The following is a 62,632-nucleotide window of genomic DNA, read 5'->3' as shown; positions in this document are numbered from 1 at the left end:
TTTGCTACTGTTCTATGGTTTAAGGAACCCTTCATTATCCTGGTAGATAATGACTTCCAGTTCTTCCCTATCCTGGATACCTCTAACTCCAGGTTCATGCCTGGGACCCTCCAGGCAGAACACAGCCAGCCAGTGCTGTGCAGGCACAACCACGACTTCTGGTGACCAGACTACCTCACCAAAACCATTTAGACCACTTCCCCTTAGACCACTTCCCCCAGCTTGTTGCTCACTTCCCTCTTTCTCACCCTCAGATAAGAGCAGGAAGGGGTTGGAAAGGTGGCCTGGTAGTGCCCTGGTGGGAGGCTCACCCACCTAAAATCCTAGGCCTGTGTATGGGTTGGGCAGCTCCAGGGAAAGGAGTCTTTTAATGCAATCTAGAAATGGAAAATTAAAGGCTACTGGGAATCCAGGAGAATGGTGTCTTGACACACTTAAAGGGCTTTGCAGAGCTCAAGAAACAGGGTTTGTAGATACACATAAATCTTCATGTATTTTGGATCAGAAAGTCCAATGTGGCAGATTGACCCAGCCTCAGAATCTGTGGGAGTTTGTTACCATACTCCCTGAACTTTAACGCATCATTATGTGTCAGTGTCCTCTCTCCTTGGGTATGAGCTCTATGACTGCTTCAACATAGATTCTGGTAGAAATGATGTCATGCAAGCTTGTGGATTCAGATGATAAACAGAGTTTCTGCCTCCTGTTCCTTTAGATGATTACTCATTCGATCTTAGGACCTACCCATCATGCCATGCTAACTCCCTACCTAGCAAGGCCCAGTGTACATAGATATACAAACCAAGAGCTGTTGGTGAGGTTCCCGCCACGAACCAGTGTCAGCCACCATTGTGCTCCAGAAGGGAATGAATGGGTTGTACCCCTAGCCTTTAAATAACCCCAGATAAGGCCCAGACACCTCTGTGTCCTGATCACAGCATCTACAAGATTGATGAGATGGTCTAAAGCTGATCTGTTGTCATGGTAGCAAGCAGGCTGAAATGCAAAGGCTCCAAAAGTTTTGGACCTTCATCAAAAAGTTGTGCTTATGTAAGCACTGGGTTTTTTGGGGTTTTTTTGGGTCCGGTCGTGGGGCCTGAACTCTGGGCCTGGGCGCTGTCCCTCAGCTCTTCAGCTCAAGGCTAGCTCTCTACCACTTGAGCCATAGCACTACTTCCAGCTTTTTTCTTTTTGCTTATGTGGTGCTGAGGAATTGAACCCAGGGCCTCAGGCATGAAAGGCAAGCGCTCTACCACTGAGCCACCTTCCCAGCCCCCAAGCACTGAGTTTTGTATAACTCATTTCAAATGCAAATGGGTAAGTTAATGAAGTAAATACATTTTAATATATATTTAATATACTATTTAATATAAATTCAATATAAGTATATCTAAATACAATAAATATAAATTTAATGTAAATGTAAATTTAATAAAATATATTTAAAATATATTTTACTAACCAGGCACCCATGGCTCACGCCTATAATTCTAGCTACTCAGGAGACTGAGAGCTGAGGATCGTGGTTCAAAGCCCTGGAAAGAAGAATCTCTGCGAGACTATCTCCAATTAACTTTTCAAAAAAAAAAAAAAAAAACAGATGTGAACTGGGATGTGGCTTAGTGGTAGAGTGCTTGCCTAGCATGCATGAAGCCCTGGGTTCAATTCCTCAGTACCACATAAACAGAAAAAGCTGAAAGTGGCACTATGGTTCAAGTGGTAGAGTATTAGCCTTGAGCAAAAGAAGCTCAGGGACAGCTCCCAGGCCCTGAATTCAAGCCCCAGGACTGACCAAAAAACCCCAAAACAGTAGTTGTGCTGTGGCTCATAGAGAGCAAGCCTTGAGTACAAAGAGCTCAGAGACAGTCCCAGACCTAGAGTTCAAGCCCCACAACTGACAAAACACACACGCACGCACACACACACACATGCACGCACACACACACGTATATAGCTTGTATTGGGGCTTGAACTTAGAGCCCTTGGCTTTTTCACTCAAGGCTGCTGATGCTCTATCACTTGAGCCACATCTCTACTTCTGGCTTTTTGATAGGTAATTGGAGATAAGAGTCTCATAGGGGCTGGGAATGTGGCTTAGTGATAGAGTGCTTGCCTAGCATGCATGAAGCCCTGGGTTTGATTACTCAGTACCACATAAACAGAAAAGGCCAGAACTGGCCTTTACTCAAGTGGTAGAGTGCTAGCCTTGAGCAAAAAGCAGCTCAGGAACAGTGCCCAGGCCCTGGGTTCAAGCCTGAGAACTGGCAAAAAAAAAAGTCTCATAGACTTTCCTGCCAGGGCTATCTTTGGACCATGATCTTCATATCACAGCCTCCTGAATAGCTAGGTTTACAGGCATGAGCCACTAGTGTCCAGCCTTCATCATTATTTTTAAGCCATTTTAAATAATTAAACCCAGAGCTTTCTACATACTAGGTGAATGCTCTGCCACTGAACTACCCATTTTATGACAGGGTCTCGCTAGATTTTTTTTTTTTTTCAAGGGTTTTTTTTTTTTTTTTTTTTTAATTGTAAAGATACTATACAGAGGGTTACAGTTACATGAGTGAGGTAATGAGTACACTTCCACCTCCTCTTGAACATTGTTACCCCCTCCATTGTTTTCCCCCTACCATCCCCTCCCTCCCTCCCTTCCCCAAGGTTCTTTTTTTTTTTTTTGATTGTGATTACTTAATTTCCGGAAATTCACAGTATTGTGGAATAATGATGCTCATTTAAAGTCACAAGTTCATTCTAACTTTCCTGGAGCAAATTGTCTATCACAGTCTGTAATATATAACGGTGCTCATATGTTATATACCATATATGTGATCAGCAGCATGGGGATATTTAGTAGTGGTTCAACCAGATGAGTGGGAGTTCTTTGTTTCTTAAGTCCTGTTAGTTTTGTCATATCACCTAACATTTTGGATTCATCATCCACTTATCAGGGAGACCATGTACTGTTTGTCTCTTCGTTCTTGGCTTACCTCGCTCAACATGATTCCTTCTAGCTCCATCCATTTCCCTGCAAATGCCATTATTTTGTCATTTCTAATGGCTGCATAATATTCCATTGTGTATAGATACCACAATTTTTGGATCCATTCATCTGTGGTGGGGCATCTAGGTTGTTTCCATATCCTAGCTATTGCGAACAGTGCTGCAATAAACATGGAGGTGCACGTGTCCTTGTATATTGGTTCCTGTTGTTCAGGGTAGATGCCTAGAAGTGGTATGACTGGGTCGTAAGGGAGGTCAATCTTTAGCTTTCTAAGGACCCTCCAGACTGCTTTCCAAAGTGGTTGTATGAGTGTACATTCCCACCAGCAGTGTAATAGCGTTCCTCGTTCTCCACATCCCCTCCAGCATTTGTCGTTGGCTGATTTGTGGATGTGGGACATTCTGACTGGGGTAAGGTGGTATCTCAGGGTTGTCTTTATTTGCATTTCCTTCACCACCAGGGATGATGAACATTTCCTCATGTGTTTCTTTGCCATTTTTATTTCTTCATTTGAGAAGTCCCTCTTTAGTTCCCTTGCCCATTTAGTAATTGGTTTGTTGGGTTTGGGAGGGATTAGTTTCTTGAGTTCCCTGTATATACAGGATGTTAACCCCTTGTCTGATATATTGCTGGTAAATATTTTTTCCCAATTAGTTGGTTGTCTTTCTAGCTTGGTTGCGATAGCTTTATCTGTGCAGAAGCTTTTTATTTTAAGGTAGTCCCATTTGTCGAGTCTCTCTCCAATTTGTTGTGACCCTGGGACTCTGTTCAGGAAGTTCCTTCCTGTGCCTATTAGTTCAAGTGTCTCTCCTACTCTGTCCTGCAGTAGTTTCAGAGATTCAGGTTTAATGTTAAGGTCTTTAATCCATTTTGAGTTGATGTTGGTGCATGGTGATAGGCTGGGGTCCACTTTTAGTTTTCTGCATGTGGCTGCCCAGTTTTCCCAGCACCAGCGGTTGAAGAGGCTGTGTTTCTTCCATTGTATGTCTTTGGCTCCTTTGTCGAATATCAGCTGGCTGTAGGCCTGTGGGTTTATTTCTGGATCTTCTATTCTGTTCCATTGGTCTTCGGGTCTGTTTTTGTGCCAGTACCATGCTGTCTTTGTTATTATAGCTCTGTAGTAGAGTTTGAAGTTCGGCATGGATAGCCCTCCAATATTGTCTTTATCCCCTAGAATTGTTTTGGCTATTCTAGGTCTTTTGTTGTTCCATATGAATTTTTGGACTGTTTTCTGTATTTCAGTGATGTACGTCATTGGGATTTTAATAGGAATTGCGTTGAATTTGTATATTAGTTTTGGAAGTATTACCATCTTTACTATATTAAGTCGGCCTATCCAGGAGCATGGGAGGTCTTTCCATTTCCTAGTGTCTTCTGCAATTTCTTTCTTTAACTTTTTATAGTTCTCATTAAATAGTTCTTTTACATCTTTGGTTAGGTTAATTCCTAAATATTTTATTTTTCGGGAGGTTATTGTGAATGGGGTTGCTCCCTTTATTTCCCTCTCTTCCTGTACATTATCAGTGTATAGGAAGGCAACTGATTTTTGTGGGTTTATTTTGTATCCTGCTATTTTGCCGAAGTGATTTATGATTTCTAAGAGTTTGGGGATGGAGTTTTTGGGATCGTGGAGGTATAGTATCATGTCATCTGCAAAAAGGGATAGTTTAACTTCTTCTTTCCCTATGCGGATCCCTTTAATGTCTTTTTCTTGCCTTATTGCCCTGGCTAAGGGTTCTAGGACTATATTGAAGAGGAGTGGAGACAGTGGGCATCCTTGCCTTGTTCCTGATTTTAGGAGAATTGGTTGCAGCTTTTCCCCATTAAGTATAATATTGGCTATTGGTCTGTCATAAATGGCTTTTATTGTTTTTAGAAATGTTCCTTCTATTCCTATTTTCTCCAGAGCTTTTAGCATGAATGAATGTTGAATTTTGTCAAAGGCCTTTTCTGCATCTGTAGCGATAATCATGTGATTCTTGACCTTGGCTCTGTTGATATGTTGGATTACATTTATTGACTTACGTATGTTAAACCATCCCTGTGTCTCTGGGATGAAGCCTACCTGGTCATAATGAATTATTTTTTTTTATGTGTTTCTGGATTCTGTTAGCTAGAATCTTGTTAAGGATCTTTGCATCTGTGTTCATCAAGGAGATTGGCCTGTAATTCTCCTTTTTGGTTGGGTCTTTGCCTGGTTTGGGGATGAGTGTGATATTGGCTTCGTAGAATGAGTTTGGGATAGCTCCTTCCTTCTCTGTTTCTCTGAAGAGCTTGAGGAGTATGGGTATTAGTTCTTGTTTAAAGGTCTTATAGAATTCTGCTGTGAATCCATCTGGTCCTGGGCTTTTTTTTGTTGGAAGACTTTTGATATCTTCCTGTATCTCATTATAGGATATTGGCTTATTTAATTGGTTAACTTCTTCTTTGCTCAGTTTGGGCAACTTGTATTTCTCTAAAAATGCATCCATTTCTGCCCGATTTTCTTCCTTTAGAGAGTATAGCTTTTGAAAGTAGTCTGTTAGAATTGTTTGGATATCTTGGGTACGTGTGGTGATGTTTCCCGTGGCATCCCTAATCCTATTAATATGGGTTTCCTCTCTTCTTTTTTTAATTAATCTAGCCAATGGGCCATCAATTTTGTTTATTTTTTCAAAGAACCAGCTTTTTGTTTGGTTTATTTTGGTTATGGTTTTCTGATTTTCTAATTGGTTAATCTCTGCTTTTAATTTGGTTATCTGGCTTCTTCTAGTAGCTTTAGGTCCCATTTTTTCCTGTTTTTCTAGCTGTTTTAATTGCAACATGAGATTATTTACTTGGTCTGTCTCCATTCTCTTGATGTGGGCACTGAGGGCAATAAATTTGCCCCTCAGGACTGCTTTTGCTGTGTCCCACAAGTTTCTTTGTGAGGTGTTTTCATTTTCATTGAATTGTAGGAAATGCTTTATTTCTTCTCTGATCTCTTCTGTTATCCAGGCATTGTTAAGGAGTGTGCTGTTCAATTTCCATGTATTGGAGAAATTTCTGCGGTATGCTTTGTTATTGAGAGCTAGCTTGATTCCACTGTGGTCAGATAGGATACAGGGGATTATGTCGATCCCTTTGTATTTGCTTAAGTTCCTTGCATGAACTATGATATGGTCTATTTTGGAGAAAGTTCCGTGAGCTGCTGAGAAGAATGTGTACTGTGTTGTTTTAGGGTAAAATACTCGGTAGATGTCAGTTAATTCCGCTTGAAGTATGGCCTCTCTTAATTCGGTAGCTTCTTTGCCAATCCTCTGGTTGGTAGACCTGTCCTTTGGTGAGAGTGGTGTGTTAAAGTCTCCTAGTATTATCGTATTGGGATCTATTTTATTCTGTAAGTTTGAGAGCATTTGTTTGACATATCTGGGTGCACCAATATTTGGGGCATATAAGTTGATGATGGTTATATCCTCCTCTTGGATTGTTCCCTTTATTAATATGTAGTGTCCGTCCTTGTCTTTCTGTACTGATTTTAATGAAAAGTTTATTTTGTCAGATATCAGGATAGCTACACCTGCTTTCTTACTGGGGGCGTTTGATTGGTAGATCCTTTTCCACCCCTTCACTCTGAGTTTGTTTGTATGTTTGGCTGAGAGGTGGGTCTCCTGAAGGCAACAGATGGATGGGTCTTGTTTTCTGATCCAGTCCTCAGTTCGTTTTCTTTTAATTGGCGAATTCAGCCCATTTATATTAAGAGAAAGTATAGAGAGATGCATTGTTGTCCCTGCCATTCTGTTTTCCTAAGTTTTTCTTTTTTCCTTTCCTCCTGTGCTTGCTCAGTTAGACTTTGAGTAACGCCTGTTTGGGGCAGGCCCCAGTTCCTGGCTGCTTTCTTCAGGTTGTGTCCCCCCTCTTAGAATTCTTTGTAATGCTGGCTTAATGTTTATGTGTTCATTTAGTTTTTCTTTGCTATTAAAAGTTTTCAGTTCTCCATCAAATGTGAATGCTAGCTTTGCCGGGTAGATCAGTCTGGGTTGGCAGTTATTGGCTCTCAGGGCTCGTATGGTGCTTTCCCAGGCTTTTCTTGCATTCATTGTTTGTGTGGAGAGATCTGCAGTAATTCTTATTTTTTTCCCATTGTAGTATAGCTCCTTCTTCATTTTTGCTGCATGCAGGATTGTTTCCTTATTATTCAGATCTATCATTTTTACTATAATGTGTCTAGAAGTGTTTCTCCTTGGGTCTTGCTTGTTGGGTGTTCGATAAGCTTTTGTGATGTAGTTAAGATGGTCGTTTTTGAGGTGGGGAAATTTTTCATTGATTATCTTGTTAAATAGGTGTTGCATTCCCTTGCTCTGGAATTCCTCACCTTCGTCCACTCCAATTATGCGAAGGTTAAATTTTTTAGCATTATCTGCTTGCTCTTGAATATCCCTTTGGTTTAATTTGAGTGTTTTTTCCATATCTGTCACTTTTTGGTCCAGTTGGTGTATTCTGTCTTCTGTATCTGACACCCTACCTTCCATTTCATTCACTCTGTTGACAGTGGCTTCTATTGTGGTTTGCATGGAGGAAATGGATCCCTTTATGGATTCAATGTTGGTTCTCAGAGTACTGATCTCACCTCTCAATGAGGTATGCATTATCTCTAATTTGGCATTTATCTCACTTCTTACTGAGGTTTGTGCAGCTTCTATTTTTGCATGCATCTCTTGTTTGATACCCTGTATCTCTTTGGATAGTTCATCCTTGTGCTCTTTCAATTTCTGATCAATTTCTCGCTTTATTTCTTGAGTCATTGCCTCCAGCAACCCTTGGAAGTAGCCTTTGTCTTCCATTCCTGCTTTGCTCCCACTGGGGCTCTCCCCTGTGTGGCTGCTGGCTTTTGAGGTGGGCTTGCTGTCCTGGGTGGTAGTAAACCTTGTGATTTTTCTCTGTGATTTTCGCATGGAGGTTCAGGAGACTGCTCTTCAATTTTGTTTTGGTGTGTCTGTCTTTGCTTGGCTGCTGATTCTGTATTGGTAGAGAGAGTCTGTGCCTGATCTGGGTTCTGTTGGGAGCCTATTTCCAGCTGCTATTCTGACTTAGGATTCTCAGCTCTCTGCTGTAGATTGCTGGCAGTTCCCGCCTTTGGAAGGGTTGAGCAGCCTAGACTGCTTGTGTTTGCTCCTATGGGTGCTCTTGTGAAGAACAGATGCTCTGGATGCACTCTCCCAAATGCTGGAGTCTGCTATGAGCTCCTGATGTGTTTTTGTTTATTTGTTTTGGGCTGGTTGTGGGCTTGAACTCTAGGTTTGGGTGCTGTCCCTCAGCTTTTCAGCTCAAGGCTGGCACCCTACCATTTGAGCCACAGCACCACTTCTGACCCTTTTTGCTTTTGTGATGCTGAGGAATCAGATCCAGGGCCTCATACATCCAAGACTATCACTCTATTGCTGAGCTGCCTTAACAGTCTGAGCTCCTGCTTACTATCAGGTGCTGGCAGCCTGTGTTGCCCAATTCTCAGTCTAGGGTATATGGGTGGAGTTTTGGTGGGGTTTGGGCTTCTCTTGTCCTGGGCCTCCAGGTCTTTTGTTGTCACAGGCGTGCTTCCCGGGGGAGTGTTGTTTCCTGGTTTTCTCCCCTCTGTTGAGGCGTATGCTCAGCTTTTTACTTCAATTGGGAGGAGTTGGTTGTGTTGTTCAGGTGCCGGATCCCCGGGCCTGGTTCCGGCCCCAGCCTGGAGCGCGCTTGTTAGGCCTGTGCTGATGTGTATACCACCTAGGTTATGCAGCCTGGAGCGCACTCGTTAGGCCTGTGCTGATGTGTATACCACCTAGGTTATACAGCCTGGGGGACACAGTTCGAATTTCTTCTACTGTTGGTAGTCTTGACCCAGGGGCGCTGTTCCTGGCTTGGGCATTTAAGCTCCCTTCCAGGGGTGCTCTTGCTCTAGCCTGGCCAGCTGAGTGTGCTCCACGGGCTGGTGGAGCTCTCAAACAGTTCCCAGTTTTAGTGGGTCCTGTGGTCCGGGTGCTGGGGTAGGGAGTCTAGGTCAGGGTCTGGGGATTCCCTCCAGCTCTGGTCTCCCTTGAGGGATACACTTCCCCTGTGGGGTACTCACCCTGGAGCTGGTTGTTTCTGTGTGGTGTAGGTCGTCAGTTGTTGCAATCCGGGCTGGGTTGGGCCGTGGTGGCTCTGTGTGATTCTTTTCTGTCTCTGCCTCTGTCGAAGCTGTCCGGTCAAGAGTGTCCACGCTCAGGCAGCTTCTTCTCGGTACCTCTGGGGCCCGAGTGACCCCGCCGGGTCGTTGCGATCGTGATCGGGCGGGCGGGCGGGCGGGTGGTTTGCAGACAGGACCCTTTGTCGCACTGCTGGCGCCGAGCGGCTTTGGCGGGATGGAACCTCTCTGCTCGGGTGGAGAGTGCTGGGTCGTTGCGATCGCGATCAGGCGGCCGGGTGGTCTGCTGGCAGGTCCTTTTGTCACTCTGCTGATGCCGAGCGGCTTTGGCGGGATGGAGCCTCTCTGCTCGGGTGGAGAGTGAGGGGTGGGGGTGGGATCCTCGTGGAGACTCCCGGCTGGTAGGTTTCTCTGTTCCTGGCGATCTGCTGTTCTGCAAACCAGTACCTGCTGTTCTGAAAGCGGCCCCCTGTGTCTCTGCTGTGTCTCTGGGGCTCCCCCAGCCCCCACCGGGGCTGGCTGGCCGGCGGCTTGGCGCACTGCCGCGCGGCCAGTAAAGGTTGGGGGAGGGGTCTTCGCTTTTCTCTGTTTTGAAATTCTTCTTTTTCTCTCTTTCTTTTTTTGTTATTCTCCGCCTCTGGTTTTTCTCTGAGTGTTCGTCTTTTTGTTGTTGTAGGTCTCTTGGGGAGATTAAGCGTAGGAACTCGAACTCTCTTTTTGGTTGGAGAGAGCTGTGGCGTTTCCCTACTGCCCCGTCGCCATCTTGGTCCCCCCTCTCCGGGTCTCGCTAGATTGCTCAGGCTAGCCAGGACTTGATACTCCACGCCCCCCCATCCTCCCTGCCCCCCGCCTGAATGCTGGAATTACAGGCATATGGCACTGGGTCTAGCAAGTCTTATCTTTTTTCTTTTTAATCCATTTTATGGCCATGAGCTCTGCCAGAGGTGAATTGTAGAATTACAAAGTGTAGAGATTTTTCTTCTAGGTTGCTAAGAACATTCATTGAGTCACTCCTTTGAACCCTGGGATCCATAGCCCAGAGATGACAAGGTTACAGGACGGGAGAAGAGTCTGTGCCTTGCTGATGTGACAGGAGGCAGTGATGGGAGAGGAGGCCTCTCTCCATAGAGTGCTGCAGTAGCCTTGGCCTCTCCCCATCCTGCCTGGGTGTAGGATGGAATGCCTCGAGGCATGCTACTAGCACAGACCCCTGAGAACCCTGGCTGTGGGCTGAACGGGAATTGCTTGGAGAAACAGCACTGAAGTGCATGAGTCAGAGGCAGAGAAATAACCAGTAGGAAACTGGCCAAGACCAACCGAGGGAAACTAGAGAAGACCCTGGCTTCCTGCCAGGAAGCCCAGAATGCAGAGAAAATAAGCAGGGTATATTTGACTTGTTTCAATGGGTGAGAGCCAGTAACAGACTACACTGTGTGGACAGCAGCAGACCGGTGCTGGGGGTCATTCTTGTAGCCTCTTGGAGGCCACAGAAGGAGGAGGTCTGACCAAGGGTTAGTTAAGAAGTGCAGCTCGAGCCCCAGGAGCAGCACGAAGAAAAACATATGTACAAGTAAAGTAAATGCAGCAGTCACTGAGTCTCAACTCATTTTCCTTTCTGGAAAATTGGTGGGTGGAAAATTTAATTCCTGAGTCTTCTAGCCTCCTTCCTTTTCCCTAAGGTTGTGCCAAGGCCTGGGGTAGGGGCGGGGGGAGAGGCACCTCTGGGTCTCGGCCCACAGAGCATGAGCCCTCCGTGTCCCTGAGACAGATGTGTCTGCAGGAATGTGCCAGCCTGGGCCGGGCACCTATGCACCCTGCCCACTACCACACAAGGTGAGGACTCCAGCCTGGGAGAGGCGCTCCCCCGCCTTCCCTCGTGTTACCCACATGGCTTTTCTGAGTTTTCTTAAGTTCCTTATTCTCTCATTTCTAAAAGCCAGAGAGCCTGGCCCCAAGCATCTCCTTCACCATCCCATTCTGGAGTCACATGGCTTCCTCAGCTCTGCTTGAAAGCCAGAGGAGGAAAGAGAAATACTGTATGTTTGAAGGTGGGAGACACAATTGGGATTTTGAAATTATTATTTCATTTGTGGTGCCAGTCCTGGGGCTTGAACTCAGGCAGGGCCAGAATGGTGTCCCTAAGCTCTTTTGCTCAAGGCTAGCACTCTACCACTTGAGCCCACAGCTCCACTTCTGGCTTTTTGGGAGGTTAATTGGAGAAAAGAGTCTCACAGACTTTCCTGCCCAGCATTGAACCACAATCCTCCGATCTCAGCCTCTTAAGTAGCTAGGATTACAGGCATGAGCCACCAGTGCCCAGATTGTAGTATTTACATATAGAGAGAGCAACAGCCTTGAGTGATAAAGCTCAGGGTCAGTGCCCAGGCCCCAAAATCAAGCTCCAGGACCAGCATACAAAAATTATATATATATATATATATATATATATATATATATATATATATGCACAAAATGGATTTTCATACCCACTTTATTTCTCTGGAGAGACTGGATCCTCCAAGAGCCTGTGTTTGTGCTCATCACAGTCAGCTTCCTGGCCATCAGTCTGCATTAGGTCCAGCTGGTACTGCCCAGGACTGAGCTGGTTTCTTCCCAAAGGAGGCTGGGACTTTTGATGGACACAGGGCTGATACTGCTTCCAAAAAAGCAACAAGAACAGCATCTAGCTGGGCATGGTGGCATACACTGTATCCCCAGCTACTCAGGAGGCTGAGGTAGGATGAGTGTAGTCTAAGGCTGAAAAATTAACGTAGACAACAACTATGGTTGTGTCTCAAGTGGTAAATTGCCTACCTAGCAAACACCAAGTGCTGCATTCAAACCCAAGTACCAAGTAATAGAAGATGACTATGATGAAAGTATATTATATCTGTGTATGAAAATGACACATTATGTCCCATTGTAGAACTACTTTAATTGTCAGACTTCCTCCAGGGCTTGGAGTTACCTGTGAAGTCTCTGGCCTCCCAGCATGGTTGTTTTTGACCTTCCTCCTGTGACCTGAGCTCCCCTCAGGCTGCTCCTTAGTGGTGCCAGGTGTTACACAGTAGGTGGGAGATGGATTCTTCCAGACAGGGAAGTTGAAGCTGGCAGCCAGGCCACACCAGGCCTGACCACGCCTCTTCCACTGATCCTCCTGGGCCTTGAGCCCTGGACAGGCATGTGGGAGTTGTCCTCTCCAGGACCCCTTCTGTGGCATCTTCGTGCACCATTTCATTCTTAGGTTGGCATGTGTGGCCACAGGAATGAGTGTAGTGGACCAACCAAAGCCTGTGAAAGGTGGTTTCTGTTCCACACACAGCCTCAACACCCAGGTGTCTAGGAGGACAGCAATGGAGGCCAGAGCCAGGGTAGATCCAGAGGAGAGGGGCACAGCGTGGGGTGGTGGTGGTGGTGGTGGTGGTGGTGGTGAAGTCTTGGTGTGGCAGGACAGGGAAGGAGGGATGGGGGGATTGGGATGCCTCTGCCTTTGGGTACCTAAGAAGGACAAAGGGCCTGAGGGTCTGAAGACTGCAAACCAGAAGACTCCCCGCTATTGAGCCACTCTGCGTAGGCTGACTTGCTTAGGCCTGGCCAGAACTAGGCATTTTCAGGCCCTCATGGTACAGAGGAGCGGCAATCAGGGGTCCCAGAGTCTAAGAGAGGTGGGGGAGGCTCTCAGGGGAAGGAAGGCCTCCAGGTGTGAGCAGCAGTGCAGTGGACACTGTGTTCCCATGGTGGTAGTGGCTGGCAGCTGAACCTCAACTATCTGTCACCTCTACCCCATGGAGAGAACCCCACCTGAGTCTGCGGGACCCCACCCCTGACCATGGCAGTGCCTGCCTGGAACCCAGGGGCCAAGGTGGTCAGCAGTGTATAAAACAGGCCCCTGAGGCTCAACCATTGCGATGTGCGCTGTTCCCCGGGCCTCAGCCCTTGACTGCATTAAAAGAAAACAAAAGAAGACGGCTCAGCCTTGAGCAGGTGATCTGGATCCGAGGGAGAGAGGACACAGATGTCCTCAAAATATGGACCATGAATCCCACCTGAGCCTCCAAATCTGCCTCTCCCCAGGACCATGCAAGCACCAGGGCCCCAGGTACCTCCCCACACTGCTGCTGGTGGGATTTTGCACACCGCAGGGGGCAGCATTGACCTGTCCCATGAGCATGGAGTGCGGGCCACACCTGGCCCCTCAGGCTCATCCATCAGCAGTCAGGTGGAAGACGCACAAGGCTAGAATGCAACTCTGAGGGGGGCTCCCAGGCTGCCAGGCCCTGCAACCTCTCTGGTGACTACCTTCTCATCAGGGACTAATTCAACCCAAAAGCCCAGTGCCTCCATTTCCCCAGTGGAGGTATCAACATGTTCCATCCAAAAATGCCTGGAAACTGAGAACAAAGCAATGCGGGTTTGGAGACCAGCAAGGCTACAAGGGTCTGCAGGCTACAGGTCTCTGACCTGTGGGAAGGAAGAAAAGAAAGCACATGGGGAGAGAAAGCAGAAAAAGCCTGGCAAGCTTGGGGGCCAGCACAGAAGAGAGAGCAAGGATTAAGGGGAAGTTGAGGAAAAAGAGAAGTCACCCTCTGCACACAGTGATGGCCGCATGATACTTTCTCACACATAATCCCATTTCCCTGTCCCCTCATTAAGCTGACACCAGGCTCCTCCTGGGCACAGGTGGGCACAGACTCCCACAGAGCCAGCCTGTGAATCACCGAACCTCCACCCTACTCTTCTCATTTGTGTCAGAGTGTGCCATGGACTAGGAAATGTGTGACTCATTGCTGCTCTGAGTCTTCTTTGCCCCCAACCCAAGCTAGGTCCTAGGGATGACCTGGGGTCCCCACTACTGGAGTTTCAGTATTCTAACGTTGGCAGCCAGAAACTGTGCCATGCAGCCAGGCCAGAGCCACAACTCAGCAGAAGTCTAAAGTAGATCCCGAAGTCCAGAACCAGACCTACCCTGTGACACATGGCCTGGCAGGAGGGCACAAAGGTACCCGCAGGGCAACGTGACACCCAGAGTCACTGAGTGAGTCATCTCTGCACCTGAGGAAGGTGGCAGCCAGTTGCAAGAGAGGTGGCCTGGACACCTGGAAACTGCAGGGTCCTGATCCAGCCTGGAGGGGAAGACAAGGAAAAAACACACACCAGTGGGCCTTGGTGTTCCAGTGATCCCAGGACCATCATCTTCCTCACCCTTTCTAAGACCTGACTCTGGGAGCAAAGCTGAGCAAAGACTCATGCCCACCTTCCTCTCTCTGAAACAGCCAGCTCTGGCCCTGGACATCCCCTTCCCCTGGGAGGAGAGACAGGCAGAGACTGGGGGACAAGAGTCAAGGACAAAGACACCAGAAATGGGGAGGCAGGGGACGAGGGAAGAAGGGGGAGGAGAAGGATGAGAAGGAGAAGTGGAGACTGCACAGGCCATAGCGAAGGATCAGACAAGGCAGGTGGTCGAGTTGGGATAGGTGAGGCCAAGGGCAAGGTGAGTCTCTCAGCACCAAATGGGAGGTGGAGGCTGGAGGACTGCACAACGGAGGCCCTTCTGCAATTTAAGAAAAGGAGAAGCCACATGGTGAAGGAAGTTGTGGGCCACAAGGAGGTGGAGATGGGAAAGTAAACATCCTCCCTCAGCCCTGGGGAGAAGCAGTCTGACCCAGAATCTCCACGTGACACTCACCCCACTTGTGCAAGCCCCCAGGGCTCTGTCAGGGCCTCCTCTCGGGCTGTGGCACTCAGCAGGCCTCCTCCCCAGAGGAGACCAGCTATGGGGTGGGTCCTGGTGGCACTGCTGCTACTGCCTGCAGGAGTCCTGACAGCTGGTGAGTGGCCACAACCATCAAGCCACAGGGAGCCTGGGGGCTGGGCATGTGCAGAGGGCTGTGTGGGAGGAGGTGGCCAGGACCAACCCTTCACCCACTTTCCTCTCCCAAGCCTGGAGAGGGTCAACGCTGCCATCTGTCCCACCAAACCCTGGGAATGCAGGTGCAAGAGCATCTGGGGTTTGTCTCTGCCTCCCCCTGGCAGGGACTTGCTTCACATTCCTTCCCCTTCCTCACAGATGAAAACTATGGGATGACGCAGCCCAAACACCTCTCTGCCATTGTGGGAGGCTCCATCAAAATCCCCTTCAGCTTCTTCCACTCCTGGGAGCTGCCCCGGGATCCCGAGGTGAAGCTGTTTTGGAGATGGAGGAGCTTCCACGGGGAGTTCATCTACAACATGACCCCACCTTTCATCCATAAGCATTTCAAGGACCGGCTGGTTCTGAACTTCACAAAGAATGGGAACTCGGGCTCCCTGTCCATTTTGAACCTTCGGAAGGAGGACGAGAACATGTACTTCTGCCGCATCCATCTGAAGACAAAAAATGGTGAGCAGCGGTGGCAGTCCATCGAAGGGACCAAACTCACCATCACTGAAGGTGAGCCCCCTTCCCCAGCTCCACATCCCCTCAATCCTCACACTTCAAATCTTCTCACTTTCCTCTCCCTGGCCTCTGACCTCTTCTCAGGGCCCTGCCAATATCATTCTTTGATTCCTCTTGATAATAACATCCCCAAACCAGCACTGCTTCCCCACCCCTTTGCCTCTCAAAGAAAAAAGCATTAACTAGTGTGAATTTAGGCTACTTCTTTAGTGATATTACAGTTTTTTTCTAAAAAAGAAAATAAATCATTATTGCCCTAGGATTTACTTTTTATCATGATGTGTATGTGTGAATACACACACACACACGCACACACACACACACACACACACACACACACACACACATATTGGGGGGGGGCGTCCTGGGGCTTGAACTCAGGGCCTGGGCACTGTCCCTGAGCCTCTCTGTGCTCAAGGCTAGCGCTCTACCACTTGAGCCACAGTGCCACTTCCAACCTTTCCTGTGTATGTGGTACTGAGGAATCAAACTCAGGGCTTCATGCATGCTAGGCAAGCACTCTGCCACTAGGCCACATTCCCAGCCAATCAATTTTTATTTTCTAAACAGAATGTTGTTATGAATTTTATCTTTAACTAATTTAAAAATCTTCTAGATCTCCAAATGCAGTCACGGTACTCAGCAGACACAATGTGCAAAATGAACTATACAACTTGTGAGTGGGCACAGGAAACAGAGAAAGTGAGGGAACGGGTGACACTGTCCAAAAGGAACTGCACTCAGAACTGCCTTATGAAATGGCAGCCCCTTAATAGAACCTTAATCATAACAATAAAATGATATTAAAATATTTTAGTTCTCAATTGAGATATTTATGCTGTTATTAATTTCTTCTTTTGTAGTGTTTCATTTTCTTCTTAATTAATTTTTAAGTATGAATATTTATGGGTACAGAATAGTAGTTTTGATACAGGTAATTTTTTATGAATATCATTTTCTTTTTCCTTTTTGTGCTAGTCTTATGACTTAAATTCAGGGCCTGTGCCTTAGCCTTTTTGCTCAAGGTTGGTGTTCTACCACTAGAGCCACAACCCCACTTTTGGCTTTTTGCTGGTTAACTGAAAATAAGAGCCTCAGAGTTTCCTTCCTGGGTTGCCTCCAAACTATGATCCTCAGATCTAAGCCTCCTAGGGAGCTAGGATGACAGGCATGAGCCACCAGCATTCAGTTTTTTAAATAATTAATTCCTCATAAGCATGGACACAAGGAATAGTTTAATGGGTACACATAGTTTCTTTCCATTTAGGATAATGAGAAAATTCTCGAATTTGGCAGAGAGTAATGACTGTACAGTAACATGAATGTACTCGGTTCCACTGAAATTCACCCTTGCAGATGATTAAATGGTATATTTTATGTTTCATAGATTTTATGGCAAAAATGATGTTCTATTCCTGTGATTTATTTCTGAGTAGTGAAGTGACTTCTTATTCACTATTGAAAAATGGTACATAGCCGGGCGCCGGTGGCTCCCACCTGTAATCTGAGCTACTCAGGAGGCTGAGATCTGAGGTTCAAAGCCAGCCCGGGCAGGAAAGTCCCTGAGACTCTTTTTTTTTTTTTTTGGATCTGGTCGTGAGGCCTGAACTCTGGGCCTGGGCACTGTCCCTCAGCTCTTCAGCTCAAGGCTAGCGCTCTACCACTTGAGCCACAGCCATACTTCCGGCTTTTTTCTTTTTGCTTATGTGGTGCTGAGGAATTGAACCCAGGGCCTCATGCATGCAAGGCAAGTGCTCTACCACAGAGCCACCTTCCCAGCCCTCCCTGAGACTCTCATCTCCAATAAACCACTAGAAAACCAGAAGTGGCACTGTGGCTCAAGTGGTAGAGCGATCACCTTGAGCTGAAGGGCACAAGGACAGTGCTCAAGCCCAGAGTTCAAGCCCCACAATGGACAAAAAAAAAAAAAAAAAAAAAAAAAAAGAAAGAAAGAAAGAAAGAAAGAAAAGAAAAAAAAAAGAAAAGTAGTACAGAGTCAGGATTTAAACTTGGTTGTTTGGAATCCTTTTGTGTTTGTTTGTTTGGAGGTACTGGAGTTTGAACTCAAGGCCTGGTGCTTGCTAGGCAGCTGCTCTAACACTTGCATCCCTCTACCCAGCCCTGCTCATCTGGAGTCTAAGCCTCCCTCTCTTCCTCTCTGAGTGGATCTCTGAGAACTGCTCCCCTCTCCATATTCCTCTGAACAAGATGAGATCTGACCTGTCACTCACAAATTCCCACTCTTGCAGGAGAATCTGCTGACTTCTGATCTTTCCCCAGCCATCCAGACCACCACCCAGATGAAGACCACCACTGAGAGAAGCACCAGTGTAGCCTCTGAAGTTACCTCAGCTGGCCACACAGTCTCAGAGTCTCAGTCCCTGAGTCTAGGAGCCATTGTTGGGGTGGCAGTGGCCACTGCTATGCTCATAACCGGGGTGCTAGGACTGGTGGCCTTGCTCAGGTGGAGAAGGAAGGGTAAGTGGCTCATGGCTGCCCTCTCATTGTGTTTCCAAATGAGTGTTTTTGAACCCACTTGCATTACAAACAGTTAAGATGCTTACTCAAAATGCAGATAGCTGTGCAAACCAGCAATAGCACATGATGGCATGATTTGTCAGGTCTTCTCTCAAGATTTAGTCCTGTCTCATCCTTTTGTTTCCTGGAGAAGAGTCAGCCCACCCTGAGAAAGGTAAGAACAGAGCAGAAGGGACAGGAAATTGTCTCAGTTCAGAAACCAGTGCACACATTGCAGAGCCTGGCTTGAACTGGGCAAATCAAAACCCAAGAACAGAGCCTGCTTTTCATGACCTTTGTGCTCAGAAGTGTTGGTGCTCATTGTTTATTGGGAAAGCTATGGTAGTGCCAAACAATGTCAGTAGAAAGAAAGGGAGCCAGAGAGGGCTGCTTAGCAGAAGATAAAACCTCTGAAGGTATAAAAAGAACAAGCCAGGCAAGAGCTGGGAGTAGGGATGAAGAAACTTCCTGGCCATCAAAGAGAGGAAAATATTCTAAGAACTGTCAGTTAGTTCATGGCTGGTAGAAGAGAGGGGAGATGAGAAAAGAGGGTCTTGTAAATCAAAGCCAACAACATCAGATCCCAGAGGCACAGTGAGCAGTCACATGACCACCTCAGCTTCCTGCAGTGAGGACATCAGTGTGTGAAGGCAGCCAGGATGCAGCAGCGCAAAGGATGGAGGGAAATGGCTAGGACCAGGAAGTGTCCTTAGATGGTTTATAACAAAGGCTCCATCCAAAGAGAAAAATCAAGATTGTCATTCCATCTATAATAGCAACAGTCAATAAAATAGAAACACTTAGGAAAAAACTAAACCAAGAAGGTGAAGGATTCATACACTAACACCAAAGCACAAGACAATATTGAAAGAAATTAAAGAAGACACAAAGAAATGGAAAGATTTCATATTCTTGGAGGAATAAGACAAGATGTATGTACTATTCAAAACAGATTTAAAGCAACTACATCAAAAGCAAGATTGGAGTTTGGTCATGGGGCTTGAACACAGGACATAGGAGCTATCCTTGAGCTTTTTGCTCAATGACTTTTCATTTCAAAAATGAATAGCTCATCTTCTAAAATTCATAGCCAAGAGTGGAGGATTTGCACTGGCTGATTTCATAAAAATTTCCCAATGCTACAGTGAGCAAAACAGCACAAAGACAGACAAATGGATGGCTGGAACACACCACAGCCCTGAAGTAAATTGTCAAGTACACCCAAATCAATGGTTTTCAAGAAGGGTATAAGCTGGGTGCTGGTAGATCATATCTGTAATTCTAGCTTCTCAGGAGCTGCGAAGCAAAGGCCAACCCAGCAGGAAAGTTTGTGGAACTCTTTTTTTTTAATTTAATTTAATTTTATTTTATTTGTGAACATACTGTACAGAAGGGTTACAATTACATGGGTAGGATAATGCATACATTTCTTACCAAGCATTGCAGCCTCCTCCTTTGCTTACCCAAAGTTTGTGGAACTCTTATTTCCAACTGACCATCAGAAAGCCAAAAGCGAAACTGTAGCTCTCAGTGGTAGAGCACTAGCTTTGGGAAAAAGAATTCAGGGACAGCGCCTAGGCCCCAAATTCAAGTCCCAAGACTGACAGTAACAACAACAACAACACCAATAGTAATGGTGCTGAGACGCCCCACCCTCCACCCCCCATAAGGAAAGAAGAAGAGCAGCTGAGGTGTGAGGAATGGCCCAAGGAAGCAGCAGAGGTCTGAACAGGATTCCTTTTCTTTTTTCTTTTTTTTTTTTTTTTGGTTGGTCGTGGGGCTTGAACTCTGGGCCTGGGCGCGGTCCCTCAGCTCTCCCGCTCAAGGTGAACCCTCTACCACTTGAGCTACAGCGCCACTTCCTGAACAGGATTCCAACCATGAAACTCAGTCTGTGGGACCAGAAACAGCCAGTACAGAAGGAAACCCAAAGAAGATTTTTGGTGAAGGCAAGGAAAAAGTGGGAAAAGTGCAGAGGAAGGAAAATGAGAAAAGTGGGGTAAGGGTAAGAAGGGAGGTCAAAAAGGGGAGAAAGGGTCAGAGAAAGAGAGGGACAGAGAGACAGAGAGAGAGAGAGAGAGAGAATGGAAACAGGGATGGATGGCCCCAGAAGGGCTTGTCTTAGGACTTGCAGTGGAGGACAAGAGGACAAATATGGCTGGCCTCAGCTTACTTCCATTTCCCTCAAGGTTAGTCTCAGCATGGGACACAGTTAAGGAGACAGAGAATCACCGGGGAGTCATACTGACACCATGTTTCTTTTTCTACAGGCCAGACAACTACAGCCCTAACCCCAGGAGGGTGAGTATTTGTCCTCCCAAAGAGGTGGGGTGAGTGAAGTTTGGGAATGAAGTGGTTTGGGAAATTTCTTTACAAGTTTCCCTAAGTAGAAAAATATCACAGTGAAACCTATTGCTTTATGCAATTAACATGCACAAATAAATAAGACAGATATTTTATCTAAGTATCTGTGGCTCCTGACCTGTAATCCTAACTACTCAGGAGGCTGAGATCTGAGGATCCTGGTTTGAAGAGAGCCCGGGGTTAGAAAGTCCATGACACTCGTTCTGCCAAAAAGCTGGACGTTCAAATGGTAGAACAATTACCTTGAGAAAAAAGAAAGGGTCAGGGACAGTGCCTGGGCCCTGAGTTCAAGCCACAGGTCTGGCACACACACAAGCACAGACAAACAGATAGATAGACACACACACACACACACAAACACACACACACACACACACACACACACACACACACACCACATTTTATAGGTGAATATTTTAGCTAAATGTTTATATTGACTTAATTTTTTTGGTGGCACTGCCTTTTTTTTGCTTTAGTTACTTTTTAGATGGGATCTTAGGCTTTTGGTCTAGGGCTGGCCTCAAATCAAGATCCTCCTAGCTCTGTCTCCCACATAGCTGGGATTATAGGCATGGAACACCACACCCCTCTGGTTTGCTAAATTAAGTTCTTGTTAACTTTTGCCCAGGATAACCTTGAACTTGTCTCCTCCTGATCTCTGCCTCCCAGCCAACTAAAATTATAGGCATGTGCCACCATGGTTTGCTTACTTTCTTACCTAATTTATTTCTAAAACATATGGACATGCCGGGTGCTGATAGCTCATCCCTGTAATCCTAGCTACTCAGGAGGCTGTGATCTGAGGATCAAAATTCAAAGCCAGCCTGGGCAGGAAAGTCAGTGAATTTTTACCTTCAATTAATCACCAAAAGAGAAAAGCTGGAAGCAGAGCTGGTGCTCAAGTGGTAGAACATTAGCCTCGAGCTGAAAAAGATCAGGGACAGCGCCTGGCCCTGAGTTCAATCAAACCCAACACCTGAACAACAAAAAAGAAAACAAATATGCACTAGATAGATAGATAGATAGATGTATATATAAAATGAACACATCAATCTAGATGCTTTATTTGGGAACTGACATGTTGAATTAAACTTTTATTTGACTACTTAAAGATAATGTAAAAGATAAAATAGGGCCAGGCACTGGTGGCTCACGCTTGTAATCCTAGCTGCTCAGGAGGATGAGATCTGAGGATCAGGGTTCCAAGCCAGCCCAGGCAGACCAATTGAAGGATTTTCTTTTTCTTTTTCTTTTTCCTTTGATCCTGTAGGTCATGGAGCTTGAACTCAGGGCCTGAGTGCTATCCCTGAGCTCTTTTTGCTCAGACTAGCACTCTATCACTTTGAGCCACAGAGCTACTTCTGTTTTTCTGGTGGTTAAGAGACTTATCTGTAGATAAGAGTCTCACAGACTTTCCTACCTGTGATGGCAGGATCTCAGCCTCTTAAGCAGCCAGGATTACGGGCATGAACCACCATCACCCAGCTCCAAGAGACTCTTAGCTCCCACAAGTGCAGATGTGACTCCCATGGAAAAGTCAATTAGAACAGCAATCAGATGTGTAGTCCCAGCTACACAGAAATCTAAAATAGACAAGCAAGGGCACAGGTTCTAAGTTCAATCCCCAGTACTGGCATATACACACACATGAAAATCACCATACTCTTCTTACCTAAAGTCTCCCTCCATCCTTCCTCTCCTTCTCTTCATGCCTGTGGCTAGAAGCCCTTCTTCCGGTCTCCTTTCAGCCTGCCAACTTGCTTAGAGGACCTAAAACTAAGTCGTGTGTGTGTGTGTGTGTGTGTGTGTGTGTGTGTGTGTGTGTGTGTGTGTATGTTTCTCCCAGTTTGGGCAGAAGCTCATCACCAAGGGCTTCTAGGGCTTCTAGGCAGCCTTGTTCTGAAGGCCTAACACCATCGAGTTCACCCTAAGTGTGTCAGGGCAGGTGGCAGACAACTCCCCCTAAAGAATCAGTCCCTATCACGTATCTGAACTCTTCCATGACTAGCCTCTAATATCCTTCTCATCCTCCTGTTTTCCTGCAGTGAAGTCTCCCAAAACACTGAGGAGAAATATGAAAATATTGCCTATGAAAGTAAGTTGTATACCATCTTTCCCCCATTTCTTCCCTTAGCCCTTCATTCTCTCCAAACACCCTATATACATCTGCACACCACCCTCCTTTCAGTCCTTTCCCCTCTCCCACTCTTCACCTCATCCCACTCACGTGACTCTGGCTTTAACCTGGCAGCTGCTGTCTCTCCGGCATCCCTTGCAATCTGTGTGCTTCCTTGTCACACCTCAATTCAATACTCCCTCGTGTTCTTCTCCCTAGGACAATATACAGAACCCCAACAGAGCCCCAAGGTAAGCAGCTCTAAGCTCTAAAAGAAAGGAGATGAGAGGAGGTGGGGTGGAAGGATGGGGAGCTGGGTGGGGGCAGGGCACTTGGGACATAGGCTGCTAGTCAGGGGCGGTTCTGTCTCCTGTCTAACCTTCTCTTGACGCTCACCCAGGTTGAGAGCACTGTCTATGCTGTCCTCACCCTCTCCAACTCCTCCTCATCAAGAATGCCTTCCGGCCCTCCTCTCCATGGAAACACCCAGAAGGAAATGACCCTGTACTCTGTCCTAAAGACCAAATGAGTGAGCCTTAAGAGTCCTCCACTTTCTTCCCCACTTCAGTCGTGGGGTTTCAACTCTGGGCCTGGGCACTGTCCCTCACCTCTTCAGCTCAAGGCTAGCACTCTACCACTTGAGCCACAGCACCACTTCCAGTTTTCTGGTGGTTTATTGGAGATAAGAGTCTCACGGTCTTTCCTGCCCGGGCTGACTTTGAACCGTGATCCTCAGATCTCAGCCTCCTGAGTAGCTAGGATTATAGGTGTGAGCCACAGGCACTCAGCAACATGACATCTTCTTTCAATAGGAAAATTCAAGGCTCCCAGTGATCAAGGCCAGAGGTAGACAACTTACAAGTCAGCAAGTTTAAGGCCACATAGGAAATGAGGTAGTCATTTGTTCCAGTATCCACTTCAGTTTCCTACCCCTTTTCTGCCAAAATAAAATACCCTCAGAATTTGCCTAAGTGACTTCTCTTTTCCACTTACTGTAAATGAACTCTCCTAGATAAGGCATATCCAAGACCTCTCTTAACGCCTTTCTTCCATGATCCTCAGGTGAGGGAGACATAAATGTGGGATTCTGGTAGCCAGGCCAAAACCCAGGGTCTGCTTCTGAATCTACTCATCATCACTCCCTCTCTATAACTGGCATGCATGGGGACTGTTTGCATAGAAAACCTTTAATGGAGCAGCAACCATTGCAGGGAGATGATGATACCAGGAAGCTGGGAAAGAAGAGCCAGGTAGTTGGCTTTTCCAAGGCCTTAGAGCCAGCTAGGAAGCAGCTGAGCCACAGTGGCAACCCAGTCCTGCCCAGGAATCAGGCTTTAGTATCCTTCCCAGGTTCCCACGCTGGACAGCCTCCTGCCACATGTGATATGCCACAGTGCCACAGAGAGGAGGGAAAAGAAGCTGAACGGGAGCACATGGTTACACATAAACCTAACCAAACCTGCTTTATTAACACAATAATTGCACAACTCTTCCAAGAACTTAGTATCAAACCAACAACTCCCAACATTCAATAGCTGATCAAGGACATGGCTCCGAGGCTCTCCCAGCAGCTCCAGAGAACAGGAGCAGGGTGGGAGCACAGCACTATTCAAAGAGGGCCATGGGGAAGTCCTCTGCGCTATCTCCGTGTTGCAGCTCCCCTCGCTCCTCTGCCTCTCTCCCAATGTCTTCCATGAGTTGCTCAAAGTCCAGGTCACTGGACTCTCCTTCCTCAGCCGGGACATGAATAACCTCCTCAGCTAGAAGCTCCGGGTGTGAAGGCCAAGCTTTCCCCAACAAGAAACCGGGCCTGTGACAAGCTGGTGGGGCCTGGCCCTGGGGCACCATTCTCACTTCTTTTTCCTTAGACAATCTGGGTGCTGAGGCCTTGCTTAGAGGAGCATGAAATTTTTCCTTACAGCTAAATGAAAAGGGAATGAAACTGATAGTCTAATTGTGTGTGTGTGTGTGTGTGTGTGTGTGTCTGTGTGTCTGTGTGTCTGTGTGTGTGTCTGTGTGTCTGTGTGTCTGTGGTGCCAGTAGGAGGCCTTGAACTGAAAGCCTGGCATTGCCCCTGAATTCTTTTATTCAAAGCTAGTATTCTAGCACGTGGGCCACAGCTCCATTTCTGGCCTTTTGTGTTAACACAGACTTGTCCTGCCTAGGTTAGCTTTGACCTATTATCCTCAGTTCTCAGCCTCCCAAGTAACTATGATTGCAGGTGTGAGCCACTGCCACCTGACCTATTCTGACTTCTTACAAGTCAACTTCACAAATTCCTGTGTTGAAACAAAACCAAACCACACCTGTGGAAAACATCATCTTTTTCACTACAAAGAATATGGGTTTGGATTCCAGCTATGGATCACTCATTTGCTAAATATGAGTATTAAATAATGGGTATTTAAACTTTTGAGAGCCTTGTTTCTTTATAGTTAAAAGCCAAGTGTCTAGAGTCATAGAGCTATGGGAAGGAATAGAAGGAACAAACATAGACGCGTCCATGTTGTAAGCACCAACCCAGAAAACCACTCGGACAGACAGTCACGTAGAAGAAAGAAGTGTTCATGTCAGCTGGAGGCTATCTCTGGCGGGATAGAGAGTAGCAAGCTGCTCTCATAGCCTTAGAGGAAGAGAGTGTGTCAGGAGTCCAAAGGCAGAAGAAGGGGTTGTGGCAGGAAATCTTCATAGCTGGCTTGCAGCCAGAGAAAACTTCCTATCACAGAGACAATACATTTTATATCTAGCACGTAGCAAAGTTAATACATCTTATAGCTGTCATGTAGCCAGGGAAAGCACTCTACAGCAGAGACAGTACATTCTATAGCTGTCATCTTGTGTGTGACACACCAGCATGTTACCAGGACTGGCATCCAGACTCCGTTGCTGATGCAGCCAGGGCTGGTGGAAATACACAGCCATGGCAGGGCCTGGCTTGTGGATGACCAAGGTGAAGGCTGTTAACCCAAAATAGGGGTGAATAAGCTTACACAGGTAGTCAGCCGTTGACAATACCTAAACACTTCCTTTCCCTTATGGTTCTCTTATCCCTGGAGTCAATCTGATCAATAACCATTATTTGTCAATAGTGTATGCTGAATACAATAGGAGACTTGCTCTTTCATTCTGCATATCATTCCTTCATAGTCATGGAATTGTTCAGAAATAATCAGGGGAGGGTAGAGATGCAGACATGAACTTCATTTCCTCAAGTTCTTTCTACCCTGAGCCTCACCTGGCTGGCCCAGATTCCTTGGCCCTTCTTCGCTTCGATTATGGGTGCAGGAGCATCTATTGCCTGGAGATTTCCCCTTCGTTCTCTTTTTCAGGGGCCCATTTTGCTCATCTGCCATGCGTATACCACCCCACCCCAAACATGAAGGCAATTTGTTTATAATTAACAGCTTGCCAAGGGCAAACAACACATAGTCCCTGATCTACTTCAATCTTCTGCTCATTTTCAGTCTGGTCTATTCTCTGAGTGGCTTCCAGTTTTCCAATCTTCTTCTCCATTTTTTTCCTCATTGGACCTTCTTTTCCTCATGGTTTTCTTCTACTCAGAGCCTGCTTTCTCCAGGAAGTCATCCTTCTTGACTAGAAATTGAAATTCCCCCCCTTACATTGAACCTAAGATTTTAGAAAGCATGCAAATGAGGAGGCTCTAACTTCCTTCCTGTGTCCATCAGCTGTTCTTGCCTGCTTTCTCAGGTCTGGAACTGAGTCAGTCAGCTCCCCTCACACTCTCTGCCTCTGCCCTTCCTTAACTGTGGGACTCATTTCACTTCTAGCTGGCTTGTTTACCTGTAGGTTTGGCTTTTTAGATCTGCTTGTTGCCTGTCTTGGGACCAGGCAAAGTTGGATTCTGCATGTAGAACAGAAAATAGGAAAAAGACAAATTAAAATCTGGCACTGAGCTAGCCTCCAGTGGTTCAGTTCTGTAATCTTAGCTACTCAGGAGCCTGAGATCTGAGGATCATGGTTTCAAATGAAGAACAGGCAGGAGAGTCTGTGAGACTTCTCTCCAATTAACCAGCAAAAAGCTAGAAGTAGAGCTGTGGCTCAACTGTTAGAGCACTAGCCTACTCAGGAATGTGAAATTAGAAGGCTCTTGAACTGAGGCTAGCTTGAGCAAAGCTAGCATGAGACTCTATTTGAAAAATTAAAAGCAAAACTGTAGCTCAAGAGGTAGAGTGCTTGTCTAACGAGTGACAGACCCTGCATTGAATGCTCCATACCACTAAAAAAAAAAAAAAAAGGACTAATTGAGTTATATAACTGGTTCCCTCCTTCCCCTAGCATTGGGGCCTGAACTCTGGCCTTAGTGCTGTCCCTGAGCTTTTTTCTTACCTCAAAGCTATGGCTCTACCATTTTGAAAGAAAAACCCACTTCCGGTTTTCTGGTACTAAATTGGAAATAAGTTTTCTGAGGGACTTTCTTGACCTGGCTGACTGTGGAAACACAATCTTTAGATCTCCGTCTTCTGAGTAGGTAGGATTATAAGCATAAGCCACCAGCACCCAACTTGTTGGTAGTTTTTTGTTTTTGTTTTGTAAGTCATGGGACTTGAACTCTGGACCTGGGCCCTGTCCCTGAGCGCTTCAGTTCAAGGCTAGCAATCTATCACTTGACCCACAGGGTCACATCCGGTTTCCTGATGCTTCATTGAAAATAAGAGTCTCACTGATTTTCCTGGCTTTGAACCATGATCCTCAGACTTCAGCCTCCTGAGTAGGTAAGATTACAGGCGGGAACCATGGGAGCCCAGATCAACTGGTAGTTTTTATAGAGAACGAGCAATAGCCTGAGTGTAAAAGCTCAAGGATAGTGCCCAGCCCTGAATCCAAGCCTGAGGACCAGCATACAGAAATTATGTACAAACACAATGGATTTTCATACCCACTTTATTTCTCTGGAGAGACTGGATCCTCCAAGAGCCTGTGTTTGTGCTCATCACAGTCAGCTTCCTGGCCATCAGTCTGCATTAGGCCCAGCTGGTACTGCCCAGGACTGAGCTGGTTTCTTCCCAAAGGAGGCTGGGGGACATCAGTCAGGACTTCTGATGGACACAGGGCTGACACTGCTTCCAAAAAAGCAACAAGAACAGCATCTATCTGGGCATGGTGGCACATACTGTATCCCACACTACTCAGGAGGCTGAGGTAGGATGAGTGTAGTCTGAGGCTGCCCTGGGCAAAAAACATCTGAAAAATTAATGTAAAAAACAACTATGGTTGTGTCTCAAGTGGTAAATTGCCTGCCTAGCAAGCTCCAAGTGCCACCAAAAAGAGTAAGAAAAGTAATATATGATTGTGATGAAAGTGTGTTACATGCATGTATGCAAATAGCAGATTAAGTCCCATTGTACATTTTAATTGCATATATATATATATATATATGGCCAGACTTCCTCTATGGCTTGGAGTTCACCTGTGAAGTCTCTGGCCTCTCAGCATGGCTGTTGGTGACCTTCCTCCTGTGACCTGAGCTCCCCTCAGGCTGCTCCTTAGTGGTGCCAGGTGTTACACAGTAGGTGGGAGATGGATTCTTCCAGACAGGGAGGTTGAGGCTGGCAGCTCTATCTTCCCCCGCACAGTCAGGCCACACAGGGCCTGACCACACCTCTTCCCTGTTCCTTCTGTGCCTGGAGCCCTGAACAGGCATGTGGGAGTTGTCTCTCCCATCCAGGCCTTGGGACCCCTTCTGTGGCATTTGTGCACCATTTCCTTCTTAGGCCTCTGCTAGGTGTCCCCACACCCTGGCCTGCACATGTAGCCACAGGAGTGAGTAGTGGACCAACCAAAGCTGGTGCCAGGTGGTTCCGTTCCACACACAGCCTCAACACCCAGGTGTCTAGGAGGACAGCAATGGAGGCTAGAGCCAGGGTGGATCCGGAGGAGAGGGGCATCGGGGAGGGTGTCTTGATGTGGAAGGGACAGGGAAGAGAGGGGCGGCATTTGGTGGCCTCTCCCTTTGCTCATGGGGAAGCTAAGAAGGGCAGAGGGCCTGGAAGGTCTGAAGCCAGACAACTTCCCAGTATTGAGCCACTCTGCTCTGGCTGACTTGCTTAGGCCTGGTCAGAATGAGGCATTTTCAGTCTTTCCGGAATGGAGGAGGGGCACTCAGGGATCCCAGAGCCCAGGGAAGGAGGGGGAGGCTCTCAGGGAAAGGAAGGCCTCCAGGTGTGAACAGCAGTACAACGGACAGTGTGCCCACATGGTGGGAGTGGCTGGCAGCTGCCCCTCCACTGTCACCTCCTACCCCATGGAGAGGACCTGCCTGAGTCCCCAGTCCCAGTCCCTGACCACAGACCCCCTTCCAATGACCCCTCCTTTTTCTACTACCTCTGGCCTAAGGAAACTAGCCCTGGGCCCTGGACACCTGAGCCCCCATCGGCTCTGCCTCAGCCCGGTGGCCTGGTCAGTCCTCCTGGCCCAGCCTCCACCAGCTCGAGCGCCAGGTATCCTCCACCCCATGCCTGCTAGCCCAGGCCTCCCTCCCAGGGGCCCAGCTGTGCCAGCCTGGAGCCTGGGGGCCACCATGGCCACCTTGTGTAAGATCCTGGCACCAGAGGCTCAACCATTGCCATGTGCACTGTTCCCAGGGCCTCAGTCCTGGACTGCATTAAAAGAAAACAAAAGAACACAGCTCGGCCTTGAGCAGGTGATCTGGATCCCAGGGAGGGAGGACACAGATGCTCTCAAAATATGGACCATGAATCTCACCTGAGCCTCCAAATCTGCCTCTCCCCAGGACCATGCAAGCACCGGAGCCTCAAGTGCCTCTCAGGCCCAGATAAATCACCTCCCCACACTGCTGCTGGTGGGATTGCACACTACAGGGGGCAGCGTTGACCTGTCCCATGAGCATGGAGTGCGGTCCACGGCTGGCCCCTCCTGGGGCTCATCCATCCCCAATTGAGTAGATGACTTGCACAAGGCCAGAATGCAGCTCTGAGGGTGGCTCCCCGGCAGCCAGGTCCCTCCCTGGAAGCACCACACCCTCTCTGGTGACTACCTTCTATTGGGGGCCAATTCAGCCCAAAGACCCAGTGCCTCAGTTTCCCCAATGAAGGTATCAGCCCAAAATCCAGTGCCTCAGTTTCCCCAATGAAGGTATCCATTCCAAAACACTGGGAAACTGAGAACAAAGCAATGGGGGTTTGGAGACCAGCATAGTTCCAGGGGTCCCCAGAACATCTGACCTGTGGGAAGAAAAGAAAGCACATGGGGAGAGAAAGCAGAAAAAGCCTGGCAAGCTTGGGGGGTAGCACAAAAGAGGCAGCAAGGGTTAAGGAGAAGTTGAAGAAAAGGAGAAGCCACATGGTGAAGGAAGTTGTGGGTCACAAGGAGGTGGGGATGGGAAAGTGAACATCCTCCCTCAGCCCTGGGGAGATGCAGTCTGACCCAGAATCTCCACGTGACACTCACCCCACTTGTGCAAGCCCCCAGGGCTCTGTCAGGGCCTCCTTTCCGGCTGTGGCACTCAGCAGGCCTCCTCCCCAGAGGAGACCAGCTATGGGGTGGGTCCTGGTGGCACTGCTGCTACTGCCTGCAGGAGTCCTGACAGCTGGTGAGTGGCCACAACCATCAAGCCACAGGGAGCCTGGGGGCTGGGCATGTGCAGAGGGCTGTGTGGGAGGAGGTGGCCAGGACCAACCCTTCACCCACTTTCCTCTCCCAAGCCTGGAGAGGGTCAACCCTGCCATCTGTCCCACCAAACCCTGGGAATGCAGGTGCAGGAGCATCTGGGGTTAGTCTCTGCCTCCCCTCTGGCAGGGACTTGCTTCACTTTCCTCCCTTTTCCTCCAGACAAAGATTTTGGGATGACGCAGCCCAAACACCTCTCTGCCATTGTGGGAGGCTCCATCGAAATCCCCTTCAGCTTCTTCCACTCCTGGGAGCTGCCCAAGGATCCCGAGGTGAAGCTGTTTTGGAGATGGATGAGGTTCCACGGGGAGTTCATCTACACCATGACCCCACCTTTCATCCATAAGCATTTCAAGGACCGGCTGGTTCTGAACTTCACAAAGAATGGGAACTCGGGCTCCCTGTCCATTTTGAACCTTCAGAAGGAAGACGAGACCATGTACTTCTGCCGCATCCATCTGAAGACAAAGGAAATGGGTGAGCAGCAGTGGCAGTCCATGGAAGGGACCTAACTCACCATCACGGAAGGTGAGCCCCCTTCCCCAGCTCCACGTCCCCTCAGTACACTTCAAATCTCACTTTCCTGGGGCTGGGAAGGTGGCTCAGTGGTAGAGCGCTTGCCTTGCATGCCTGAGGCCCTGGGTTTGATTCCTCAGCACCACATAAGCGAAAAGAAAAAAGCTGGAAGTGGTGCTGTGGCTCAAGTGGTAGAGCGCTAGCCTTGAGCTGAAGAGCTGAGGGACAGTGCCCAGGCCCAGAGTTCAGGCCCCACGAGTGGACGCCAAATCTCACTTTCTGCTCCCTGACCTCTGACCTCTTCTCAGGACCCTGCCATTGTCACTGCTTATTTCTTTTTACCAATTACCATCCCCAAACAGATGCTGCTTCCCCTCCTCTTTGCCTCCCAGTGGCCTCTGAGGTTCATCCCAGTCCCATGCCCTGGGCCTCAGCCCTGCCACAACTGTCCAAGTTCTAACTTAACACTAGCACTCCAGTCCTGCCTGTTCCCTAACTTTCTTGTTAATTTGACTTCCCTACGATCTGTCCTGCCTTCTTTTTGTGTTATCTGCATCCAATCTTGCTCTTCCCACAGCCCTGAGCTCAGCCCAGAATGTACAGCAAGTGTCTGATGGATGGTCTCCTTGTTTTCTAAGCCTGCTGCAACCCCACACCATCTCCCCCCTTCCCTCCCCAAAACACCTCTCTCACCCCTCTCTGTCCAGGGCTTCCTCTCCCTTCCATTCTTCTCTTCTCCCACCCCTCACCAGCCCCATTCTCCCACACAAGCCCACATACTCTTCTCATCACTGTGTCTCTTCACGCCCATGCTGCACTTGTTTGTACTGCTGGTGCACTTGCAGGGTGAACCCCACTGGCCTAGCACTGTGCATACATTAATTACCCTCACTCTCTTATACCACCATGCTACAACAACAGTAGGCAGTTCATTCTGTACAGAGAGAAATGTTTTGGTCAGAAGAATCATGTCGTCAATTAAGCCGTGAAAAACTAGGCGAGTATTGTTCGAGTGATAGACCGCTAGCCTTGAGCAAAAATGCAAGTGAGATTGCAAGGCCACACACACACAAACATACACAAAGAGAGAGACAGGGAGACAGAGAGAGATAGATACAGAGAGAGACAGAGAGAGCGCAAACATTTAACTAGACTATTGCTACTGGCTCACATCTTTCAGCCTTCCTACTCAGGAGGCTGAGATCTGAGGGCTGAAGTTCAAAGACAGGCTACAAATTTAAACTATTCTTTAGTCATATTCCAGGATTTTTAATAAATCAGTATCACTCTGGTTTTCTTTTTATTATGTATTATAGTCATTCATTTATTTAAATACAGCACTCATATACAGTTTTTTTTTCAATGTTTGGATCAAATCCAGGGCTTTTTGCATATCTACCCTGAGCCACATTCCCAACTCTAGGTTTTATTTTCTAAATGGAATGTTATTATATAAATTCTATATTTAAGTAATTTAAAAATCCTCTAGATCTCCAAATGTATTCATGGTATTCAAATGTATACTCATGGTATTCAGTAGACACTGTGTGGAAATTGAACTATGCAACTTGTGAGCAGGGCTGGGAGGGGGAAACGGAATGTGAGGGAAGAGGTGACACTGTCCAAAAGGAACTGTACTCACAACTGCCTTATGAAATGGCAGCCCCTTAATAACAACAAGAAAAGCATATTTTCAAAAAATTTCTTAGTTCTCCATTGAGTTATGCCTTTATTAATTCTTTTTAGCCTTTCATCTTATTTCTAACCAACTGTTATGTATGCATAATTATGGGGCACAGAGTAGTGTTTTGTTACAGGTAATTTATTTATCGATTTCTTTTTGCCTTTTTTTGTGCCAGTCCTGTGGCTTGAACTCAGGGCCTGTCCCTTAGCTTTTTCACTCCAGGCTGCTGCTCTACCACTAGAGACACAAGCACACTTTCAGCTTTTTCCTGGTTAACTGGTGATAAGAGTCTCACAGACTTTCCTTCCCAGGTTGGCCACAGACTATGATCCTCAAATTTCAGCCTTCTAGATAGCTAGGATTACAGGCATGAGCTACCAGCACTCAGTTTTTGTTTTTTAATACTTAATTTCTAATAAGCATGAACAAAAGGAGTAGTTTAGTGGGTACAGAGAAAGTTTCAGAACTAGAGAGTCAGTAATGGCTACACAGCAACATGAATGTACTCAGTGCCACCCTTGCAAGACAGTTAAATGATATGTTTTATGTTCCATAGATTTATGTCAAAAAATAATGTTCTATTCCTGTGATTTATTTATCAGTAGTGAAGTGACTTTTTATTCACTATTGAAAAATGATACAGAGTCAGGATTTAAACTTGTATTTATTTTGGAGATACTGGGTTGAACTCTAGGCCTGGAACTTGCTTAGGCATCTGCTCTAACTTTTGCATCCCTTTACCCCAGCCCTGTTCATCTGGATTCTAAGCTCCCCCCTTTTCCTCTCTGAATGGATCTCTGAGAAATGCTCCCATCTCTGTTTTCCTCTGAACAAGACAAAATCTGAGCCAGGCACTGGTGGTTCACGCCTGTAATCCTAGCTACTCAAGAGGCTGAGATCTGAGGATTGGGGTTCAAAGCCAACCCATACACAAAAGTCTGTGAGACTCATCTCCAATTAACCACTGGGAAACTGGAAGTGGTGCTGTGGCTCAAGTGGAAGAGCATTCACCTTGAGCTGAAGAGCTCAGGGACACCGCCCAGGCCCAAAGTTCAAGCTCCATGACCAACAAAAACAAAAACAAAACAAAGAAACAAGATCTGACTTGTCACTCACATAGTCCCACTCTATATCTGCTGCCTTCTGATTTTTCCCCAGCCATCAAGACCACCACCCAGATGAAGACCACCACTGAGAGAAGCACCAGTGTAGCCTCTGAAGTTACCTCAGCTGGCCACACAGTCTCAGAGTCTCTGCCCCTGAGTCTGGGAGCCTTTGTTGGGGTTGTGATGTTCACTGCTACATTCAAAATTGGGGTGCTAGGACTGATGGCCTTCCTCAGATGGAGAAAGGTAAATGTCCAGAGCTGGCCTCTCATCATGCTTCCTTGGGGACACTCTTCCATTGTAAACACTTAAGATGCTTTATAAAAATGCAGATACCTCCAGGTGTTGGCAGCTCACGCCTGTAATCCTCACTACTCAGGAGGCTGAGATCTGAGGATCTAGGTTCAAAGCCACCCCGGGCAGGAAAGTCAACAAAACTCTTAACTGGCCTTGAGCTGAAGAGCTGAAGGATAGCACCCAGGTCCAGAGTTCAAGCCCCACAACCAATTTAAAAAATGCAGATAACTGCAGGGTGACTGTGGCTCATGCCTATCATCCCAGCTACTCAGGAGGCTGAGATCTCAGGATCAAAGTTCCAGCCAGCCCTAGCAGAAAAGCCAGTGAGACTCTTATCTTCAATTAACTACCAAAAAAAGGTGGAAGTGGTGCTGTTTTTCAAGTGGTAGTGCACTAACCTTAAGCAATAAAAGCACAGGGACAGCGCCTAAGCTCTGAGTTCAAGCCCCACAACTGGCACCACAAAAATAAAAAAGGCAGATACCTCCTGGGCTTTCCTCAAACCATCAGTCTGTGAGGCCTGTGCTTAGGGATACTGCTTTCTGTGATTTTGTTTTGAGACAAGGTCTCACAATATAGGCCAGGCTGGCCTTGAATCCTCAGTGCCAGGATAATATCTGCTGTCCTAACTGGAAATCTACATTTTATTTAAGCCTCCTCAAGTAAGTCTGTGCAAACCAACAATAGCACATGATGTCAGGGTTTACCAGGTCTTCTCTCATGACTTAGTCCTGAGTCATCCATCTTCACCTTTTGATTGTTGGAGAAGAGACAGCCAGCCCTGGGAAAGGTACAACAAATCAGAAGGGACAGGAAGTTGTCTCAATTCAGCAAGGACTGAACCAGTGCACACACTGAAGGGCCTGGCTTGAATTTGGCAAATCAAAACAAGAACAGAGCCTACTTTTCAAGGAATTTTGCACTCAGAAGTGTTGATGCTCATTGTTTTTTGGGAGAGCTGTAGTAGTGCTAAACAATGTCACTGGATAGAAAAGGAGTCAGAGAGGACTGCTTAGCAGAAGACAAAATCTCTGAAGGAATAATAAAAACAACAAGCCAGGAAAGATCTGGGAGTAAGGAAGAAGATACTCAAAGAGAGGAAAGGGGAGATGAGAGAAGGGGGTCTTGTAAATCAAAGCCAGCAACATCAGATCCCAGAGGCACAGTGAGCAGTCACAGTGCGCTCCTGCAGGGAGAGCATCTGTGTGTGAGGACAGCCAGGCTGCAGCAGCGCAAAGGATGGAGGGAAATGGCTAGGACCAGGAAGAGCCCTTATATGGCGTATAACGACTGAGGAAAGAAAAAAGTCAAGATTGTCATTTCATCTATAATAGCAACAGCCAATAAAATAAAAACACTTAGGGGAAAAAAATCCCTAAACTGTCAGGTAATAAAGGAAAGAATTAAGTTCCTGTCCAGTTAGAAGGTAGACAGGTATGGACATTAGAGGGGCAAGGAACTATTTCTTTTTATCTCCCAGTTCTGATTAATTTGAAAGGGCAAGTATACAGTGACTCCAATCAGAATGTTATTTCCTCTTACTCCTCTCCATGGATTTTCGTTGTCAGGACTGACTTCATCCTTGCAGGTGGTGGTGGGGTCCCCTCAGCGTTCATGGCTGGGATAGCTTGTCCCAGTTGGCATTCACAGGCTTTGAACTCAAGGCCTGGGCACTGTCCCTAAGCACTTCTGCTTGAGGCTAGCTCTCCTACCATTTTGAGTTACAGTGCCATTTCCAGCATCTAGCTGGTTAATTAGAAATGAGTCTCTTGAGCCATGATTCTAGCCTGCCTTTTTGCTGGTTCACTGGGAGATGGAGTTTCAGAGATTTTTCTGCCTGGGCTGGCTTTGAACTGCAATCTTTGCCACAAAAAACCCTTTATTATTTCCAATTAAAGCAACAAGGAGATCAAATAGAAGTGAGTAGTGCTTACCTGCACCTTCTCAAGAATTGGTCAACAAATAGTATTGTTTTCTGGTGACCCTAACAATGCCTAAGTTAGCCAATTTGCAGAAAGAACGTCACACAAGAGTAGTAGTTTTTGCAAATCCAAAGCAGTCTTCCACCAGGAATCAGCTGCATGTGAAGAAGTCAGGCAGCAGTCCAGTCTACTTTTTATCACATTAGAAGTAGTGAGGATTGGGCTGGGAAGGTGGCTCAGTGGTAGAGTGCTTGCCTTGCATGCCTGAGGCCCTGGGTTCGATTCTTCAGCACCACATAAGCAAAAAGAAAAAAGCCAGAAATGGCACTATGGCTCAAGTGGTAGAGCGCTAGCCTTGAACTAAAGAGCTGAGGGACAGCACCCAGGCCCAGAGTTCAGACCCCACGACTGCACTCCCCCCCCAAAAAAATAAAGAAGTAGTCAGGATGGTCTAGGTGGGAGTAAGGGAGGCCATCTTCCAGGTTGGAAGAGATGGATTGGATCTGGGGTAGGCTGCATCCCTTGGATGGACTGTCACTCCTCCTGCTGTGTTACCTGCAAATTTCTACAGACTGGTTAATGGGCCTGGGTGCTATCCCTTGGCTTTTTCAACTTACATTGAGATCAAATTAAATTATACACATTGAGACCAAATTAAGTTACACAGAGAAAAAGAAACCTTGAATAGTGGGGAGATTTGAAATAAAAAAAACCTAAGTCTTCAAGAAACTTATGTTGCTAAGCCAAATAACTTGATTACAATGCCAGATAACAAGTTTTCTCAGACACAGCCATACACACATGTAGGCACACGCCCGCACGCGTGCACATCCACAAACACACACACACCGTATACATAAGTTTTACAGCATGCAAAAATGAGTAACAGCCATAGACTCTTGGAATTCCAGCAGTAAGATGGCATTATTTTGCCCAATATTTTAGAACCACGTGGTCAGTGCTAGAAGAGGCATTGCCAAACAAAATACAAGGCAAAACTCAACAGCCAAAAATTTTGACAACAGAACAAGTTTAGACATCTTTGCTAATAAAGCACATTAGCTGGTTGTTCCTCAGTTTCCTGGATCTGTGAAAAGAGGCAGCTTTGTTGGCAAGGCACATTATCAGGATGGTATGACTTGGAGTTTTATAAAGTAAGCACAAGCAAGCAGACAGACAATAGATGGGGAGAGAGAGGAAGAGGAAGAGAGGAAAAGAGAAAGTACTGTATTTAGGTCAGTGATTGCAATTATCCAATTAGTATTAAGGCCAAATTTCTAAGCAGTTACTTTTCTTTTGATGTTAGATATAGTCTCAAACCTACAATGACTAGCCTTAGAGAGAGAATGGAGAAGATGGTCCCTGGGACCCAGCCTGCATTGCACTTTTGCATGCCCAAGCCAAAAGAAGAAAGAAAGAAAGAGAGAGAGAGAGAAAGAAAGAAAGAAAGAGAGAGAAAGAAAGAGAAAAAAGAGAGAAAGAAAGAAAAAGAGAAAGAAAGAAAGAAAAAGAAAATTAAGAGGGAAAGAGCAAAGTAGAGCCTGAAAGTAAAAAGATTTCTGACCATTACCATTGCAGTGGCAAAAATATTTTGACCAGGCCCCATTGCAATTGCAAGAGGCATTCCAACTTAGTGTCCCAGCTAGGGCATGACTTGCAGCATGCCATTAAAAGTACTGGAGGTCGTCAGTCTGGTGAGTGAAGGAGAGCTTACTGGATGGAAGGAGCAGCCTACATCCTCTAGCGCCCCCTAGGCAGAAATGGTCAAACCCCCCAAAACCAAGTGTCCTCAGCTCAGGAGGCCTTTCAGCTAAAGGCCCAGGAGATTTCTGGTGTGGCCACATCTAGTCAAACAGAAAACCAGAGAACTTGTAGAGTAGTTCACTCACCAGAGTAGAGAAATGGTGTAGCGTAGATGTGGAGGCCAGCCATGGTACTGGTAAAAAGCCTAGCGTGGCATTTCACAGCAGTTTAGTTGGAGGGAAAAGGGCTGTCAGAACTGGGGATAGTCCTCAGAGAAAAACTAGAAAAAAAAAAGAGAGAGAAACAAAACAAAACAAAACAAACGGAGAGGAATCCTGCCTATCCTGACTTTAAACCCTTCCTGAGTTCAGACGGCACCATTTATGTTAGGTATTTAAATATGTTAGGTTTAATTAGGTAGACAGTAAGGAGAACACCACGAGTTATTCAGGCAGATAGAGAAGTTTATTTTAATGAGCTGCTTGCCCCCACCATGCCAGATGGAGACCATATGGCCAAAGGGGCAGGCTGAGGTCTGACCTGGGTTTAAGTAGGGAAGGAGAGGGGAGAAGGTGCAGCCAGGTGAGGGAAGGTGTTGCCACACTAGATGCATATGTGGCCTGGAGGCCTGGGATCCTCCCTTGGTCCAATGGGAAGCATGTCTGGGGGCAGCCAAGAAGGTGACCTCTAGGTATGCCAGTTACCTAGTGATACAGGTACTGGGTAGAGACTTAGCCGAGAGGAGGGGGGAGTCTGCCCACCTTCCAGGAACAGATCTTACAGAAACAAAGAAAATGAAGGATTTACACACTAATACCAAGACATAAACAATACTGAAAGAAATTAAAGAAGACACAAAGAAATGGAAAGATTTCATATTCTTGACCAGAAGAATAAAACAAGATGCATGCACTATTCAAAGCAATCTACAGATTTTTTTTTTTTTTGGTCAGGAATGGGGCCTGAACTCTGGGCCTGGGCGCTGTCCCTCAGCTCTTCAGCTCAAGGCTAGCACTCTACCACTTGAGCCACAGTGCCACTTCCAGCTTTTCTGCTTATGTGGTGCTGAGGAATCGAACCCAGGGCCTCATGCATGCAAGGCAAGCGCTCTACCACTGAGCCACCTTCCCAGCCCTCAAGCTACGGATTTAATGCAACTCAGATCAAAGTCTGAAATGAAATCTGATCATGGGGCTTGAACTCAGGGCATGGGCATCATACCTAATCTTTTCGCACAATGACTCTTTTTTCAAAAATGAATAATTAAAAAAATAAAAAATGAATAATTCATCTTCTGAAATTCATAGCCAGTTATGGAGGACTTGTACTGCTTGAGTTCATAAAAAGTTCTCAAAGCTACACTGAGCAAAACAACACAGTACTTGCACAAAGACAGACAAATGGATGGATGGCTGGAACACAGCACAATCCTGAAGTAAACTGTCAAGTACAGCCAAATAAGTGGTCTTCTAGAAAGGTGCATGCTGGGCATTGTGGCTCACACTTATAATTCTAGCTACTCAGGAGTCTGAGACCTGGTTCAAAGCCAGCTTGGGAAGGAAAGTCCGTGAGACTCTTCTCTCCAGTCACCCATCAGAAAACTGAACTGAGGCTAAAAGTGGTAGCACACTAGGCTTCAGCAAAACAGTTCAGGCAGCGGGGCACCAATGGCTCTCACCTGTAATCATAGCTACTCAGGAGGCTGAGATCTGAGGATCATGGTTCAAAGCCAGCCCAAGAAGGAAAGTCTGTGAGACTCTTATCTCCAATAAACCACCAGAAAACCAGAAATGGCTCTGTGGCTCAAGTAGTAGTGTGATCACCTTGAGCTGAAGAGTTCAGGACAGCTCTTAGGCCCAGATTCAAGCCCCATTACTGACAAAAACAAAACAAAATAAAACAGTTTAGGCACCTAGGCACTGAGTTGAAGCCCCAACACTGACAGAAACAAAAAGAAAAAGAATAGAAGGTGCCAAGACCCCTAATAAGGAAAGAAGAAGAACAGCTGAGGGGTGAGGAATGGCCCAGGAAAGCAGCAGAAATCTGAACAGGATTTCAACCATGAATTCAATCTCTGGGACCAGAAATAGCCAATATTCAGAAGGAAAGCCATGTTGGGTGAGGGCGTGGAAACAGATGGGTGTGAGCGCGGAGAAAGGAAAAGGAGGAAAGTGGAGGGTAAAGATAAGAAGGGAGGTCAAGTAGGGGAGAAATTAAGAGAGAAAGGGAGAGGGCTGGGCCTGGGGTAGTAGCTCATGACTGTAATTCTAGCTATTCATGAGGCTCAGATCTGAGGTTGAAAGCCAGGCTGGGCAAGAAAGTCCCCAAGACTCTTATCTCCAGTTACCCACCAGAAAACTTGAAGTGGAGCTATGCCTCACAGTGGTAGAGTACTAGCCTTGAACAAACAGACAGGACAATGTCCAGACCCTGAGTTTAAGCCCTAAGACCAACAAAAAAGAGGGTGGGGAGACAGGGATGAAGAGGTGATGGATGGACCCAGAAGGGCTTGTCTTAGGACTTGCAGTGGAGGACAAGAGGACAAGTATGGCTGGCCTCAGCTTACAGCCCTGACTGGCTGGGGCAGAGCATCTCCACTCCTCCATTTCCCTCAAGGTTGGTCTGAACATAGGACAGAATTAAGAAGGTGACAGAGAATCACAAGGAAGTCATACTGACACCATGTTGCTTCTTCTACAGGCCAGACAACTACAATCCCCAGCAGGGTGAGTATTTGTCCTCCCAAGGAGGCAGGGTGAGTGAGACAGAGGTGCTGGTTTGGGAGGTTTCTTTACAAGTTTCCCTATAAGAACAAGTAGGAAAATATCACAGTGAAACCTATTACTTTGTACAATTCATATGCACTAATAGAGAGATATTTTATCTGAGCACCCATGCCTCACAGCCTGTAATTCTAACTATTCCGAAGGTTGAGATCTGAGGATCATGGTTTGAAGAGAGCCTGGGTTAGAAAAGACCCTGATACACTTTTTGCCAAATAACCTCTATAAAGCTGGGAGTGGAGCTATGGTTCAAGTGGTAGAGAACAAGCCTTAAGCAGGAAAGCTCAGGGACAGGGCCCAGGCCCTGAGTTCAAGCCCAGAGTAGGAAAAAGATATATACATATATATATTATATATATAAATATATATATATAGAGAGAGAGAGAGACATATTGGTCAAGATGCATTGTGTTCAAAAACTGACATGTTAAACTGAAATCTCTTTGTTTGATTAATTAAAGATCATGTAAAAAAGCAAAATAAGGATAGAAAAACAAAAATAGGGGCATATTAGCAACCCACAATGAAGCCCATAAAAATGACCAAAGCATTTTGAAAAAGATTTTTTTACTGTCCTCTGTTTACAGCACACAGATATCTCCTACTTCTCTTTTATGAGGAAAATCTTTGCTACCTATTCAATAATGTAATATAAGAACGAAAAATAACATTAGCAGTTGTAGATTACTGAAAAGTATTTTACATTTGCTTTGGACATTTTCATGTAGAATGTGTCTTGCTGAGGTTTATAGGTCTTTTAAGGAAAATGGATAAGAATCTGTAAATGTATGGCAAATAATAAGTTCATGAAATTGTATTTATTGTTAGCCAATTAGCTAAATTTAAAAAAGGAAAAGAAAAAAGAAACACACAGGGGCCTTTCTCAGAGGCTCATGACTCACCTATTCTGTGTCCAGCCTTGTACCCTACTGCTCCAGTCTCCTCACCCTGCAGCCCCATCCCCTAACAATGAGACCAGCATGGAGTTTCAGACTCTTCTTTACCAGCAAGTGGCTCTCTTTGGTTCCTCTTTCCTGCTGTCCTCCCAGTCTCTGAGCTTCTGTTTATCTGTTTTTCTCTCAGCCTTAATCATCTTCCTTTGTGTATCTTACTCTCTTGTCTTTTTAGAGACGAGGCTGTACCTGGGGATTAAACTCAGGGAGCTGAGCTTGACAGTCAGATGCTCTAACACTTCAGCCACATCCCCAGCCCAATCATTCTCTCCTATACTTTTCTTTTTTCTGTACCATATCCTTTCCCCTGGTGAACATGCCATGGCCCCCGGGCATCTTCTGCTCCAGCTCCTCCATCTCTTTTTTTTTTTTCTACCCTCTCATCTCTCCTTCCTTTCCTCTTGCCTTTTCTTATTAGCTGAGGATAATGAATTGAAGAGACTTTTTGGGGGATCAGTGGTGGAGCTTGAACTCAGGGCCTAGGCATTGTCCCTATACTCTTTTTTTTTTTTTTTTGCCAGTCCTGGGGATTGAGCTCAAAACCTGGGCACAGTTCCTGAGCTTCTTTTGCTCAAGGTTAACACACTATCACTTGAGCCACAGCACCACTTCTGATTTCTGCTTATGTGGTATTGAGGAATCGAATCCAGGACTTCATGCATGCTAGGCAAGCACTCTACCACTAAACCATATTCCCAGCCCTGTCTCCAAACTCTTATGCTGAAGGCTAGTGCTCTACCACTTGAGCCACAGCACCACTTCTAGTTTTCTGGTGACTCATTGGAGATAAGAGTCTCACAAACTTTCCTGCCTATGTTAACTTTGAACTTCAATCCTCATATCTCAGCCTCCTAAACAGCTAGGATTAAAGGTGTGAGCCAGCAGCATCCACATTCAGTTAACCATCCAAAAGCTGCACGTTCAGGTGTGGCTAACATGGTTTCGTTTCAACTGGAAAAGCAAGTCACATATTTAGTCCCAGCAACTTGGAAATCTGAAAAAGGCAAGCAAGAACACAGGTCCTAAACTTAATCCCCAATACGTACACACACACACACACACACACACACACACACACACACACACACACACACACACACACACACACACACACACACACACACACACACACACACGTCACACGTTTCCTACTCAAAGCCTCCCTCCATCCTTCCTCTCTCTGCCCTGTGCCTTCTTTGGCTAGCAGCCCTTCTTCCAGTCTCCTTCCAGAGACCCAGCCTGCCTACTTGATCAAAGGCCCTAAAACTGTGTGTGTGTGTGTGTGTGTGTGTGTGTGTGTGTGTGTGTGTGTGTGTGTGTGTGTATTTTCTCCCACTTTTGGCAGGGCAATGCATTCAGACACAAGCAGAGTTGGCACCTCACATTTCTCCAGTGTTCCCCCACACTGCCACAAAGCAGTTTCCAAAAAATGACATACTTTAAATAATGTTGAGGGCCAAGTTCAGGGCCATGCTGCCAAGGGCTTCTCCCTCATTCACCTTTCAGGCAGCCTCGTTCTGAACACCATTGGGTTCACAATGAGTGTGTCAGGGCAGGTGGCAGACACCCCCTCAAATGGAATCAGGCCCTATCATATGACTAAACCCACTCATGACTAGCCTCTGATATCCTTCCCATCCTCCTGTGCCCCTGCAGGGAAGTCTCCCAAAACACTGAAGAGAAATATGAAAATATTTCTTATACCACCCCTTCCCCATTTCTATCCCTGGCCCTTCATTCTTCTGCACACACCCCTCTCTACATATGCACTCTGCCCCTCCCTTTCAGTCCTTTCTCCTCTCCCATTCTTCACCTCATCTGACCCATGTGACTCTGGCCTTCACCTGGCAGCTGCTCCCCCGCCCCCCCCGCGTCCCTTGCCATCTGTGCTGTCTTGTCACACCTCAATATTCTCTCATGTTCTTTTCCCTAGGACAACATACAGAGCCCCAAGGTAAGCAGCTCTGAGGCCTTTAGGAAGAGGGAATGGGGAAGAGGATGACAGTGAAACAATAGGGAATCACCCTAGCTCTCTCACCAAAAAGAGACTTGGGGTGCTAATACGCACTTCTCCCCAAGAGATCAACAACAAAGATATGGACAAGCATAGAATCACAGGAACTGAGAGAACGCATACCTTGTACACAGAAGGATGGAAAACCGCAGAGCCCTCCTCCATCCCCCTGTCCCTTGCTGGCAGCAGGGCTGAGCTGTGCACGTGGCCCAGTGGCTGCCAGGGACTCCAATGGGACTGCAGCATCCAGATGCAGAAAACCTCCACAATGCTGGACCCTGACAGCACAGGAAGGGACAGACACCAGCAGCGAACCACGGCAACACCCAGACCTGGAGACTTTCTAGGGCACCACTGGTCAGCCTGTAATAACCAGAGGGGCCAAAGACTACCCCATGCTGATATCACCGCTCAAGGACTGGGCTGCTGGAGGAGGTGTGGATGAGAGGCTGACCTCACCGCCCCACTGGGCCCACTGTCAAGAGCTATCAAGGAGGGGCTGGACAGAGGGCAGCTTGGGGGAGGGGCACTTGAAACCATCAGAGCCACTAGAGTGGGGGAGGGGCGCAGCCATATATAGGCTTCATGTTCCCAGGTCAGGGGGGTGACTAGAGAGAGTGGGGAGAAAGACAGCAAGAGGTGACTACTGGTCCTGTGCAGAGGCCTTTACCAGAGCAGAGTAGAGAGAAAAAGCCTTCCCCTTTGGAGCTCTGGAGCTTTGGAGGTCTGGGGTTGGAGGTTTGCACACCGAGGTTTGCAGACCAACTAATAAAGGTCTGGAGGCTTGAAGGTATAGGGGTCGAGGCTGCTCTTGGCTCTGGGTAGCTAGCCCAGGACAAGGTAGTGTAACACCTTTTCTGATGTAAATAATGTAAGTAAAAATTCTTTTCTTACCTTGAACCTTGCCTTGATGGATTGCCTCACAGGCACAACTAATTCCAGGATCAGTGAGGACCCTCCTGTAGACCTGAATCACCCCCCACCCCGCCTCAAGGGAGACCAAAGCTGGTGATGACCCACTGAACTCGGCCCAAGCTCCTCCCTCCCACCCAAGAAGAGGCACCACATTCGAAGAAGACAGAGTCCAGAGCCCTTCCTCACCCCCACCTCATCTGTTAGCAGATTCATACTGAGAGGGCGCTATGACCCTGCATTTGCCACAGCCCTGGTAGCCACAGGGAGACTGGGCCTGTTTGAAACAACACAGACAAAAGCCTGAGCAGCTGTGGGATCCCACCCCTTCTGAAGCCTCACACCCACCCTGGAGAGCTGAGGTTGGTCTCCCCAGCCCTCCGCAGCAGACAGGCCTAAGTGCCCAGCTGCTGGTGGATTGCTCACCTGTCTGGACCTGTGAATCACATGCACACATGGGCACAAATGCTGAGCGAAGGGATGAAAAGGATCTTCCATGCAAATGCACCCTGCAAGAAGACAGGAGTAGCCATATTGGTGTCTGATAAAATAGACTTTTCATTAAAATTAGTACAAGGGGAGGCGTGTCTTGGTGTGGCATGGACAGGGAAGATGGATGGGGGCAGTCAGTGGCCTCTCTCCCTTTGCTGGTGGGGTACCTAAGAAGGGCAAAGGGCCTATGGATCTGCAAGCCAGAGGACTCCCTGGTATTGAGCCATTCTGCTTAGGCTGACTTGCTTAGGCCTGGCCAGAACTAGGCATTTCCCAGCTGTTCTGGAACAAAGGAGGGGCACTCAGGGGTCCCAGAGCCCAGGGGAGGAGGTAAGGCTCTCAGGGGAAGAAAGGCCTCCAGGTGTGAGCAGCACTGAGTGCAGGGGACAGTGTGGCCCCATGGTGGCAGCGGGTGGTGGCTGCACCTCCACTATCTGTTACTTCCAACCCCATGGAGAGGACCCCCCCTGCCTCTGACATCAGACCCCAGCCTCAACACAGGCCCTGACTCCTCCCCCACCCCCAGTAGCCCCACCCTGACCTCAGCCCTCCTCCCTGGACCTCAGCCCCTGCTGCCCTGATCACAGACCTCGACCCTCAACCTCAGTCCCCTCTCTGCTCCCTGACCCCAGCCCCAGCCCCACAGCCCCTCCCTTTACTACCCCCTCCAGCCAAACACCAAGCCTGAGTCTGGACGCCAGTGATCCCTGTCCACACTACACAGACTGGCAGCCTGGTCAGTCCTCATGGCCAGCCTCCACCAGCTCCAGCCCCAGGCCTCCTCCATCCCGTGCCTGCCAGTCAGGGTCTCCCTCCCAGGGGCCCAGCTGTGCCAGCCTGGAGCCCAGGGGCCACCACGGCAAAGGTGTGTAAGATCCTGGCACCAGAGGCTCAACCATTGCCATGTGCACTGTTCCCAGGGCCTCAGCCCTGGACTGCATTAAAAGAAAATAAAAGAACACAGCTCGGCCTTGAGCAGGTGATCTGGATGCCAGTGAGGGAGGACACAGATGCTCTCATAATATGGACCATGAATTCCACCTCAGTCTCTGAATCTGCCTCTCCCCAGGACCATGGGAGCACAGGGCCCCAAGTGCTTCCCAGGCCCAGATAAATCACCTCCCCACACTGCTGCTGGTGAGGATTGCACACTGCAGGGGGCAGTGTGGACCTTCCTGTGAGCACAGAGTGTGGCCCATAGCTGGCCCCTCCTTGGGCCCACCCTTCTGCAATCTGGTAGATGACTTGCACAAGGCCAGAATGCAACTCTGAGGGTGGCTGCCAGACCGCCAGGCCCTTCCCCAGAGGCCCTGTGCCCTCTCTGTAGACTACGTTCTCATCCTGGACCAATTCAGCCCAAAGGCCCAGTGCCTCAGTTTCCCCAGTGGAGACATGTTCCTTCCAAAAATGTTGGGAAACTGAGAACAAAGCAGTGGGGGTTTGGAGACCAGCAAGGCTGCAGGGGTCCTGGAACATCTGACCTGTGGAATCGGGGTAGAAAAAGCAAAGCACATGGAGAGGGAAAGCAAGGATTGCCTGACCAGAATGGGTGGGGCAGCACAGAAGAGGAAGCAAGGATTAAGGGGAAGTTGAGGAAAAAAAGAAGTCACCCTCTGCACACATGATGGCAGGGTGAGGACACGTTCTCACTCGTAACCCCAGCTTCCTTGTCCCCTCATTAAGCTGACACTAGAGCCAGGTGCCGGTGGCTCATGCCTGTAATCCTAGCTACTCAGGAGGCTGAGAGCTGAGGATTGCGGTTCAAAGGCAACCCTGGGCAGAAAAGTCCGTGAGACTCTTATCTCCAATAGACCACCAGAAAAGCGAAAGAGGCATTGTGTCTCAAATGGTAGAGTGCTAGCCTGGAGCTGAAGAGCTGAGGGACAGCGCCCAGGCCCAGAGTTCAAGCCCCTAGACTGACCAAAAAAAAAAAAAAAAAAAAAAAGCTGACACCAGACTCCTCCTGGGCACAGGTGGGCACAGACTCCCACAGAGCCAGCCTGTGAATCACCAAACCTCCACCCTCTCCTCTCATTTGTGTCAGAGTGTGCCATGGAGTGGGAAATGTGTGACTCATTGCTGCTCTGAATCTTCTTTGCCCCCAGTCCAAGATAGGTTCTGGAGGCATCCTTTGGTCCCCAGTACTGGAACTTTGGTATTCCAACGTTGGCTTCCAGAGACTATGCCATGCAGCCAGGCCAGAGCCCCAGCTCAGCAGAAGGCTAAAGTGGATCCTTAAGTCCAAAATTAGACCCACCCTGTGACTCTTACATGGGCTGGCAGGAGGGCACAAGGTGCCAGCAGGGCAGCGTGACACCCAAAGTCACTGTGTCATCTATACACCCAAGGAAGGTGGCAGCCAGTCAGTCACCAGGGGGCCGATCAGAATGCCCACATCTTGGTTTTTCCTGGCTACTACAGGGCCATGATCCAACCTGGGGGAAAGACAAGGAAAAAGCATACACCAGTGGGGCTTGATATTCCAGTGGGTCCCAGGACTATCATCTTCATATTCCATTCTAAGACCTGAGTCTGGAAGCTGAGGTGAGCAAAAACTCTTGCCCACCTTCCTCTCTCTGAAAGAGCCAGCGCTGGCCCTGGCCAGCCCCTTCCCCTGGGAGGAGAGACTGGGGGACAAGAGTCAAGGACAGAGACACACAGAGGTGGGGAGGCAGGGAAATTGGGAGAGGAAGGGTGAGGAGAAGGATGAGAAGGGAAAGTGGAGACTGCACAGGCCATGATGAAGGACCAGACAAGGCCGGTGGTCAAGTTGGGACAGGTGAGGCCAAGGGCAAGGTGAGTCTCTCAGCACCAAATGGGAGGTGGAGGCTGGAGGACTGTTTTCTCAGTGACCACAAAAGAGGCCTTTCTGCCCTCTAAGAAAAGGAGAAGCCACATGGTGAAGGAAGTTGTAGGTCACAAGGAAGAGGAGATGGGAAAGTAAACATCCTCCTTCAGCCCTGGGAAAAGAAGTCTGACTCAATCTCCACGTGACACTCACCCCACTTGTGCAAGCCCCCAGGGCTCTGGCAGGGCCTCCTCTCCGGCTGGTCTCCCCCAGAGGAGACCAGCTATGGGGTGGGTCCTGGTGGCACTGCTGCTACTGCCTGCAGGAGTCCTGACAGCTGGTGAGTGGCCACAACCATCAAGCCACAGGGAGCCTGGGGGCTGGGCATGTGCAGAGGGCTGTGTGGGAGGAGGTGGCCAGGACCAACCCTTCACCCACTTTCCTCTCCCAAGCCTGGAGAGGGTCAACCCTGCCATCTGTCCCACCAAACCCTGGGAATTCAGGTGCAGGAGCATCTGGGGTTCGTCTCTGCCTCCCCTCTGGCAGGGACTTGCTTCACATTCCTTCCCCTTCCTCACAGACAGCATTGCCATGACCCAGCCCAAACACCTCTCTGCCATTGTGGGAGGCTCCATCGAAATCCCCTTCAGCTTCTTCCACCCCTGGGAGCTGCCCCAGGATCCCGAGGTGAAGCTGTTTTGGAGATGGGTGTGGTTCTACGGGGAGTTCATCTACAACATGACCCCACCTTTCATCCATAAGCATTTCAAGAACCGGCTGGTCCTGACCCTCACAAAGAACAGGACCTCAGGCTCCCTGTCCATTTTGAACCTTCGGAAGGAGGACGAGACCATGTACTTCTGCCGCATCCATCTGAAGACAAAGGAAATGGGTGAGCAGCGGTGGCAGTCCACCGAAGGGACCAAACTCACCATCACTGAAGGTGAGCCCCCTTCCCCAGCTCCACACCCCCTCAGTCCTCACACTTCAAATCTCACTTTCCTCTTCCTGATCTCTGACCTCTTCTCAGGACCCTGCCAATATCATTCTTTGATTGCCTTTCCCAATAATCATCCCCAAACAGATGCTGCTCTTTGCCTTCCAGTGGCCCCTGAGATTCACCCCAATCCCACACCCTGGGCCTCAGCCCTGCCACAATCATCCAACTTCTAACTTTAATATTAGGCCTCCAGCCCTGTGTGTTCCCTGACTTGCAGATTCATTTGACTTTGCTAGAAGTATCCTGCCTTCATTTTGTGCTATCTGCATCTAATCTTGCTCTTTCCCACAGTCCTGAACTCAGCCCAGAACACACAGCAGGTGTCTGATGGGTGGTATCCTTGGTCTCTGGGCCCGCTGTAACCCCACACCATCACCTGTACCTCTACCTTCAATCTCCCCCTTTCCCTCCCCAGAACACCTCTCCCACCCCTCCCTCCCCAGGTCTCCGTGTCTCTTATCCACTGTACATGGGCACTTGCACCGTGAACCCCACTGGCCTAGCATTCAAATGCATTCATTACCCTCGCTCTCTTATACCCCCACACTACAATAACAGTAAGCATGCTCATTTTGTATAGATAGAAATGCTGTGCCCATCAGAGAGATTCATATCTTCAATAAATCAGTGAAAAACTAGAAGTGGGAGTATTGTTCAAGTGGTAGAGTGCTAGCCTTGAGCAAAAATGCAAGTGACAACCGGGTGCCAGGGGCTCACGCCCGTAATCCTAGCTGCTGAGTGGGCTGAGATCTGAGGATCAAGGTTCAAAGCCAGCCCAGGCAGGAAAGTCTGTGAGACTCTTATCTCCAATTAACCACCAGAAAACTGGAAGTGGTGCTGTGGCTTAAGTGGTAGAGTGCTAGCTTTGTGCTGAAAAGCTGAGGGACAGCGCCCAGGCCCAGAGTTCAAGCCCCAGACCAACAAATAACACAATGCAAGTGATAGTGAAAGGCCCTGAATTCAAATACCAATAACCACACACACACACATACACACACACACACACACACACACACAAAACACCACACAACAGACCACACCACACACACACACACACACACACACACACACACACACACACACACACACAGAGCAAGTATTTAGCCAGGCTAGTGCCACTGACTCAAATCTTTCAGCCTTCCTACTCAAAGGCTGAGATCTGAGGATTGAAGTTCAAAGCCAAGCTGAGCAGGAAAGTCCATGAGACTCTCCTCTCCAAATAACACCAAAAAGCCAGACTTAGAGCTGTGGCTTACGTGATAGAGCATTAGCTTAGAGTAAAATACAAAACAAAAACATTTAAGGATATCACCCAGTGCCCGAGTTCAAGCTTCAGAACCAGCATAAAAGAAATAGAGAAACAAGCTGAGTGCTGGTGGCTCACGCCAATAATCCTAGCTACTTAGGAGGCTGAGATCAGAGGGTCCCGGTTCAAAGCCAGCCTGGGCAGGATAGTCCATGAGACTCTTATCTCCAATAAACCATTCAGAAAATGGGAAATGGCACTATGGCTCAAGTCTACCACTTGAGCTGAAGAACTTAGGGGCAGTGCCTAGGCCCTAAGACTGACAAAAATAATAAAATAAAATAAAATAACAGAAACAAAACAAAACAAGAACAAGCATCTATTACTATGAATTTAAATGATTCTTTAGTCATATTCCAGGACTTTTAATAAACCAATATTACTGTGGTTTGTATTTTTATTATGTATTATATTTATTTATTTATTTAAGTACATATACACTTTTTTTTTAGTGCTGGGACCAAACCCAGGGCTTTGTGCATATCTACCACTGAGCCACATTCCCAATTCTGGTTTGTATGTATATTCTTCCAGTGCTCCAAATAGAGTCATGGCATTCAGGAAACACTGTGTGGAAACCTAACTATGCAACCTTTAGGCAGAGACAGGAAGGGGAAATGAGGAAAGTGAAAGAAGGGGTGACACTGTCCAAAACAAACTGTACTCTGAACTGCCTTATGAAATGATAGCCCCTTAATAACGACAAGAAAAGTATATTTGAAAAAATGCCTTAGTTCTCAATTGAGTTTCATCTTATTTCTAATCAACTGTATGTATGCATAATTATGGAGCACAGAGTAGTATTTTGATACAGGTAATTTATCCATTTCTTTTCCCTCTTTTTTTTTTTTTGTGCCAGTCCTGTGGCTTGAACTCAGGGCCTGTCCCTTAGCTTTTTCACTCCAGGCTGCTGCTCTACTATTTGAGACACAAACATACTTTCAGCTTTTTCCTGGTTAACTGATTATAAGAGTCTCAGAGTTGCCTTCCCAGGTAGGCTCCAAACTATGATCCTCACATCTTAGCCTTCTGGATAGGTAGGATTACAGGCATGAGCCACCAGCACTCAGTTTTTGTTTTTTAATAATTAAGTTCTAATAAGCACGGTCAAAAGGAGTAGTTTAATGGGTCCAGAGAAAGTTCTGGAATTGGAGAGTCAATAATGGCTACATAACGACATGAATGTACTCAGTGCCACTGAAATTCACCCATGCAGATGACTAATGGTATGTTTTATGTTACATAGATTTATGGCAAAAAAAAATAATGTCCTATTCCTGTGATTCATTTCAAGTGACTTGGTTGCTTGGAATCCTTTTGTGTTTGTTTGTTTGGAGGTACTGGAGTTTGAACTCAAGGCCTGGCACTTACTAGGCAGCTGCTCTAACACTTGTATTCCTCTACCCAGCTCTGCTCATCTGGAGTCTAAGCCTCCCTCTCTTCCTCTCTGAGTGGATCTCTGAGAACTGCTCCCTTCTCCATATTCCTCTGAACAAGATGAGATCTGACCTGTCACTCACAAATTCCCACTCTTGCAGGAGAATCTGCTGACTTCTGATCTTTCCCCAGCCATCAAGACCACAACCCAGATGAAGACCACCACTGAGAGAAACACCAGTGTAGCCTCTGAAGTTACCTCAGCTGGCCACACAGTCTCAGAGTCTCAGCCCCTGAGTCTGGAAGTCTTTGTTGCTGTGGTATTCACTGCTATGTTCAAAACTGGGATGCTAGTATTGATGGCCTTTCTCAGGTGGAGAAGGAAAGGTAAGTGGTCCAGGGCTGGCCTCTCATCATACTTCCCAAATGGGTGTGGTTTAGAACACACTTGCATTATAAACACCTAAGATGCTTGTTAAAAATGCACTTACCTGAAGGGCACTGGCAGCTCATGCCTGTCATCCCAGCTACTTAAGAGGCTGAGATCTCAGGATCGAAGTTCCAGCCAACCCCGGCAGGAAAGTCAATGAGACAGTTATCTTTAATTAAGTACCCCAAAACCTGGAAGTGGTGCTGTTGTTCAACTGGTAGGGCACTAGCCTTGAGCAAATAAAGCACAAGGACAGCACCTATGCCCTGAGTTCAACACCTACAACTGGCACCAAAAAGAGAAAAAAGAGCAGGTACCTGATGGGTGTTCCCTCAAACCCCAAAACATCAGGCTATTAGGCCTGTGCTTGGAGATATTGCTTTGGTTGTTTGGTTTGGTTTGAGACAAAGTCTCATAATGTAGACCAGGCTGGCCTTCAAGCCTCAGGCCAGGATAACAGTAGGTGCCACAAACCCTGGATGGCAATCTGTGTTTTTTAAAGAACATCTCCTCACGTGGGTCTGTGCAAACCAGCAATAGCAGATGATGGCATCATTTGTCAGGTCTTCTCTCATGACTCTCATGGATTTTCACCTTTTGCTTGCTGGAGAAGAGACAGCTTGCCCTGGGAAAGGTAAGAACAGAGCAGAAGGGGCAGGAAGCTGTCTCAGTTCAGCAAGGACTGAAATAGCTTGAATCTGGTAAATCAAAACCCAAGAACAGAGCCTGCTTTGCAAGGAACTTTGCGCTCAGAAGTGTTGGTGCTCATCGTTTTTTGGGAGAGCTGTGGTAGTGCTAAACAATGTCAGTGGAAAGAAAGGGAGTCAGAGAGGACTGCCTAGCAGAAAACAAAACCTCTGAAGGAATAAAAAGAACAAGTCAGGTAAGAACTGGGGGTAAGGACAAAGAAACTTCCTGGACTTCAAAGAAAGGAAAATATTCCCAGAATTCAGTTCTTTTCTAGCTGGTAGAGGAGATGGGAGATGAGATGAGATGAGAGAAGGGGGTCTTGTAAATCAAAGCCAACAACATCAGATCCCAGAGGCACAGTGAGCAGTCACATGACCACCTCAGCTTCCTGCAGTGAGGACATCAGTGTGTGAAGGCAGCCAGGATGCAGCAGCGCAAAGGATGGAGGGAAATGGCTAGGACCAGGAAGTGTCCTTAGATGGTTTATAACAAAGGCTCCATCCAAAGAGAAAAATCAAGATTGTCATTCCATCTATAATAGCAACAGTCAATAAAATAGAAACACTTAGAAAAAAGCTAAACCAAGAAGGTGAAGGATTTATACACTAACACCAAAAGCAGAACATAATATTGAAAGAAGTTAAGGAAGACACAAACAAATGGAAAGATTTCCTATTCTTGGAGGAGAAGAATAAGACAAGATGTATGTACCATTCAAAGCAACTTACAGATTTAATGCAACCCCAATCAAAGTTTGAAATGGAATTTGGTCATGGGGCTGAATTTGGTCAGGGCATGGGCACTTGTCTCTGAACTTTTTGCTCAATGGCTTTTCCTTTCAAAAATGAATAATTCGGGGCTGGGAAAGTGGCTCAGCGGTAGAGCATTCGCCTTGCATGCCTGAGGCCCTGGGTTTGATTCCTCAGCATCACATAAGCAAAAAGAAAAAAGCTGGAAGTGGCGCTGTGGCTCAAGTGGTAGAGTGCTAGCCTTGAGCTGAAGAGCTGAGAGACAGTGCCCAGGCCCAGAGTTCAGGCCCCACGACTGGACCCCCCCCAAAAAAAATGAATAATTCATCTTCTCAAATTCATAGCCAAAAGTGAATGACTTGTACTGCCTGATTTCATAAAATTTTCTCAAAGCTACACTGGGCAAAACAGCACAGTACTTGCTGGATGGATGGATGGATGGAACAGTCCTGAAGTCAATTCTCAAGTTCCACCAAACAAACGGTCGTCAGGAAGGGTACAAGCTGGGCATTGTGGCTCACACCTCTAATTCTAGCTACTCAGGGGTCTGAGATCTGTGGATCATGGTTCAAAGCCAGCCTGGGCAGGAAAGTCTGTGAGACTCTTCTCTCTACTTACCCACCAGAAAACTGGAAGTTGAACTGTGGCTGAAAGTGGTAGAGCACTGATCAAAACAATTCAGGCACTGAGTTCAATCCCCAACACTGACAGAAACAAAAAGAAAAAAGAAAAAGAAAAAAAGAAAGTTGCTAACATTCCCTAATAAGGAAAGAAGAGCCGCTGAGGTGTGAGGAATGGCCCCAGGAAGCAGCAGAAGTCTGAACAGGATTCCAACCATGAACTCAATCTGTGGGACCAGAAACAGCCAGTACTCAGAAAGAAAGCCAAAGAAGATGTTTGGTGAGGGCATGGAAACAAAAGGGTATGAGTGTAGAGGAAGGAAAAGGAGGAAAGTGTGGTAGGGGTAAGAAGGGAGGTAAAGAAGCGGAGAAATTAACAGAGAGCGAGAGAGAGGGCTGGGCCTGGGGTGGTAGCTCATGACTCTAATCCTAGCTACTCAGGAGGCTCAGATCTGAGGATCCCAATTGAAAGCCAGGCTGGGCAGGAAAGTCCCTAAGACTTATCTCCAGTTATCCACCAGACAATGGAAGTGGAGCTATGGCTCAAAGTGGTAGAGCAGTAGCCTTGAGCAAACAGCTCAAGGACAGCATCTAGACCCAGAGTTCAAGCCCCATGACCAATGAGAGAAAGAGAAAGAGAGACAGAAACAGAGAGACAGAAAGATAGACAGAGACAGTCACAGAGACAAGGAAGCAGAGACAGAGAGAGGAAGAGAGAGGTGGGAACAGGGATAATGGCCCCAGAAGGGCTTGTCTTAGGACTTGCAGTGGAGGACAAGAGGACAAGTATGGTTGGTCTCAGCTTACTGTCCTGACTGGTTGGGGCAGAGAATCTCCATGACTCTGTTTCCCTCAAGGTTAGTCTCAGCATGGGACACAGTCAAGAAGGTGACAGAGACTCACAAGGAAATCATACTGACACCATGTTGCTTCTTCTACAGGCCAGACAACTACAGTCCAAGCCCCAGCAGGGTGAGAATTTGTCCTCCCAAGGAGGTGAAGCAAGTGAGACAGCGGTGCTAGTTTGGGAGGTTTCTTTACATGTTTCCCAATAAAAACAACTAGGAAAATATCACCATGAAATCTATTGCTTTACCCAATTAACATGAGCTAATAAATAAGACAGCTATTTTACCTGAGCACCTATGGCTCATGGCCTGTAATCCTAACTATTCAGGAGGCTGAGTCTGAGGACCTTGGTTTAGAGAGCCCTTACACAATTTTTGGAAAGTCCCTGACACACTTCTTGCCAATTAACCACCAAAAAGCTGGGGGTGGACGCTAGCCTCAAGCTGAAAAAGCTCAGGGACATTGACAGGGCCCTAAATTGAAGACGGCATGGGGGGGCGTGGGAAGGAGGGGGGAATGCTTGTATAGTCAAGCACCAGTGGCTCAGACCTGTAATCCTAGCTACTCGGGAGAATGAGATCTGAGGATCTCAATTCAAAGCCAGCCAGAGCAGGAAAGTCCATGAGACTATTATCTCCAATTAACCACTAGAAAACTGGAAGTGGTGCAATAGCTCAAGAGGTAGAACACTGGCTTTGAGCTGAAGAACTCAGGGGCAGCACCCAGGCCCAGATTTCAAGCTGCATGACTGACAAAATAAAAAAGTGTGTGTGTGTGTGTGTGTGTGTGTGTGTGTGTGTGTGTGTGTGTGTGTGTGTGTGTGTGTGTGTACATACATATGGACAAATTGATCACGATAAATTGTATTCACAAACTGACATATTGACTTGAAATCCCTTTGTTTGACTACTAAAAGATAATGTAAAAATATAAAATAAGGACAGCAATTTTTTTTAAAAATAGGAGCATATTAGCAGCCATTTTTCCAAATGAAGCCCATAAAAATTATCAAAGGATTTTGAAAAATATTTTTTTTCACTTTGTTCTGTTTGCAGCATGCAAATATCTCCCACTCAGCTTTTGTGGGGAAAACCTTTGTTAGCTATTCAATGATGTAATATAAAGATAGTGAAAAAATAACATTACAGTTGCCGATTACTGAAAAGTATTTTACATTTGCTTTGGACATTTTTACATACAATTGTTCCTTGGTGAGGTTTATGGGTCTTTTTAGGAAAATGGATAAGAACTTGTATACTTATAGCAAATTATAACTTTATGAAATTACATTTACTGTTAGTCAATTAGCTAGAAAAAAGAAACACACAGGGGCCTTTCTCAGAGGCTCATGACTCACCTAGTCCGCTTCAGCCTTGTACCCTACTGCTCCAGTCTCCTCACCCTGCACGCCCCATTCCCTAATAATGAGACCAGCACAGAGTTTCAGACACTCTTCTTTACCAGAGACTCATTCTCTCTAGTTCCTCTTTCCTGCTGTCCTCCTAGTCTCTGAGCTTCTATTTATGTGTTTTTCCCTCAGCCTTAATCATCATCCTTGGTGCACCTTACTGTCTTGACTTGTTATTTTTTGGTGTGGACTCTTCATATTTTTGGTCGGTCATGGGGATTGAACTCTAGATCTGGACGCTGTCCCTTAGCTCTTCAGCTCAAGGCAAGTGCTCTACCACTTGAGCCACAGCACCACTTCCGATTTTCTACTGGTTAATTGTAGATAAGAATCTCACAGACTTGCTGCCCAGGCTGGCTTTGGACAGCGATCCCTCATATCTCAGCCTCCTGAGTAGCTAGGATTACAGGTGTGAGCCACCAGTGCCTAGCTATGGTATGGACTCTTTAGAGAGGAGGTGTGCCTGGGTTTTCAACTCAGGGACTTGAGCATGATAGGCAGATGCTCTACCACTTGAGCCACATCTCAAGCCCAGTGATTCTCTCCTCTGCTTTTCTTTTGCCTGTCCCATCCATCCTTTCTTCGGGTGAACATGCCATAGCCCACCTATGCATCCTTTGCTCTAGCTCCTCCATTTCTCTTTCCTTTTCACACTCCCATCTCTCCTTCCTTTCATCTTACCCTTTCTTATTACCATTCTTTGCCAGGCTCTATAATCCCAGCCATTCAAGAGGCTGAAATCTGAGCTTCTGGGCTCAAAGACAGCCCAGGCAAATGAAGAGACTTTTTTTTTAAAGTTATGGACTTGAACTCAGGGCCTGGGTGCTATCTCTGAACACTTTTTTTTTTTTTTTTTTTTTGCCAGACCCGGGGTTTGAACTCGGGCCTGGGCACTGTCCCTTAGCTTCTTTGCTCAAGGCTAGCACTCTACCATTTGAGCCACAGAGTCAATTCTGGGTTTTTATGTTTATGTGGTATTGAGGAATTGAACCCAGGGCTTCATGTATGCTAGGCAAGCACTTTACCACTAAGCCACATTCTCATCCCTGTCCTTGAATTCTTTTGCTGAAGAGTATCACTCTACCACTTGAGCCACATCACCACTTCTGGTTTTCTGGTGGTTCACTGGAGATAAGAGTCTCACAGGCATTGCTGCCTGTGCTAGCTTTGAACCACAGTCCTCATATCTCAGCCTCCTACATAGTTAGGATTACAGGTGTGAGCCAGCAGCACCCAGATCCAAAGAGACTCTTCTCTACAATTAACTATCCAAAAGCCAAAAGCTGTAAGTGCTGGTATGGCTCAAATAGTGAAGTGTTAATTAGAAGAGGAAGTACATATTTAGTTCCAGCTACTTGGAAATCTGAAAAATGCAAGCAAGGACACAGGTCCTGAGCTCAATCCCCAATACTGGTACATACACAGACACACACAGACACATACACACACACACACATGCACACACACACGCTCACACACACACAATGTCACAGATTTCCTACTCAAAGTCTCCCTCCATCCTTCCTCTCCCTGCCCTGTGCCTTCTTTGGCTAGCAGCCCTTATTGTGGGGCTACTTTCAGGGACCCAGCCTGCCCACCTGATTAGAGGCCCTAAAACTAAGTAACGTGTGAGAGTATGTGTGTTTTCTCCCACTTTTGGCAGGGCATTCAGACACAGACAGGGTTGGCACTTTACATTTCTCCAGTGTTCCCCCACACTGCCACAAAGCAGTTTCCATTAGTGCTGAGGGCCAAGTTCAGGGCCATGATGCCAAGGGCTTCCCTCATTCACCTTTCAGGCAGCCTCGTTCTGAACACCATTGGGTTCACAATGAGTGTGTCAGGGCAGGTGGCAGACACCCCCTCAAATGGAATCAGGCCCTATCATATGACTAAACCCACTCATGACTAGCCTCTGATATCCTTCCCATCCTCCTGTGCCCCTGCAGGGAAGTCTCCCAAAACACTGAAGAGAAATATGAAAATATTTCTTATACCATCCCTTCCCCATTTCTATCCCTGGCCCTTCATTCTTCTGTACACACCCCTCTCTACATATGCACTCTGTCCCTCCCTTTCAGTCCTTTCTCCTCTCCCATTCTTCACCTCATCTGACCCATGTGACTCTGGCCTTCACCTGGCAGCTGCTCCCCCGCCCCCCCACGTCCCTTGCCATCTGTGCTGTCTTGTCACACCTCAATATTCTCTCATGTTCTTTTCCCTAGGACAACATACAGAGCCCCAAGGTAAGCAGCTCTGAGGCCTTTAGGAAGAGGGAATGGGGAAGAGGATGACAGTGAAACAATAGGGAATCACCCTAGCTCTCTCACCAAAAAGAGACTTGGGGTGCTAATACGCACTTCTCCCCAAGAGATCAACAACAAAGATATGGACAAGCATAGAATCACAGGAACTGAGAGAACGCATACCTTGTACACAGAAGGATGGAAAACCGCAGAGCCCTCCTCCATCCCCCTGTCCCTTGCTGGCAGCAGGGCTGAGCTGTGCACGTGGCCCAGTGGCTGCCAGGGACTCCAATGGGACTGCAGCATCCAGATGCAGAAAACCTCCACAATGCTGGACCCTGACAGCACAGGAAGGGACAGACACCAGCAGCGAGCCAGTGTAACACCCAGACCTGGAGACTTTCTAGGGCACCACTGGTCAGCCTGTAATAACCAGAGGGGCCAAAGACCACCCCATGCTGATATCACCGCTCAAGGACTGGGCTGCTGGAGGAGGTGTGGATGAGAGGCTGACCTCACCGCCCCACTGGGCCCACTGTCAAGAGCTATCAAGGAGGGGCTGGACAGAGGGAAGCTTGGGGGAGGGGCAGTTGAAACCTTTAGAGCCATTGGAGTGGGGGAGGGGCGCAGCCTATATACAGGCTTCATGTTGTGGAGGGGGGGAGGGTGAAGAGAGAGACCATGGGGAGAAAGACAGCAAGAGGTAACTACTGGAGCAGGGCAGGCCTAGTCCTGTGAAGTGGCCTTTACCAGAGCAAGCAGAGAGGAAAAGCCTTCCTCTTTGGAGCTTTGGACCTTTGGAGGCCCGAGGTTTGCAGACCAACTAATAAAGGTCTGGGCTGCCCTTGGAGGCTTGGAGGTTTGGTAGTCAAGGCTGCTCTTGGTTCTGGATATCTATCCCAAGACAAAGTAGTCGCAGGCCTCTTTTCTGGTGTAAATAGTTAAATAAAATTCTTTTGTTACCTTTAACCGTGCCTTGATGGATTGTCTCACTGGCACAACTAATTACAGGATCAGTGAATACCCTGTGACCTGTAGGGCACATGGGCAGCAATGATGGCGCTGAGAGGGAGTTGAGTGGGCAGAGCCCAAGCTGTTTATGTTAAAATCTGACTGGCTACCACAACCAGGCAAAGTGACGTCAGTGCGTGAACAGCTCGCTGACAGCAGGGAAAGTATAGAAAGCTTAGGCGCATGATAGGGTGACCTCTACAGTGATTGGTTGGTTCCTTTTCCTCCCCTTCCATGCCACACTTTTTTTTTTTTTTTTTTTGCTTTAGAAAGTGCTTGCTGTGTGGTAATAAATGAGTTCCTGCTTGACTTGACTCCCCCGTGTGTCTGATTATCTCCTGGGCTAAGGGAGGCTGGGAAATGGGCGAGCTGCACACTTACCTTTCCTTGGACCCCAACCGTCTTCCTAGGGACTGACGAAGGCCCTACATTGAGCACCCAACATGGGGCACGAAAGGAAAATATATCAGCCAAGGCTAAGCGGTCTCTCAGGATAAGTGAAACCCTTAGTATGGGTAATGCTATTTCACAGAAGAAGGAGAAGGACTTGGGAAGGAGAAGGAAAAGGAATGGGTCAAATTCGACTGAGAACGCACTGAAGCATGCACAGTGGAAGTCAAAACGAGGGTGAAGGTTACCCCCCCTGACTCGGGTGCCCCTGATGGTCCTGGGCCCCCACTCTATTCCACCGATTGGGTGGGAGGAGGTACGGCGCCCTACGTGACCCTACAGAGGGACCTGCGAGACCCGGACCCCTACCGACCTTCCACGGAGGGGCAGAGGGTTGGGGAAGTAACCTATGCAAAGGCCTACCCTGTAAAGGAAGGGCCACCCGGGAGCCTGGACCCTGGGCCACAGGATTCGCTTCCCCAAGCATATCCAGTCAATCTGGCACCAGGAGCTAACAGGCCCTTGGAATGGTATCCATGGGAAGCTAAGGATCTTAAAGAGCTCCGCAAGGCGGTGGCGGAGGATGGCCCAAACTCTCCTTGGGCCCAGACCCTATTACAGGACATTGCCTATCACCTGTGTGTTCCTAAGAACTGGCTGGATGTGGCCAAAGCCATCCTCACCAGTTCTCAGTTTATTAAATGGTGTGCCTTCTTTAAGGAGGAATGCAGAGTGCAGGTGGAGAATAACCGGCAGGCTCAACCCGAGATACCTATTACTTATGCCATGTTAACAGGGACGGGGGAGGGTTACTCCACTGGCGTCCAACAGGCCGCCATACCTGGCCCATACCATGACCAGGTGAGGCGGCAGGACTTGCCACATGGTACAAACTGGATGATGGGCCCACTGAGTCCCCCATAGCAGGAGTGAGACAAAAACCGGGTGAGCCTCTACCTGATTTTATACTGAGTCCAACAGGGTGTTCATCATAAGCTGCCAGCAGGGGACCTCCAGGATCAATTTGTAAAGCTACTGGTTTGGGAAGGGATGAATGCAGACCACCTCACGGCCTCCGCAGGATTGAGAGAGAGTTCCCTGAGCAGGTGGGTGGTTACCTCCCAGGATGTGGGAACGCAACAGCACCAGTCCCAATCACTAGCTTTAGCTTTACAGGCTCAGACATCTGCAATGACTGAGGCTATTACCCAGGCGCTGGTGGCCCAGGGCCGAGGAACTCCAAGACCATTGGGGACAGAACTGCTTGAGGGGTCGTTGGAAGGGTCTGGCCTTCCTCCTCTGCCTCCCTGCCTCTGCCTAGGGTATTTACCTGGCAAGAATGGGCTAGGGTTGATAGGACAATTAGGTGGGTCAGACTCACCTGGGAGCTCAAGGAACTCAGTCTTAGAAAACAGAGAGCTCCCCAGACAAATCACAGCTGTACAAATACTCTGTAGATGATAATAGATTACAGTAGATAGTAATGGATTATAATAGATAATAGATTGGTGCTCGGGCAGGCCATGGGTGGAGTAATAATTCTTTCTCTCTCTCTCTCTCTCTTTCTCTCTCTCTGTCTCTCTCTATGTCTCTGTCTGTCTCTGTCTCTGTCTGTCTCTGTCTCTGTCTGTCTGTCTCTGTCTGTCTGTCTGTCTGTCTGTCTGTCTGTCTGTCTGTCTGTCTCTCTCTCTCTCTCTCTCTCTCTCTCTCTCTGTTTTTGGTGTAGGTATTGGAGCTTTAACTCAGGGGCTGGGTGCTGTCCCTGAGTTACTTTTGGTCAAGCCTACTGCTTTATCACTTGAGCCACAGCTCTGCTTCTAGATACTCTGAGGGTAGTTTATTAAACATAGGAATTTCACAGCCTTTTTTTTGGCTGGTTCTGGCATTGAGCAGTGGTCTTTAGACCTCACTGCCCTGAGTAGCTAGGATTACAGGTGTGTGCTACCACTGCCCAGCAAGTACTTACTCTTTCAACATGAGAGGTTTGCCTTTCTTTGCTCGTGGTCTCAGGTTTTCCAGCAACCAACCAGATAATTCGCGAATGATAGGGAACATCTAGACACAAAACAAGAGAAGTTAAAAGAGAAGAGTTAAATCTGAGTCCATGCCCACCCAAAAAGATGAAGCATGACATTCCATTTATGAGAAACCATGTAACTGTAGGACGTAAGGACAAAACACCGTTTTCAGGCAGTTCAATCTTAGAGGACTTTCTCTTGGAAAAGGACCCTGATCTGACTGTTTGCTTGTTCCCCCAATTCATTCTGTAACTTAGCACCATTTGATTACCTCCTTCAGTTTCCCACTGGGGAACGTGGGGGAAAGCAATGTTCTTAGTTTTTTCCATTCTTTGTCCTCAGAGATGGAGACAGCTTTTTTCATAAATCCAGCTGGGCCAAAAGGCTAGCCTCTAAAGAAAAACAGATTTTGCTTTCCATAAATTTGAAGGTGTTTCACAGTTGTATAAAATTGATGAATTGGCAGCATTTAATTGAAAATCTACGGCCTTCTGTAAAAAACTCAACAAATATTTATCCTAAATGCCAGGTTCCATGGAAGACTAAAAGATGCACCCAGCAAGCTATGCTTTTGGGATTTCATATTCTAGACCTATTTATATATCTATGTACTGAGCTATCAATTTATTTATTGATTACATTATATAGGACTTATACATTCATTCTCTTTTTTTACAATTATTTTATAAATAAAAGAGTTTTAGGGCTGGGAAGGTGGCTCAGTGGTAGAGTGCTTGCCTTGCATGCATGAGGCCCTGGGTTCGATTCCTCAGCACCACATAAGCAGAAAAAGCTGGAAGTGGCACTGTGACTCAAGTGGTAGAGTGCTAGCCTTGAGCTGAAGAGCTGAGGGGCAGTGCCCAGGCCCCGAGCTCAGGCTCTACAACAGACCAAAAAAATAAAAATAAATAAATAAATAAATAAATAAAATAGTTTTTAAAAAAAGAATTTCAATTCAACATGTTGATTCATGAGCACAATGTGTCTTGATCAATAGCACGCCTTTCATTATTCTCCTCTGCCCTTCTCCATGGGTTCCCCAGAGCTTATAATTATTTCATAATTAAAAGCTAGATAAATAAATATTTTGTTGATAAATAAATATTAAAATGTTTTAAGA

The 62,632-nt window shown here is 47.2% G+C and overlaps 3 protein-coding genes across 11 annotated transcripts; all 3 read left to right on the top strand.

Moving 5' to 3' along the window:
* Nucleotides 1–14,831: 14,831 nt before the first annotated feature.
* LOC138804829 (paired immunoglobulin-like type 2 receptor alpha) lies at nt 14,832–23,536 on the top strand. 3 transcript variants are annotated; one of them, XM_069989328.1, is made up of 7 exons: nt 14,832–14,956; nt 15,196–15,558; nt 17,845–18,042; nt 20,352–20,382; nt 22,491–22,540; nt 22,781–22,812; nt 22,962–23,536. In XM_069989328.1, the coding sequence occupies exons 1-7, from the start codon at nt 14,902–14,904 to the stop codon at nt 23,088–23,090; spliced, it is 858 nt and encodes a 285-aa protein (XP_069845429.1). In that variant the 5' UTR covers nt 14,832–14,901; the 3' UTR covers nt 23,091–23,536. The 3 variants fall into 3 exon arrangements, with proteins under 3 accessions (XP_069845429.1, XP_069845428.1, XP_069845427.1); XM_069989327.1 differs by lacking the exon at nt 14,832–14,956 and having other exon boundaries at nt 15,047–15,507; XM_069989326.1 differs by lacking the exon at nt 14,832–14,956 and having other exon boundaries at nt 15,048–15,558.
* A 3,594-nt stretch (nt 23,537–27,130) lies between these two features.
* LOC138804828 (paired immunoglobulin-like type 2 receptor beta-2) lies at nt 27,131–44,711 on the top strand. 6 transcript variants are annotated; one of them, XR_011365352.1, is made up of 7 exons: nt 29,995–30,131; nt 30,371–30,685; nt 33,567–33,760; nt 40,177–40,202; nt 43,146–43,166; nt 43,292–43,661; nt 44,153–44,711. XR_011365352.1 is itself a non-coding variant. In XM_069989325.1 (6 exons), the coding sequence occupies exons 2-6, from the start codon at nt 30,385–30,387 to the stop codon at nt 43,320–43,322; spliced, it is 573 nt and encodes a 190-aa protein (XP_069845426.1). In that variant the 5' UTR covers nt 27,131–27,294; nt 30,371–30,384; the 3' UTR covers nt 43,323–44,126. The 6 variants fall into 6 exon arrangements, 5 of the variants coding, with proteins under 5 accessions (XP_069845426.1, XP_069845424.1, XP_069845421.1 ...); XM_069989325.1 differs by lacking the exons at nt 29,995–30,131; nt 44,153–44,711 and adding an exon at nt 27,131–27,294 and having other exon boundaries at nt 43,292–44,126; XM_069989323.1 differs by lacking the exon at nt 43,292–43,661.
* Nucleotides 44,712–47,628: 2,917 nt separating this feature from the next.
* On the top strand, nt 47,629–54,660 carry LOC138804827 (paired immunoglobulin-like type 2 receptor alpha). Of its 2 annotated transcripts, none has more exons than XM_069989318.1 (4): nt 47,629–47,758; nt 47,999–48,310; nt 51,294–51,488; nt 54,532–54,660. In XM_069989318.1, the coding sequence occupies exons 1-4, from the start codon at nt 47,704–47,706 to the stop codon at nt 54,564–54,566; spliced, it is 597 nt and encodes a 198-aa protein (XP_069845419.1). In that variant the 5' UTR covers nt 47,629–47,703; the 3' UTR covers nt 54,567–54,660. The 2 variants fall into 2 exon arrangements, with proteins under 2 accessions (XP_069845419.1, XP_069845420.1); XM_069989319.1 differs by having other exon boundaries at nt 47,635–47,758; nt 47,999–48,361.
* The last annotated feature ends 7,972 nt before the right edge of the window (nt 54,661–62,632 follow it).

The sequence above is a fragment of the Dipodomys merriami genome, unplaced genomic scaffold (genome assembly GCF_024711535.1).
Source record: "Dipodomys merriami isolate MVZ:Mamm:240054 unplaced genomic scaffold, mDipMer1.0.p SCAF_373, whole genome shotgun sequence".
In the NCBI taxonomy this organism is placed as follows: Eukaryota; Metazoa; Chordata; class Mammalia; order Rodentia; family Heteromyidae; genus Dipodomys; species Dipodomys merriami.
This window is presented reverse-complemented; position numbering and strand designations above follow the sequence as displayed.

What these genes read in the sequence shown, in the direction of transcription:
- LOC138804827 (XM_069989319.1), top strand. Translation starts at nt 47,704, where the DNA reads ATGGGGTGGGTCCTGGTGGCACTGCTGCTACTGCCTGCAGGAGTCCTG. An exon ending in TGCAGGAGTCCTGACAGCTG is followed by an intron (nt 47,759 to 47,998) that starts GTGAGTGGCCAC and finishes CCTTCCTCACAG; the next exon opens with ACAGCATTGCCATGACCCAG. An exon ending in TCTCAGGTGGAGAAGGAAAG is followed by an intron (nt 51,489 to 54,531) that starts GTAAGTGGTCCA and finishes CTTCTTCTACAG; the next exon opens with GCCAGACAACTACAGTCCAA.
- LOC138804828 (XM_069989320.1), top strand. Translation starts at nt 30,077, where the DNA reads ATGGGGTGGGTCCTGGTGGCACTGCTGCTACTGCCTGCAGGAGTCCTG. An exon ending in TGCAGGAGTCCTGACAGCTG is followed by an intron (nt 30,132 to 30,370) that starts GTGAGTGGCCAC and finishes CTTTTCCTCCAG; the next exon opens with ACAAAGATTTTGGGATGACG. An exon ending in TCTGAAGACAAAGGAAATGG is followed by an intron (nt 30,686 to 33,566) that starts GTGAGCAGCAGT and finishes ATTTTTCCCCAG; the next exon opens with CCATCAAGACCACCACCCAG.
- LOC138804829 (XM_069989326.1), top strand. Translation starts at nt 15,114, where the DNA reads ATGCAGGTGCAAGAGCATCTGGGGTTTGTCTCTGCCTCCCCCTGGCAG. An exon ending in CAAACTCACCATCACTGAAG is followed by an intron (nt 15,559 to 17,844) that starts GTGAGCCCCCTT and finishes ATCTTTCCCCAG; the next exon opens with CCATCCAGACCACCACCCAG. An exon ending in AACCCCAACAGAGCCCCAAG is followed by an intron (nt 22,813 to 22,961) that starts GTAAGCAGCTCT and finishes ACGCTCACCCAG; the next exon opens with GTTGAGAGCACTGTCTATGC.